Genomic DNA, 64,920 nt, shown 5'->3' with positions numbered 1-64,920 from the left:
GTGGCAGTCAGCCATTAGAGTCCTTAGAGTATTCTGTGGACAGAGCCTGGCAGTTGGGGGCCCTCAGGGCTGGGGCCTGGCCACTTGAGTACCTCAAACAGCTTACACTACGCACATACTCTTTCTCTGTGGGCCCCTCAGTGTGAGTCGTTTGTAATCTGCAATCTGTATCCTTCCATGGGGTAGTAGTAGGGGAGATAGTATTGTTGGCCTGTATTCCCACATAGGAAGGATGTTTATAATCCAGGCAGAGCAAACAGTCCTTCCCTAGACTAGGAACCGTATGGTTTATCCAAGTATCCATTAATTTTACTAGGTCAACTTCAGAATATTGGTCCAGGTAATAAGTTATCGCTCCACCAGTGAAATGGGCCAATTTAAAGCAGATTAAAACATACATATAAACACAGATTTATTGGGAAGCTGCTCTCTGGCAAGCTCACTGGCCCCAAGGACCAAGGCCAGGGGAGAGTGAAAAAAAAAAGTAAAAGAGCATGCATAGAGAGAAAAGAGAAGGAGAAAGAAAGCTGGAAAGACCAAAATGTCTGGATTATATAGGAAAGAGCCTCTTGGGGAAGGCAGCCCAAACCCTGGCCTTGAAAGTTCAGAGGTCAGGGCAGGGTATGCCAGGTAGGTACTGAGGGATGCTAGGAGAACCTGAAAGCCAGGTCTGCTTTGGTATGTAAAACATGTACCTTAGCCCCTTGTCCTGGGGTCTGAAACCAAACATCCCAGCCTTATGTTGGTAATAAATGAATAAGGGGCAACATAATCATCTTTATCTACTTCCTGCTGATATTCAGCCACTGTCATGGGGTGGGGGCAAAAAGCTGGAATATTAGTCAAGTCCAGGAAGAGCTGGTTGTTTCACTGCTGTCCAGGCTGTGACCATCTGGGAGGGATAGAAGTGTGCAGGCCCAATTGAAGTAGTCTGTGAGGCTGTGCCAGAGCATCTGTGGTAACTGCTGTACTGTATGCAGGTTCTGAGGAAACATCTGAACTCAGCAGGATGCTAGAACATACATATTAATATAGATATATATTATATGTACATATATATATATACACACATATATACATATATATACATATTTATACACATATGTATACATATACATACATACATATATTAGTGGCAAAAGATAAAAGAGTTTAGGGAGAAAAGCTTTTTTCCTGGGTGTATATTTTTTTAAATTGGGTATTTTCTTTATTTACATTTCAAATGTTATTCCCTTTCCCGGCTTCCCCTCTGCAAACCCCATATCCCTTTGCCTCTTACCCTGCTTCTATGAGGGTACTCCCATAGGTACTACCCATTCCTGCCTCACTGTCCTCGCATCCCTCTACACTGCGAAAGGAGACTAGATCCCACTCTCAGGAACAGGTAGGTGTGGAGGTAAACAGGCTGTTAACGGACAGTATATTATCTGGAGTCCACTTGACCTGTGAGAGGTGGATTCCCTGAAACTTCTAAGAATCGTAAGTTTACAGAAGGATAAGTCACTTTCCTATCATCATCTAAGTTTTTTTCATGTCCTCTAACTTTCGTAACTTGTATTACTAACTGCACTCATGTTCCTAGACCTTCCAACAGTTTCTTAGACCCTCAAACACATTTTAGAAGCTTTCATATCCTCCGACCTTATAGAGGAGACTTTAAACTTTATGCCTTTTCCTATCTAATTATTCACCATGAGACTCATGTGGTTGATCACCAGCGCAGTCATTATAATGTGCGGTCTGTTAGATAGTTACCATCAAAAGGTATTTGTTTCACTAGAAGGGGTTCTGTCCACCCCCGTGACAGAGTTGATGTTGGGACCATGGTACCCAAGTGTGAAAATAAAACAGAGTCCTCCTTGTCTACCAGGAATGAGATGGACTTATCTGCTACTTGTAGCATTACCCTGGGCTCGGGGAGGGTAATGGAGGTCGCTGAGTCTAGTTGTCAGTCCTCTGCCAGGCCAAGAAGTTCGAAGGCTGGAAGGGTCAGCAGTTCCTGTGCTGGGGGGCGGGGGGAGATACATGACTGGGAACATAGGGCAAGTCCACATAGGAGCATTCTGACTTTCAGTGGCCAGGCTGCTTGCGTGAATGGCATGGTTTGGTGGACTTCCTCATGTTGAGACAGTGGGGGCACTTCCTTGGCCACATTTGAAATAGGTCCCTGGCAGAGCTGACTTAGACTGGACCCCAGCAGGATGAAGCCTGGTGGACCTCCCTGGTTCCTTCTGGAGGGATGCCATTGTCCTTCAAAGCTGAAGCTTAGGCTTGGAGCGTAGCCTTCTGCTGTAACCAAGCCTGTCAGGAAGACTCGGACACCTCCTCTCAGAAGTTAAAGATGTTTAAAGCCATTCTTACCAACTCCTGTGTTGGGGCTAAGGATCATCTATCTATAAACGGTATATTTGAGTAGACAAACTTAGCTTGATTCTAGTTACATATCTGTGATGGTTTGAATATGCTTGGCCCAGGGAGTGGAACTCTATTAGGAGATATGGCTTTGTTGGAGTGGGTGTGGCCTTATTGGAGGAAGTGTGTCACTGTGGGCATGGGCTATAAGACCCTCATCCTAGCTTCCTGGAAGCCACTGTGCAACTTTGATTTGTCAAACCCTATTTTTAATAACAGTTCTTAAAAGCTGTAGCCTCCCCTATAGCCCACTGCTCACCAGAAGTCGTAGAAAAGGAAGGTTTTTGGGATACAGTGAAAGTGAACCTATGTAAAAATTGTTCTTGGGAGCAAATCCCATATGCTTTGTTAGGAAACCAGCAGTTCAGTTCACAGGGCCACCAGCAGCAGCTCAATACACTTGCAAATACTTAACAGATAGACTAGCATTACAGTTCAGTGTGGGAATAGCAGCAGCCTTGGCACGACCTAGCAGGGACAGCCAGGCCTCAGCTGAATCTGCATGAGTTAGCAGGAGGGATTAGGACCAGCAGGGACACCAGGAGAAGTTCTTTGCTGTGCCTCTTTCAGTGAAGCAAAGATCAGAGAAGACACAAGACCAAGAAATGTTGCAAAGCTAGCTATGCAAGAAAACCAAGTCCCTCTCACCATCCATTGAGTCCTATCTATTAATATTCCCTCCAAACGTCCTGTGCCCTCCATGAATCTTGCCTCAGCCTGTGTCTTGCCTTAGCACGTGAGCTAAAACTCCTCATGAATTTGTATCGACTGACATCATTCTCAGCTGACAGCACTCTGCCAATTTGTCCAAGTCCACAGAAGCAACAAGAAGCCACAGGAACCTCTTGAGAAGTTTTTTTTGATATGTTTCTCTTTATGGAGTCACAATAAATGGAGCTCAACAATGCCTGTAAGTTGAACCAATGCATGGGAGTCATTAGAGAGGAGTCCTTCATCATGTGTCCTTTCATGTGCTTGCTTTAGAAGAACATCCTTTTGCCTGTGTCTGCTTCACGCAACATTCCTTCATGTGTCCGCCTTAGTGAAACACCATCCAACACAACTGACTTTTGGTGGGGTGGATGGTCGTTGCATGGGGCTGGCATGGTAGCAAAAGGAACTTGGAAGCTCCAGCCCAGAGAGACCCCTGAGTTTAGATCACCTGGCTGGAGCCATGTGCCCCCTACCACCAGTGCCCAGCAGTAGTGCAGGAAGCTTGCCGATCATTTTTTAATATTTCCCACAACACATTTGTATAGTGGGTTGACCTGATGTTGTTTGTATTTTAATGTTAATATTGGCTTTTAGAGAGGGGTTTCCCTGGATAAGTAGACCATTAAGTAGTCACATTATGACATGAACCTTTTCTTTATTTTAATTGGTCCATAAAAGGCTAGAGTCTGTGATTGGGCAGTGAAGAGGAAAGATGGGACTGGAGGTTGGAGACTGGAGGTGGGACTGGAGAGTTGGGGGGATGGGAGGGGCAAATAGAAAAGAACGTACAGTAGAGAGAGAAAGGACAGAGGAAGAGGAGGAAAAACTACCATGGTCCAGAACTGGGTGGCTGGAAGAAACTGCAAGTAACATGGGGTCTACACCTGGGGAATAAGTTAGTATAATTTAGACATATAGTTTACAATCATAATATTTAGATTATGTATTTCATATAGGCTTATTAGGGTTGGAAATTTAAACAAACTGGCGCCCAACATAGGGTTTACAATGGAACTAACCTGAGATAAAAGACCACACATCCCCATATAAACAACTAGAACTGGCTTCTAAAGCTGCAGAAGGGTAGAAATTAAACTCTGAGTGGCTCTAAAGGTTATACAGAGAGCTAACTAAGACGTTCCTTCCCCAAGTCCCAGGCAAATCTTGGCACCTAGAGGCAACACCACAGCCCAGAGCTGGGACATAAAACAGTGCCACAACACAGGTGGTGAGCCCTGAGCCTAAGAAGGACCAAGGACCCTAAGACCTGACTTCCTGAGATACAACCTTCATAGTTAAAGATCAACAACCAAATAACAACAAACAACTAAATTTCCAAAGCCTTCTCATAGGTGCAACAGGCTGATTTGGGCATCTTTGTCCTGAGCCTGCTTTCCCATGCTCACTTCCATATCCCCCATGTCTAAACAGGACACAAGACAGATAGACCTGTTCTCCCAACTGCTTGCACTGCAAGCTACCCACAATCGGTACACATGTTGCTAGCTGCAAACCAAACAAAGACTAGACAGCAAATACAACTAACTTTTTTTTTCAGCACTGAGGTTTATTGGAGCATCTTAATACAAATGCTGGGGCTTGCCCATGGTGCTCTTGATGTACAAAGCCCGGACGTTTTGCCAGTTTTTCTTGAGCAAGGACACCAAGAAATTGACAGCCAGATGGATGTTGTAGACCAGCTCATCATCGGTCATCTTCACATGGCCGAAAGCAACGGCCAGGCACAGCACCTTCTTCATCTGGAACTTGATTGTAGTTTTCACCTCATCCACTTTGGCCGCCATGTTTTCATTGTGTGTCCGCATGGAGGGGAACTTTTCAGCCTTGTTTAGGCCTGGGCCCAGGATAGGTAGGATCTACTTGATCAGAGACCCAGAGGCCAAAAAGGCATCGTAGTTCTTGGCCAGCTTTTTGACCAACTTCTTGTTCTATTAAGCTTAAGTGCCTTGATGTCCATGTGGGGGATATCCATGGCCTTGGCTTCATCACAGTGCTGCTGGTCCCCCAGGATGCACACGGAGAACTTCGGGCAAGGGTAGACTTAAGCCTGACAGTGCCAAAGTGTTTGTCCTTCTGAGGGTCATAGTTCTTCAGGCTGATCTGCAGCTCCACTGTCTCCAGAAACATTGCCCTGGTTCCCATGCAGGACTTCTGGCACCACATCATACAGGGTGTCACATGAGACTCTGCTGCTCATGGCTGTGGCTGTCATGGAAACCAGAAAAGAAGCTACAACTAACTTTCTTAAGACTAGCCATTTATCCTAATTTTCTTGCCCTACCCCCAAATTTTTCCCCCAATTCAACAACAACAACAAAAATCATAAAAAAATGTCATCCCAATCCCTTAAGTTGGGATATCTGGCTTGGTTATTTTATAAATTATAGAAATGTTGTCATTTTAAAAAATGATTTACAAGTAATTATAGTTTTAAATGGAAAAAACCTAAAGAATGTAGATACAGAAATTTCTCTTTCCTTTCCTCTTCTCTATTCTTCTTTCTGAGGAAAGGGAAAGGGGTTAAAAAGAAAAAAAAGGATATAGTAATATTATAAAAAACTATACAAATATGTATGACTTACCTAGGTGGTACTGGTTTTGAAGGTATGATGGTGTCATGGAGAGCAGCTGAGGCTTGGCACTGTGAAAGTCCAGGGAAGGCCATTGGTGAAGGTACAACCTCAGTTGCAGGTGACAGCCCAGGACTAAAGAGGTCATGCAAAGAAGTAGAGGCTTGGCACCATAAAGAGAGCATATGAAAGGCTATTGGTGAAGCCTAGTTACAGCAGAAGACCCTGTCACATTGGAAATGCCAGTACTATGGGATGACCACCAAGAACAGCAGCAGTAGAGTGTAGTCAACCAGACCCTAGAGTTCTACAGAGGGCAGAGCTGGTGGTGTAGCCTGAGTCCCTTTGGAGGAGCTCAGAAGATCATGTGTGGAGCCCAGATATTGAAACAAGTAGCTGTAATGTTTGAAACTTTTCAAAACTTCAGACTTTTAATATTGTTTAGATTGCTATAAATTATGGGGACTTTGGGAAATTGGACTAAATTTATTTTTTTATTATGCTATAGGTAGGTATGGCCCCCAAAGACTCATGTGTTTGAACAACCCTATGGGAGAGAGTGGCATGTGATGGTTTGTATGTGCTCAGCCTAGGAAATAGCACTATTAGAAGTTGTATCCTTGTTAGAGTAGGTTTGACCTTGTTGTAGAAAGTGTGTCACTGTTGGTGTGGCTTTAAGACCCTCATCCTAGCTTCCTGGGAGCCAGTCTTCTCCTGTTTGCTTTCAGAAAAAGATGTAGAACTCTCAGCTCCTCCTAAACCATGCCATCAGGTTTACCATAAAAGGACAACATTTAATTTGGGATGGCTTACAGGTTCAGAGCTTCAGTCCCTTATCATCAAGGTAGGAGCATGGCAGCCTCCAGGTAGATATGGGGCTAGAAGAGCTGAGAGTTCTACATCTTCATCCAAATGCAGACAGGAGAAGATTGTCCTCCCGCAGTTAGGAGGAGGGTCTTAAAACTCACCCCCAGTGATACACACCTCTTCCAACAAGTCCACACCTCTTCCTAATAGTGCCACTCCCTGGGCCAAGCATATTCAAACCACCACAGGCCATGTCACATTTATACCTTTCAAACAGACAGATGAAAATTTGAGGGATATAATTGGAGTTGTGGTGAAATTATGACTGTCCCACAACAAACATAGCTGCCTGTTATGTGACTACACTTAACCAACCTGTCAGTGAAGCCATGGTGTCACCCTCTTTATCCCAATGTGAAGATTGTGTCCAGGCACATGATGCTTATCCACTATGTACTGTACTACTCCTGGCCAGGGTATAGTTAGCCAGACATGGCAAGCAACTTAAAATGAGCAGGCTGATAGCTCCCCATCACCATTACTACCACCGCTGCTGCCGCTGCTGCCAGCGCCACTGCAGCCACCACTGCTACCACTGCAGCCGCTGCCACTGCTATCACTGCCACCAGCTCCATCCAGGCATGGATAGGAGGGAGATGGGGGTGAAGTGGAGTTAGGTGATACCTGGAGCCTGTATGCTGCTGTGCCTTAGGGAGGGTTAGATCAGTGACTGTGTTGTGGTGAAGGAGAAGGGGAAAGGGCTAGAGCACGGTTCCCCAGAAACTGGACATAGCGTATTCAGACCAATTTGGATAAACTTTGCAGCAGACTTCCAAAAGGCGTCTAGAGATCAATTTTAGACCCAGCAGTATCTGCCTTCGCAGCATTTTCCAGAGATCCCAAGACTATAGAAATTGTGTCTCAATTGATAGTCTAGGTTTGAAAGGTTTACATGGGGGGCAGTAACCTCAGATCACGTGTCTTTGTATCAAAGACCACAGAACAAAGACTTGGTTTTTTGTTTGGGAGCTGGGTTAGCTCTGGTGGGGCTGTTACTCAGTAGAGGAAGCTCAGAGGGTCCTTGATCCAGATTAGGAAGTAGCTGAGGAGAGATTACTTACGAAGCCCAAAAATTAATTTATTTGGTAGAAAGAGAGATGAGGAGAGAGAAGCAGTCCTCATGTAGCCAGGAAAGACCCATGCTATCAGACTGGGGACTCAAGTCCTGCCAGGTTTTGGCACCATTTATCTCTCCACTGGTCATATGAGCCAATTCAATCCAGCTTAAAAATTATATATAAATGCAGATTTATTGGGAAGCTGCTCTCTGGTGAATTCTTTAGCCCCAAGGACCAAGACCAGGGAAATCACCTTGGGGAGAGAGAAAGGAGAAGGGGAAGAGAAAAAGAGAGTTAGTTTCAGAACCCCCCTTGACTCAGGGTCTAAAATCAAACACCAGGGACAAAGCAGTTATCAACCATGAATGCTTGATAGTGGGAAAAACGTTGACACTAGGGGAGTCACAGTCAGGTCTCCAGTGGTTCTCAACCTTCCTAATGCTGGGACCCTTTAATACAGCCACTCATGTTGTCCCTCAGCTAAGCCCATCTGACTTAACCTGACCCTGGCATTGTGTCTCTCCATGGGGCTCTCCCTGCTCTTCCTTTCATGCTTCTGTCTCCTGGGTCTGGTTGTTAGCTCCTGCAGCCAGCTCTTTTTTATGCAAAAAAAGCCATTCAGTGTAAACCAATCAGCATCAGGACAATAGACACCCCCACCCACCCACCCACCACCACCACCCCCACCCCCCCTCCCCCCCCCCCCCCCCCCCCCCGCCCCATACATCCACCAAGTTGCCTTCTGGTTTTGAGGGCTTCAGAACATCCCTTAAGGCAGCTTGCCTTTCTTTGGGGGCAGATGAGGAAGTGACAAACATTTGCATATCCTGTTAGCTTGGATAGCAATTAACAATTGAGAACATGTTTGCATAGCCAGTTGATAAGTTTGGTTTATCCCCACACAGAGTCTTTGAATGAGGCAGCCAATTCTCCCTGGCCCAGTGGGGTTAGCTCAATGGGATAGCACCTTTTGCTGGATGGTAAAATCTATGCTAGGGTCAGCACATACTGTATAAAGTCTGAGACCCCATGTTCGACCAGTAAGCCAGCGCTTAGCACTCAGGTGGTTCCAGGCCACAGCAGTTAGAGTGAAGGGACTACATTTTTCTGCCATACAATTTTCAGAAGGGCTTTCTTGTTTTAAGGGGAATGAATGTCTTTATGGCCATCCCAGGAGGACTGCAGCACAACCCCAGAAACCACAGTGGTATTCATTGGCCTTTTCATGCCATGGTCTAAGAATAGCTGAAGGAAGACCCCAGACTCAAATACTAGCCTAAGATAAAGAGCAATATTCTTCAGAAACAACCAACACGAGGGTGCCAACCGTTCATTAAAATATTGACCCTGGGGGAGCTCTTAGGCTCCTTTTGTGCGGAGCTAGGTGCATTTCCCAGAAGGATCAGGTCATCTCTAATGGGATTGGTATGAACCAAAGTAGTAATATTAGTACAGTTTTGATTGGCTACTATGTTCTTCTTTATTTGGTGAGACCTTAGAGAGTAGGTTAGGTAATCTAAGATTTCATTGGTGGGTACTGGGGGGAGGGGAGGAAGGCTGCTACATGGATTGGCTTCTGATTGACTTGTGCCAGGTGGCCAGTGATCTGCATTCCTGTCATGAACATTTAACCACCTGAATGAGACGCCCAAACCATATGAGGCTGCCCAGCACTGATGGCCCATCCTGAGATAAAATAGCTCCCCATTCTTGTGGTTATCCCCAGGCTGTTCTTCAGGTTTTATGTCTTTGTTCCTGGAGCTGGTGACTAGTGACTTAGTGACTTATGACTAGTTCCTGGGAATGATGGCTTTCTTTTTTTTTTTTTTTTTTTTTTTTTTTTTTTTTTTTTTGGTTTTTCGAGACAGGGTTTCTCTGTGTAGCCCTGGCTGTCCTGGAACTCACTCTGTAGACCAGGCTGGCCTTGAACTCAGAAATCCTCCTGCCTCTGCCTCACGAGTGCTGGGATTAAAGGCATGTGCCACCACTGCCCAGCTGGCTTTTCTTTTGAAGTCAGGCTGGAGCTAAAATAGAGTTTATGTCATCCTCTTAATTAAAATGACTATGCACATAGGCTGGGCATGCATAGTCAATGTTTCCTTTATAGTTGTGTTAGCTCTTTTTTTTTTGTCCTGAACTTTGGGGTCTATAGGCACAACGGAATATCCAATGTATGTGTCCATAGAGTTCTAGCCACTTGTCATGACACCTTGACCATGAAATCCCAGCCATTGTCAGATCCCAAGGAGGAACGGAATGTGAATTATGAGGTAATCTCCATGAGTAATTTCTTAGCGACACATTAGCTGTTTCTGTCTGAGTAGGGAAAGCCTCTACTTTTCCTGAACTAGGCACCTACAAAGTCCAGTCAATACCAGCAGTCAAACCTCACTGGATTAGCTTTAACAAGTCTAAGTCCTAGGGCTCCTGAGGGCCAAGTCCTCTTTCTCAGATGCCCATAGGTGTCAGTCTTCTGCCTTTTGGGTTTACCTGAATGCAGATGGCACATTGGTCGTTAACCTGTTCCATCATCACATCCTGATGAAGAAGACAAACCCTCTCCCTAAGTATTTCTTTCAGCTTAGTTGATTCCAGATGGGTACATTATTGGATTTGGGAGAAAAGAAATGCCCCTAGGGCTGTAGAATGGAGTGCCCTTTGGGTAGACTCCATCAGTCTTCTATCCTGGGGATTCTCTGGTGTTGGGTCCATTTCTCCTCTTTGCTAGTGTATTCAGGATGTTCCAATAGGTCTGGCTTGGGCAGGAGAGCAAGGGTCATGGGAAACCCTGACTACTGACATGGTCCCACTGGCTCGTTTGCAGCCCTATTGGCCATGGCATCTCTAAGCCTATTGCCTCTAGCTTCAGCTGAGTTCCCTTTCGGATGTCCAGGACAATGGATAATAGCAAGCTTTTCAGAAAGCCAAATGGCTTCCAGGAGGGCAGAAATGTCTTCTTTGTTCTTGATCTCTTTTCCAGCTGAGGTAAGTGATGAAGCCAGCTCAATCAGTCAATAGGGTCCTGAGGGAGGGAGGGAGAATTAAAGAAAAAAAGAAAGACAATTAGACAATGCCATAGTATGACTTCAGTAACTTCTGAAGGGGGTTTAATTTTTTCCTATCTGCTTTTATATCATTCTCGGTACATGCGAAGAATATGGCCAGTTCTGAGGCATAAACCAAGTAGTCAAGAACAAACCAGGCATAAACAAAAGTCCCAAGGTCATTGTTTCTAGGAACCAATCAAGATGATCAAGATACAAGGAATAGGGCTGGTGAGATGGCTCAGTGGGTAAGAGCACCCGACTGCTCTTCCGAAGGTCCGGAGTTCAAATCCCAGCAACCACATGGTGGCTCACAACCATCTGTAATGAGATCTGACTCCCTCTTCTGGAGTGTCTGAAGACAGCTACAGTGTTCTTACATATAATAAATAAATCTTTAAAAAAAAAAAAAAAGATACAAGGAATATGGGCTGGAGAGATGGCTCATCAGTTAAGAGCACTGACTGCTCTTCCAGAGGACCTGAGTTCAATTCCCAGCAACTATATGGTGGCTCACAACCATCTGTAGTGGGATCCAGTGCCCTCTTGTGGTGTCTCTGAAGAGAGCAACAATGTATTCATACATAAATAAATCTTCCCAAAAAAATTCAAGGAATACATTCCTAGGCTGTATTTTACCTAAGCTTACTTCCTTGTCCTAGCCCAGTGTCAAATATTCTTGCCAGTTTCCTAGAAGCGGCACCAAAAGCTCTCCACAGGTAAGTAGGTCACACTCCTGATACAAGGAACTCTGAGGAGATGGATGTAAGCCAGCAGGTAGCTGGACTCAGGATAGAATTAGGAGGAGATTCGCCACAGACTTGGATACATGAAGCTGCGGACAGGTAACGAACCATATGGAAGATTGCATCTGCCTTGCTGGGGGCTGGCCTTGAAGGCTATCCATATTGCAGGTGGTTAGTGACCTGTGTGTAGTGTAGTCATGAGTTGACTGTTCCTCAGGTTGCTGAGCTCAACATGGCCAAGGGTAAGAACTTTATTCTGGGTGCATGTAGAAGGAGAACATGAGAGTGATGTTAGTATTTGACAGCCAGTGCTTGGGGGCTTCTTGTCTGGAGGAAGACCTCTACCTCATGGAGCAGTCAGGCTAAGGTCCTGACCCATTGTCATTTTGTCAGCCTTCTTCACAAAGACGTGGTGGCCACTACTGCTGAGTTCAGTCTCTTGAATAAGTAGGCAACAGGCTCTCTCCAAGGTCCTAAAATTTGGTTAGGACTCCCTTTATTATTCCCTAGCCCTTGCTTGTAAACAGATGAAATGGCTTAGTAATGTAAGAGAGAGCCAGTGACAGGGCAGAGACCAGACCATGCTTCAAGGCTTCAAACGTCTCTTTTTCCTTTTCATCCCATGAAACTATTTCAGCAAGACTTGGTATCCATAGTCAACAGTATCTCACCATCCCAAAGAATTCTAAGATTTTCCTCTTGGTCTTTCTTTGGCTTATAGATATAGGCATAATGTTATCATGCCCTGAATAAAGATTATCCTTTTATTTTCAAATGCTGATTTCTGTGCCCCCATATCTGATTGCAATCCTTATTCTGAGAATCTCCTGTCTCAGTGTTGTATAAACATTGCTCCCCAATTATTCCTTGATTGATTATAAAGAAGCTGATTATCCAGTAACTGAGCAGAGGAGAGAATAGAGCTGGATTTCCTCCCAGCTTGGGGGGGAGGGGTGAGAGAGAGAGAAAGAGAGAGAGAGAGAGAGAGAGAGAGGATATGGTAATTCAGCCACAAGGAGAGGGTCCAATAGATATCATAAGAAAGCAGCTGGATCAGAGAAAGCCATAAAATACGAGTATCTCTGGGATTTTGGTTATGAGGTAGCAAGATTAGTTTAGAGGATTAAAATAGATTAATACTGCTCAGTTGTTGTGCTTTAAAGCTATTTAAAAAATAAAATAGCCCTGCCTCAATTCTTTGGAAGCTAGCTGGGTTAAGAGAAAACTGTAACATTTATAGAATTGCCACTAACAGATGGATCTGTAGAATTTCCTCAGTACACCTCTGGGGCAGGGTGCATTTTTCTCTTTCTAAATTATAACCAGGGTAGGTGGCTTTTGTACAACATAATTGGGTCGTCTTGGCAGAGACATGATAACTGTAGTCTTGAAACTCCATCAATAGGCCTTTTGTGACATGTCTCAGTGTCAGTAGCCCATAGTAAATCATCTGCAAGGTGTAAGTAGGCAGCCTTTGGGTAATTCTGCCTAAAGGCAGGGAGGTCTGCACTGAGAACCTCTTTAAGTAGGGTGGGTATCTTTTTAAATTCTTATGGCAATCTAATTCAAGCAAGTTGTCTATGTGTGGTGATTTGAATATGCTTGGCCCATGGGAAATGGCACTATTAGGAGGTGTGACCTGATTAGAATAGTTGTGGTCTTGTTGGAGAAAGTGTGTCACTGTGTAGGAAGGCTTTGAGGCCTTCTAGTACTCAAGCTTTGCCCAGGATGGAAGAGAAAGTCTCTCTCCTGGTTGACTTTAGATCAATATGTAGAACTCTCAGCTTCTCCATCACCATGTTCCTGCCATGATGATAATGGACCAAACTTCTGAAACCATAAGCCAGCCCCAATTAAATGTTTGCCTTTGTAAGAGTTGCTTTGTGGGGGCTGGAGAAATGGCTCAGCAATTAAGAGCACTGACTGTTCTTCCAGAGGTCCTGAGTTCAATTCCCAGGAATCACATAGTGGCTCACAACCATCTGTAATGGGATCTGATGCCCTCTTCTGGTGTGTCTGAAGACAGCTATAATGTACTCATATACATAAAATAAATAAATAAATCTTTTTAAAAAAGAGTTGCTTTGGTCATGGTGTCTGTTCACAGCAATAAAACCCTAACTAGACACCATTAAATACCCCTCTGCATTTGTCCATTCAAAAGAAAAAACATAGGTTGGCTTACCTTGGCCAACAGCAGGCTGAAGAAAGCATCTTTTAGATCCAGAGCAGCAGAAACTTGTTTATCAAGGGACACAAAAATGAAACAGATATATGGGTTTGGAACTGTGGGATGAATAATTTCTACCCATTTATTTACTTCTATTAAGTCTTAGACAGGTCTTTAATTGTTAGGGCTGGGTTATAAGTTGAGAGTGGAGGTGTTCCAAGGTGACTAACAGGGAACTAAGATGTTAACCTCCCTGAGTCCCTGGATATGGATTGGATTGCAATTCCTATTTTGCTTTCACTGTGATTGAGGTTACATTAGTAGTCAGCTGAACTACTGTTGGGGCTTGATGTCTTGGTAGTCACAATGGATTTGTTTCTGCCCACAGCCCTGGAAACTTTGCTTTTAATTCAACCAGAGTTGGGTAGATCCCAGCTGGGCCAGGGATGGATCAGGCAGTATTTGTGTTCTCCCACAAATGGACAGTAACTACTTGGGAGTTTGTAGTCTAATTCTGTCTTGTCTTCCTTAAAGATGATAATGGTCTGTAGTTTCTAGAACAAGTCTTGGCCTAGTACAGAATAGGTGTAGTCTGGCATAACCAGGAATGTATATGTGACCGTACCTCCTTCCAACATAACCAGATAACCTGACAAGGAGTAAGCACCAGACCACACTATACTTTGAACTTATTTTGTCTTTTTGGGGGGAGGCAGGGATCTGTCAGGTTGTTGTTGTTGTTGTTTGTTTGTTTTTTTATTTTTTTGGGTTTTTTTGTTTTGTTTTGTTTTTTTACTAAAAAACTCATCCTGGTGGAACTGGCAGGCTTGCTCCTAAATTGCAGGTAACCACGGGCTCACTGGGGACTTAATGGAATGGAGCCCAGCCCCATCAGGCAGTTTTAGTTTATAATTGAAACTTTATAATTGCTTTGGGTATTCCAGCCCAACAGTTTGGGCACTCGTTTTTCTAGTATCCTTACAATATAGACATTGATTTGGGGCTAAAGGAAGTCTAGGTAGTCTTGACACATCCACTGGCGCCCTCTGGAGGCTTCTTTCATTACCTTCTAACAGACCATCCATCCTGTTTCTCTCAGCACTAGCACAATTGCCTTTCCCAACCATTTTGACAATCTCTTCTATCAAGTCTCTATTATTAGAGATTCAATGAAATACTTTTGACAACTCTGACATTTTTCCTTCAAATCTTTCTTGCCTCTGGAGATTCTTTCTAATATCTGGAGCTGACTAGTTAATGCTATATTTATCACTCTTGTATTCTCTGGGGTTTGGGGATCATTGGGTATAACTGGGTGGCAAAGACTATGTTAATCACCTGTCTATTCTCTGGAGCTTCCAGATCAAAGGGTTAATAGGTTGGGTAGGCTTCTAAAAGCCTCTCTGGAAACATGACAGGAATTGCAAAAAGCTCACTAACTTTAGAAAAATCTGTGGCCTTCCATTCAGCATTAAAGAGAACACTCGTTAGAACTGAGCATTAGGTATTGATATCCCCCTACCTTGTTCACTGTTGGGATCCCATTAAATTCTGGTAGAAGAAAAAATGGTTTCCAGAATCAGGGAGTCCTCAAAGGTTCCCTTCAGATCATCTCTCTCTTCTGAGGTGAAGAAACTTATCCCATGTAGGCTGGTGAGCATAAAACTCAAGAAGAGAAATTAAACCTTGAGGTTTGTCTGAGAAGGAAGGGTTTTGATTTTTTTTTTTTTAATTTATGAAGATCACTGATGAAAAGGCAAATGAACATAGGGCTATAGGATAGGTGTTACCTGCAGCTACAATCGTCTGGATCCTACATTTGTGGCACTCTGGTAGCCATGAAGATGGTGTTTCCAGGATGCCCAATCACACTCACATATAGGGAAACTGATCCAGGAATCTGAGTCTTCCAAGAATGGTAGTGTAAGACACCATCACCACCACCACCCTCTGTCAGTAGTACTTACTTCAAGATGCCTCTGGGTGTCACCAAGATGAAGATCATGCAAAAGCAAGAGGTTTATCTTCCTGCATGCACATCAGGGTTAACCTTCAACTAGTCCCTTAAGGCAAGTGTGATGGTTTGTATATTCTTGGACCAGGGAGTGGCACCATTTGGAGGTGTGGCCTTGTTGGAATAGGTGTGACCTGGTTGGAGTAGGTGTGTCACTGTGGGTGTGGGCTTAAGAGTCTCACCCCAGTTGCCTGGTGAGAAGACTCTCACCTTCCACTAGCAGCCTTTGGATGAAGACGTAGAACTCTCAACCCTGCCTGCACCATGGCTGCCTGGATACTGCCACGCTCTCACCTTGATGATAATGGATTGAACCACTGAACCTGTAAGCCAGCCCCAATTAAATGTTGTTTTTATAAGACTTGCCTTGGTCATGGTGTCTGTTCACAGCAGTAAAACCCTAACTAAGACAGCAAGTGATTAGAAGGCGACCCCGAATGGCTATTACAAGTAGTTTTTATACTTTTTAGGGGCACAGGTTACATCAGCAAGGTTACAGTTCAAACTTATTGGCTAAGCATATTGACCTTTAAATCTATTGGCTAGCAAGCATGGGCAGATCATGACATGCATTTGAACTCTATCTGGGACTTTCCAGAGGGTCAGGTGACTACCAGTCAGTACAGTCTGCAGTTTTTCTGAGAATTTTTTACTCAAGAATGTGGTGGAGAATGGAACTGGGCCTAGTCTTGACCCCAGGTGGGAGGGGAAAGCTGTAAGGAGGGTGTGGGACTAGAAAAAGCCCTTAGGGTCCCTCAATAGAATAAATCTTGGGAGCAACTTTGACATTGAGTAACCTGGTATCAGGCCAACCCACACCAAAATCTTGCCAAGCCAGTATTCAAAGCAAGCAAAGTTCCTTTGAAGAAGGGGACTCTATCTCTGATTCTGTGCTTTGAACCTAGTTTAAAGTTTTGTAACATCCATTCTAAGGGGGAGGTTGAGCCCATTGATGTTTGCTCTCCCATGTCTGCCTGTAACTGGAAAAGATTAATGGGAACACAGAAATGCAGACAAAAGATTGAGACAACAAAAACAAAAGACACAGGACACAAATCAATACCTACCAAGACAAACAAGATTCTGAGAGTATGTGGCAAGGTCCCACCCATGACCTGGACTCAGGAATTTTTACATATGCAATGTCCAGCTTTTTCCTTAACTCCCCCAATTGGTGCCTCAGATTGGACAGAAACCAAAACCCTAGATTTATCTTACCTCTGCAGGTCCCAAATACAGCTACACAGGTAGACGCCTTCAAAAAGGGTTAGGGTCAAATTGGTGACGTGGTTGTTAATTCTTGGGGACAAGGAATGTCCTTTAAGAAGCCTGATGGCCATTATTCTTTCCTAGAAGGACCACTACTTCAGGACTTGGGGGTCCTCTCCTCAGGGATCATCCTGGGTCCTCCAAAAGATTGGTGAAGACACCTACATCCTTCCAAGAGACATAAATAGGTTCAATTATTTGGAGTCTTTATTTTCCACCAGTGAGATTGCCTCATACAGAATAGTGGGGAGCAGCCACAACCTCCATTTTGCTTGAGATTTTAAAAGCAAAAACCATAATTTTATGACATATAAAGTTAGCTGTGAGCATCTGCACAGGAAGCAAGCAAGCGTTGTTCACAGAAGCAGAAAGATAGCAGTTATGGCAGTTATGGGTCAAGCTTTTTTTTTTTTTTTTGTAACCTTGAGGCTATTCACAAGAATTACTGAGAATCTAGGTAAGGGACACACTGTATAGAAATTCATAGCTGGTCTATGTGATCAGTGAGCAGTTTACCCAAGTTAATTTTAACACTTAAGTTTTTTCTTAAGTGGTGGGCAATGGTGATACATGCCTTTAATCCTAGTATTAGGGAGACAAAGGTAAGTGGATCTCTGAGCTCAAGACCAGCCTGGTCTTCAGAGTGAGTTCCAGGACAGCCAGACTACACAGAGAAATCCTGTCTTGAAAAAAAAAACAATAAAGCAAAACAAACAAAAAGAATACTTTCACAAGATGACATAACAATGGTTCAGTAGCCCACTACAACTGTTTGTTCATGAAGTAAGCCCTGCAAATGGCAGTGCTGCTGATAGTGTCCTAAGATAACAGCCCTGGGCCAACCCAGGCTGGATTCTTAGAGCCTAGGAGGAACACCTATTCTGGTACCTAGAAACCTAATTCATCATTCCTCAGAAATCTCTTGAGATGGGTTTCTGTTTTTCAGGAAAGCCAGTACTTCTCCACCTACAACAGTGACTACCTTGGACAAATGGTATCTAGTTCCTGATTAACCCTAACAGCTCCTTCAGTTCAAAGTACCTATGGTTAACTCCTAGGCTGTTCTGACCTTCATGCCACTTTCCAATGCTACCTGGCTCTGTAAAACTAACAAGGCTTCCCCTTCCAGATGCAGTCCTCTACTCTCTGAGGCATCTAAGCTGTTTGTCTTAAATGTCTTTCCTACCCATTGAGTGGTCTAATTCACTGTGTTCTAGTTTCACTGTGCCTTGCTTACACTAACTACATCCTGCTGAGCAGAACTTTATTGTCCAGCCATCTTGCTGGACCTACAGTTTCAATAAAACCATTGTTGTAATAAACTAGAGCTTTTGAAACCTTTGTTATGAAATACCCAATTCTAGCAATTTATAGATCACCACGAGGCCAAAATAGTACTGAGACTGAGAGCAAGAGTTTGCCATAAAGAACTCCAGTCCAAGAAATAAGGCAAAACAGAGTTTATAAAGGAACAACCAGTAGTTAAGTGATACCAGGTGTAGGTCAGGGAAAGGAGGAACCCTATGTTTTGTTCTCAAAAGGGTAGGGAAACCATTTGGACTATAAAGCAGGATGTGTTTCTGTAGGAGAGGATATATGAAGTCAGGGCAACCTGACTTTTCTAGTTTTTTACATTTAACAGAAACTTCAGACTTCTGCCACCTGCCCTACTCCTGGTGTGATATAGTAGGTTAGGATTTTACAAACTCTACCAGGCCTCTTTCCAGAGTCAAATCTCATGGCCATAAGCCTGCTCTCAACTGACAGCAAATATGGGCATGAGGAGAGTAGGTAGTGCCAAAGGCTTTCTGGGTCCTGTGGATGGAGTAAGGAGCACTGAGCTTTTATTTCCTGCCAGGGTCATGTTGGCATGACCAGTGATGGACTGGTACCTGAAGTGGAAACATAAGGATTCTTTGGAGAGTCAGTTGTGTTAGATGGTGTTTTGCTGGGGCAAACATGTGAAGGAATGTTTTCCTGAAGTGGACATAGGTGAAAGACTAAAGCAGACTTCTGAAGAAACGTTTCACTGAAGCAGACACAGGAGAGAGGCTGTTCTGCTACAGCAATCACGTGAAAGGACACATGATGAAGGATTCTTTGCTAACAAAGTGCATGTATTGGTTCGCCTTACATTGTGTGGATGAGCTCCATTTTTCGGGACTCCATAGACTCAGGCTGACTACATTCAGGTGCTGAGGCAAAACTGGTGCTGAGCAAGGCACATGAAGGACATGTGATGTTTAGAGGGTATAAATACCATTCAACAGAGTGACTGAGTGATGGAGAAAAAGCTTGGCTTGCTGGTACAATGCCTGTGGGTCACACAACTTCACTGATCTTTGCTTCCCTGAGAGAGGCACAGCTGAGAATTTCTGGTGCTGCTGTTGGTCCCACCTGCAGACTTGAGCCAAGGCTGAGGCCTAGCTGTCTCTGCTAGGTCATGTCACCACTGTTGCTAACCTGACTCTACTGAACTAGACTGCTGGTGTATCCATAAAGTGTTTGCAAATGGATCAAGCTGCCACTGCCTCCTAATCTGTGAACTGAACTTTTAATTTCTAGACAATACAGACAGGAGTTGCTCCAAAGAACCTTTCTAAATAGATCCACTCACTCCACCCAACACCACCCCACCCTGTATCCTTTCTTTCCCACTACCTCTGGAGGGTGGTAGGCTACTTGGGAAGTTAAAGCGTTTAAGAGCCATCATTAAAAATAGGATTTGAAAAAATTAACATAATTCGTAAACAGTTTCTTCAACCTAAAATTTACCATTACATTGATGATATCTTACTGGCAGATTCAGCTGCAGATAGGAAAAAATGTTTGATGAAGTAAAGAGAATTTTGCATTGCTGGGGATTACAAATGGCTCAAAAAATCACTAAAAGGAGATTTTGTTAATTATCTAGGCTATAAGATAGATCTAAAAAAAAAAATCATCCACAGAAAGTACAAATCAGGAGAGATCAATTGCAAACTCTTAATGATATTCAAAAATCACTGGGAGATATTGACTGGCTATGTCCCACAATTGGATTAACTACTCAAGAGCTAAGTAATTTATTTTAAACAATACAAGGTGATAAGTCCCCATGGACTTAAATAGTCCATGGGGAAATTGTTAGCTGATGTGGTCCTCCCTTCTTCCTTGGGGCTGTTGCACACTGGTCTGCAAGGACAAAGGGAGCAAGGCTTGGATGGCCATAAATACCTACAGATTAGCTTCTGGAATCAACTTTAGTGACAACACAGCTCAACTTTATTCTGGGTGAACAAGGGTTATACAGATCTTGGAGAATTGGTAGGGATTTACAGGGTGGATATACATTATTGGGTAAGATGATAAAGTTTCATTTACATGAAGAGGAATTCCAAGAACCTGTTGAAGAGGTTCTTATTGGGAGAGAGGAAATCAAACTTGTAATCTGGCCATAGGCTACATGACTTCCCTCAGAACTCCTCTGAGTTACAGAAGAGCTGATTAGTCATAACATACTACCTAATTATCATACAGCAAGAAGGGCTGAGCAGGACTTATGTGCTGAGTCATGCAGCACTTGCAGGAAGATTTGTGTGTGGCCATCCACTAAATACAGTCAGGTATATGTGCTCAGTGACACTCTCCAGATAAGATCAGAGAAGAGGAAGCCCCACTGAGAAAGGGAGGATTCCCATTTTGAAGCATGCGTGGAGAGCTTATCTGGACATGGTGGACTGCAATCTTAATAACAAGGTCTTTTGACAAGCTGAGGCTGAGAGAGAACGGGCCCTGGTAAAAAAGAAATTACAGAATGCACATGGATCCAAAGCTGGATTTTATTTTAGCTATTTTGCCCTCTACTCATTCTCCCTCAGGTCAAAGCATTTAAGAACATATATTAAAAGTTGATTTTGTAAAACCTACAATAGTCGAACTGGTACCTATCGGAACTCCTTCATGATCAGGATACGGCAGCAAAGAGTTCTGTGCCTTCTTGCACTGAAATAGCTCAGTTGTCTATAATCCTCACCCCTAAACCGTTCACCTCTCTCCCAAAGTAGGCACCTTTTGAACTGTGAGGACCAATAGAATGATCACAACATTTGGCTAACACATGATTTACTGGTGGTTCATCAACCACTGATGGAAAGGGACAACTATAGACCGAGGGATGCAATGGCCAATACTGAGGGCAGAACCACAAAATCAGTGCCACTCTATTGGCTATAAGAAAATCAACTAGGGGTCTGGAGAGATAATAACTCAGCTGTTAAGAGCACTGACTGCTCTTCTAGAGGTCCTGAGTTCAAATCCCAGCAACCACATTGTGGCTCACAACCATCCATAATGAGATCTGATGCCCTCTCCTGGTGTGTCTGAAGACAGCTACAGTGTACTTATCTATAATAAATAAATAACTCTTGAAAAGAAAAGAAAATCAACTAGGAAATCAAAAGGAAAATGTCTTTTCCAATTCGTGGTACATGTGCAATGGTATAGTTATATGGTTATCCAAATGGAAAACCACTAACTGGCAGATAAATGGCAAAGATATCTGGTCATGGGAGGCATGAATGGAAACATCAAAACTGAAGACCACTGGAAAAGTGAAACATTTGAAGAAAGAGGATATCATCAAGAGACTATGTACCAAGAAAGGGTAATTGGCTGGATAGTCTCGCCCACCTTTAGCACATCTCTGCTGCCCTCTATAGGCATAGGAGGCAAATGGTCTTTATGTGGTCTAAATTCAGTTAAAATTAAAGCTGATTTGGGGGATATAGCATGGCTTTCTCCTATAAACCCACACGTACTTGATAAAGGAAAATCCAAAATCTGTTTCATATAGGAATTGCTACCTTGTATGAGACAGAGGAAAACAAAAAAATAAGGCACCGTTCTATCACCACTAATCTTGTAATGTTTTGAAACTCTTTAAAACTTCTCTTAAGGTATAAATATTATCTCAAAATGTGTAAGATTATTATGTGTATATAAACTTTCTGTTGTGGTACTAGTATTCATACAGAGTACTAATCCTGGACATAAGCTTCATCTAGCTTCCTGTGCATCATTTCAGGTTTGAGTCTGAAGCAGGTAACGAGTAACAAAATTTGTATGCCTCAGATGTACTTAATAGATTGTAGTCCTCAACCCATTTGGAAGTCTACTAACTATGGCATTTAAAATATTTAGATTTTCTACCATTCCTAAAAGTAACCCCTGAGGTCTCCAAGAACATGATGGGGCCCTGAAAAGATGAATCCACCTGGATTGTGGGAACACTAACCACTGGGAAAAACTGACTCGTGCCTTGCCTGTTGCCAAGTTTTGCAGAAACAGTGGACACTGCTCTACCTAGCCAGTATTGCCACTAAGCTGAGAATAGCATGACTGTCCTCTGAGAGGCTCCATCCAGTAGCTGACTCAGACAGATACAGACACCCACAGCTATACAGTAGACAGAGCTTGGGACCTCTATGGAAGATTAAGAGGAAGGATTGCAGGTCCCAAAGGGGATAGGAACACCACTGGAAGATCAACAGTCAACTAATCTGGACTGTTTGGGCTTTCAGAGAATGAACCACCAACCAAAGAACATACATAGGCTGGACCTAGGTCTTCCTGCACGTATGTAGCAGATGTGCAGCCTGACCTTCATATGGGTCCCAAACAACTAGAGTGGGCACTATCCCAAAAGCTGTTGCCTGTATGTGAGCTATGTTCTTCTAGCTGGGTTGCCTTGTCTGGCCTCAGTGGGAGAGGACTCACCTAACCTCTCAGAGACTTGATTGGGGCGGGGGGGGGGGGGGGGGAAGCCCCATCTGACCAGAAGAGAAGGGGAGGAGGGAAGGATTGTGGGATGGGGTGATGGAGAAGGGGGCAGTGAGCAGAATGTTAAGTAAAAAAATAAATTAGGGCTGGTGAGATGGCTTAGCGGGTAAGAGCACTGACTGCTCTTCGGAAGGTCCTGAGTTCAAATCCCAGCAACCACATGGTGGCTCACAATCACCCATAGTGAGATCTGACGCCCTCTTCTGGTGCATCAGAAGACAGCTACAGTGTACTTATTTAAAATAATAATGAAGCCGGGCAGTGGTGGGGAACACCTTTAATCCCAGGACTTGGGAGGCAGAGGCAGACGAATTTCTGAGTTCGAGGCCAACCTGGTCTAGAGTGAGATCCAGGGCAGCCAGGGCTATACAGAGAAACCCTGTCTCAAACAAACAAACAAACAAACAACAACAAAACAAACAAAAATAATGAATAAATCTTAAAAAAATAAATTAAAATATTGTTACAAATGACCTGTCATAAGGTTAACCCTACAGTTAACCTTAGATTTCATAGGCAATGCTTCATGCTTGACAATATCTAACTATAATTTACAAAAACTCCCTTCTTAGAATACTTTCAGCCTGTCCTATCCAAAAGCCTACTTGGTGGCACTGCAGGGAACCTGGTTAACCTGTACTTCTGTACTCAAAAAAACACATGGCCTCCGACAGACTGAAGTAGTCTTACCTTGTGTGTTACCATTCATGTTTTTCCAAGGTGTACACTTACAAAGGCCCAAGAGTGCTCACAGCACATTCCTCCTTGGCTTCCAGACCACCATATGCTAGAGGCTCTTAGTGACCTCTACCCTAGTAAGACAGCTGAGCTGGAACAGCAGCCCTAATGACTTAGCTTGGTAGGAAGTGAACTTGCAGTGTCACTGGTAACTCAAAAAACCCATGGTGATGTAGGACACCTACAGACTTCCATTGACATGCTTCTCAATCAGGTTGGAATCTCTGAGTTCCACAAAATTGGAGGGGGCTATACTTACTATGTATGTTTTGGGGATCTATGTGTATTCTTGGGAAAAGCTAGTTGTTTCTATGGAGGTATATCCATCAGTCCTCATTTAAGACGTTTTTTTTTTTTGTTTTTTTTTTTTGATTTTTGGAGACAGGGTTTCTCTGTGTAGCCCTGGCTGTCCTGGAACTCACTTTGTAGACCAGGCTGGCCTCGAACTCAGAAATCTGCCTGCCTCTGCCTCCCAAGTGCTGGGATTAAAGGCGCATGCCACCACTGCCCAGCTAAATTCTATTTTTAAGGTTTATTTATTTTATATATGTGAATATACTGTCACAGTCTTCAGACACACTAGAAGAGGGCATCAGATCCCATTACAGATGGTTGTGAGCCACCATGTGGTTGCTGGGAATTGAACTCAGGACCTCTGGAAGAAGAGTCAGTGCTCTTAACTGCTGAGCCATCTCTCTAGCCCTAAAACAATTTTAAAAAGGTCAAAGAAAATCTAAATAAACATCAGAAGAGAGAGCAATAGTTCCTGGTCTCATTGTTGGTTTGACTGTAGTCCTTATATACGGGTCTCAAATTTCCCCCATTCTCCAACTAGACTTCTACTCCTCCAGCTTTAACCAACTGGTAGTTAAACTTCGTTCAGCAACTAATAGCCTTGCTCATAAGGGCCTAGTACAACTCTGAGCCACCCAGAGACAATGAGTCAATGCTCTGGCTTACGTAAGACCAGTGGGGAATAAACCAAGCTGGCCCCATTTTGCTTTAGCTGACTCCATTTTGTGTGCTTCACACAACCATTCTCCCAAGCCTCACTCACCACGGCCTGCTTAGCAATGCAGACAGGATACCGTTATACCAAGATAGGGGCTGGAGTACAGACTACTGGATTTTCCTCAGTGAGGTCAGACTCAGCCAAAGGGAGGACAGGATGGGTCAGCTCAATACTCCCAGCCTGCACATTTACCGCAGCCTGTCTGGAGCACAGCTATGCTACCTCCCTCTACCTTGTCCAGGGGTTGGGACAACTGACAATGGAGACTATTGAGAGAGAGCCTTGTTGGTTCTTCACATTTTTTATTAATAAAACCTGTTTTTGGGGGGTGGGTATAGGCAAGGATGAGTAAGTTTGAGTCTCACCCCAGCCCTGACTATGGAAAGAGGAGACAGACGGTGACAAAGGGAAAGCAGAGACCCTTTGATAAGGGCAAACGGAAGCCAAAACGTGGATGGTGAGGATCAAACTAAGGGCAGCAGAAGAAACAGATGAATGGAGGAACGGACAGCTGGCAATGCAGGGCCTCTCCCCTAACTGAATGCAGGGCCGAGAGGCTCTGGGCTGGTGAAGTCAGCGGTCGGCACTAGAGCGAAGGTCGGTAGTGAGTGGATCGTGTTGGATCGTTTGGTGAAGCATCAGGGCAAGTAGCCCTGCTCTGTTGGTCATGGCTGTGCGTACATTACGTTCCTGCTCAAAGAGCTCGTCCAGCTTGTACCACTGCCAAGGAAATGGAAGGAAGCATGAGAAGCAGCCCCTGGAGCCCGGGACTCTGGTCACACCCAGGGTTACACCTACCACCCGCACGCGCTCCAAGTCCACTTCTGCACGCCGAAGCTTCTCCCAGCAATAATGGCGATTACACTGGCGCTTGGGCAGGCGGCAGAAGTCACCTGTGAGCTCAAAGACATCACGTACAAGTGGACACCCACAGACCTCATCAGCTGGCACCTGCAGAGACACCAAGAGTCGGTGTGGCTAGGGGAGGAGGAGTGGAGGATCTGAAGGAGAGTGAAAAGGAGACAAAAGGGTAGGAATGGGAGATGGCTAAACAGTAAAGGGAGGGCGGAGCTGACAGGAAGAGAAGGAAGGAAGAAGGAGGAAAAGAACAAACGGATGTGCGACATGGAGCAGGGGAGAACAGTATGCAGAGGGTTTGAGGAGAAACCTTACTTTGGGGTCCCGGGAGTGCTCAGGACACAGCACCTGGAGCCGCTTACAATATGTCTTGCTCTGAGGATTGTAGACATCACAGAAGAGTCGGGTAGCCCTGGGAGGTCAGCAGGAGGGTGGCCTTGAGTAGCTCCAGGCCCACGTCCAAGGCCCCACCCCAGCCACCCTTCTCCTAACTCCACATGGCAGCCTCACTCACCCCTCGATGCGTGTGGGGTACATGGACCCAAAAGACGTCTGGCTCTCATACTACAGGGATGAACACAAAGAAAAGGACTTTGGGCGCCCTTTCATGCCACCCAAGCAACAAATCTGTCCCCTGTGGGCCCACAGACACCCCTGAACTTTCCACTTTCTTAGGACGGCCTCCTGACCTTAGCATAGCAACGTTCCATGTGACGCAAGGCAACTCGTGGGTTGATGGGATGCCCGCAGGAGACGCAGAAGATCTGCAGATCTGTGTCATCACTGTCGTTCTCGTTGTTCTGCATAGGTTGAAAGGCAGGATGAGGCTAGGCAGGACTTCGTACTGGGTCCTGCCCACTCTACGGCCTCTTTACCTCCTCATCCTCTCGCACAGCTTGCTGCTTAGCGCGAAGAATGATGGCCTCAAGCTCGTGGAATCTGCGCTCCATTTCCTGAAGGCGGGTGCGGGCGCTCTGCTGCTCACGGCGGATCCGCTCAAGTAGCTTCTTGCCGTGCTCTTCAGCGATGCAGGGGCTTTGCTGCCACTGCTGGATGCGCTGGGGGAGGATCTCATAGATTCGGCTGAAGGGAGAGAGTGAAGTGCGGGCAGAGAGGCACCAGAAGCAGTGAGTGAGCTGACCAAGGGACAGGGAACAAGGATGGGCCACCTGAACAGCTGCAAGGCTGAGTGACCGAAGGGAGCGGGAGGGGCAGATGGTGAGTGAATGGCGGCTTCCCGTACCGATGTTTGACTGACTAGTACATAGACAACTGACTGTAGCTATATGGAGGGAAGTCTGGCCATACCCTCACTTTCCTTCCTGACCCCCTTCAGTGCCCTGGGAGACTCACTTGGCTGCCAGCTTCATGCCACAGTCATCTGAACAATACTTGGACCCAGGCTGGGCAGCCCGCACACAGCCAGGCCCCAGGCACTGCGGGAGAGATGCAGGGTCCTTGGCATCAGCCCTCTCTGGGTGTTTCCATTTGTCTTTATGTTTCTGCTTCTGTCGATGCCGTTTGTACCTCTCCTCCTTCTAGAGGGCAAGACTCATGTCAGGGTTCAACAGAGGTCAGCCTCAGACCCTGGCTGCCTTGCCACCGCACATGTCTGGCTCTGTCTCCATCTCCCTCCCTGTGCCAGCCTCTTCCTCTGACACCCGCTTTACCCTCTCCATCACCTTCTTCTCGGACTTCTTCTCCCGGCGCTTCACGTGCTTCACCTTCACCGCCCGCTTCCTCAGTGCAGGATCCAGGAACGGGGACTCTTCTGCATCGCTCATCCAGGGCTGCAAGCAGGGAGTGCACTGACCCACCTGACACCTCAGGGCCACGCCCACCCGCTCAGTTCCCAAGCAGCCTGTTCCCCTCTGTTCCAGTCCCACTCTGCAGCCTCGCCTTCTCCCCTCCCTCCCCCACCACAGAAGGAGCCTGTCACTCACTAGGCCGTGATCATCAAAGGCCCCAGCACAGAAGTCCTGGTACAGATCGGGGTCCAGTGCTAGGTCCTCATCTGAAAGTGGCTCAGGTGTTGCTGTAGCCTCTGGTGGCTCCTTAACCACTGATGACAACACTGTCCCCTCATCTTCACGAATACGCCCCAGCTTCTGGGACTGCTGTGGCTGCTGTTGAGTGGGTGGTGGCCGGCGGGGCCTTGGCAGGGCCTCTGAGGGTGTCACCGGCGAGAGCTGCGGGGCAGAATCTCAGGACTGGCCCTGACCGCCCTGCCCGCAGCCCTGCCCCGCCCTGGGGGGCTGGACTCACCGAGGAAGGGAAGTACTTGTACGATTCCTGTGCGCAGGAGGAAGGCCTAGGTCAGCCCCAGGAAAATGGAGGGCCGCCCTGTCCTAGCCCCATCTACTTATCCTTGCCTTGCCTGTCTAACAAAGGTAGTTTCATCCCTCCCCACACCACAAAGATAGGCTCCATCCTACCCCGCTGTGCCCTGGCATGCCAGACAACGTAAATCTATCCAGTCCCCTCCAGAGCTGTCATCTGAACTTGCTAGGCCCCTCCCACCCGCCTAGACACAACCAAGCTCCACCCCCACCTACACTTTCTCATTTGTAGCTCAAGCCGCCCTACTTGGGCCTCCAGCCCATGCTCCCCTATCTGATCTTGCCCAGCTCTGTCCATGCTCACCCGTGCCCGCAGCTGACACTGACGAAGCCGGCACTTCTGCCGGATCTTGTTGGGGCCCCCAAACTTCTTCATGTCACGGCAGAAGTCACAGTGGCCACAGTCCTCAGTGCGTCGGCAGGCCTCGCACTCACCACACATCCGAGCTGATCGTTTGATTTGCTGCTGCTGCTGCTGCTGCTGTTGGTGGTGGTGCTAGGAGACAACATCCAGGGTAGAGCTCAGGACAGAGATGAGGCCCAAAGCCGAACTTTCCCCCAACCCCAAGCACTGCAGCTACTCACCTGGCTAGGTGTGGCCACCAAGGGCTGTGGAGAAGATTTGTGGGGGGAAGCAGAGCCCCGAGCAAGCATGGCCCCAACCCCTGTCCCTGACCCTGCCCGGCGCTGCAGCTCTGGATCTGAAGCCGGCCTCTTGCGCCCTCCTCCCTCATCCCGGGGCTCACTGCCGGCCCGCTCACTGCCATCCCTCTCCCGGCACTTTTTGTGGCGGTAACGAATCTCCAGCTTCGGGTCCTTCTCTGTGAGGCAAAGAGTGGGGCCAGGGTGGGTTTGTGGGAGGGATCTGAATGGTCCTAGAACCTCTTTCTCTTTTCCTGCCCCGCCAACCTGTCTGGCTCATGCTACAGGAGAGAGCTGCCCTTTCCTTTGGGATCCTTCACAACTGCTAGAATTGGACCTGACTTTCCAATTCATCATTCTGGCCAAACAGCACACCATCATTACCCAGGATCCCTCCCATGATGGCTCCTCTTCATCTCTCGGAGCCCAATTCCCACGCACAGGCCTCACCTCGGCACTCCCGACAGTACCATTCCCGGATGGCCTTGGCCATCTTCTCAGTGATCCGGATGCAGTCTCCATGGAACCACTCGTTGCAGTTGTCACATCCACTGCATATGACAGAGCAAGTGGTAGAGACGTGAGGGGTACGCCTCCTCAGGGGGCCCCATCCCCACCAGCCATCAGCCCGCGCCCCTTTTCTCCCCGACTCACATCATGAAGCAATTGATGTCCGGTTTGCGACAGATGCAGTAGATGGGAGCGTTCTCCCCATTCTCAGACTTGCTGTCGTCCCCGGCATCCGGAGGTTCCAGGTCTGAGCCATCTCCTTCCTGTGAGACCCACCCCCACAATGGCTCCTTAGTCCCCCTCCCGACTTACAGCCCCACCACGACTCACCACAAATTCCAACTGTGTCTTTGAACTTCCCATTAGCCTTTCCACTCTAGTTCACCCAGACCCTCTTCCAAACCTAACCCTGGGCCTCATTACTTTGCCTAAACGCTACTCCATCACTCGGACCCTCCCATCACACACACCCATCCTGTCAAGCATCCTGTCACGCTGACTGCTCATCACATACACTTACCACACTGTGTCCCCCTTAAAGAGTTCTACTCAGATAGCACTTAATTTATCCAGCTGTCGTCCCATGCCGGCTTCCCACAAGTGTCTACAACTTAGCTCATAGACCCCACCCCCGATGACGGTTCTCCAGAGCCTGTGCAAATACATTCGTGGCCAAGTCCTTATCTCTCTGGCGAAGGAACTTCGCGTGAAGGTTTCCCACCAAACTGCCATCTGGAGTCCCACTGAACTTCCACGATGGGGTCCCGTCCCCTCCCCAACCTACAACGGATCATCAAAGAACTCACAGATGGTTCACCCCCAACCTCACTCACCGGCCCGGAGACTGGGCACACAGCTCGCCGGGGACCCCGTGCGCCTGCCAACAGGCAGCGGTTTTCAGTCCCCCCGACCTCTGCCTCTGAACCCCGATCCGACCCGGTACTCACCATATCTCCGCTCACAGAGCGCCCGCTCTGGACCCCGTGCAACAACCCGCGAAGCCGAACGAGCTCCCCGGCAGCGTCCGCGGCGGGAGCAAAGGCGCCCGCAAAGGCGCCCGCAACTACTTCCGCCACTGGTCCCGCCTCCGCGGCCCCGCACTCTTTAACTCCTCACGCCCGGCGCGACGGCTTTAGCGGCAAACAAATAGGTCTCCCACCTAGAGCCGCGAAGGTCTCTCTGTCGCCGCCATCTTGACCATCGAGTCCGTAAGACAGCGGAGACCATACGTTCCGGGAAGCATGGCCGCGCCTACAGTTCAGGTCCTCCGAGCGCGCCGCCACCTTGTCAGCCAAGTCCGTACGGTGGCCGCCAGAGGGCAATATGGCCGCATTTGCTTCGACGTTGCGACGCAGACGTCGTCAGCCGCTGAGCGTCATCAGGCGGACTCCGTGCGTTCCTAGGCAACAAATAGTAGCTTCCGGATCGCGGCTTCCGAAGGGCGTGGCCATCTGGATGTTTGACTCCGTACAGAGACTGCTGCTGCCACAGACAAGATAATCCTGTTACTGCCTATATGTGTCTCATTCATTCCTTCATTCCTGCAACCAACTATTTACCCTTCAATGATGCTTATCAATGGGATGCCAGGCCTCCGGAGGGAAAATGAATGCGGTGTCAGTACGTGCACCAGTTGTTTCTCCACTTTGATCTGCCTCCCCCATCATGATTCTCTCCCATCGTGATTTTCAGCTAGATCTCTTTCTCGCTTTTTTTTTTTTTTTTTTTTTTGACAGCGCCTCTCTAGTCCCAGCTGTGCTTCAACTCACTGTGTAGACCAGGCCTTCCTCAAACTCACAGAAATCCACCTGCCTCTCACTCTCAGGTACTGAGGTTAAAATCATGCGCGCTCACATCTGATTTTAAAAAAAAAATTAACTTCTTAGTCATGGTGGCACGTGCTGGTAATACCATCACTGCTGGGGCTGGAGTTAGAGGATGCAAATTAACAAGGTCTGCCTGGAGTTCAAGTCCAGCTTGGACAATTTTGAAGCCCTATTGGTGATATAGGAGGATGGGAAAGGGAAAAAAAGAAAAAAGAAAACAGAGAAAAAGAAAAGAAATGGGTGTGTAGCTAGCTCATAAAAGCCAGTACTACCGGGCAGTGGTGGCCTACGCCTTTAATCCCAGCACTTGGGAGGCAGAGGCAGGTGGATTTCTGAGTTTGAGGCCAGCCTGGTCTACAGAGTGAGTTCCAGGACAGCCAGGGCTACACAGAGAAACTCTGTCTCAGAAAACAACAACAACAAAGCCAGTTCTTTCGCAGTTTTATTTCCATAGCCCTGAAATGAAAACGAGGTGCCAGGTCCAATAATTCCCGAGTAAAAGCATGCAGGGCCTTAGTTTAACTCCTAGTGTTACAAAAACAAATAATGGTAAGAATTCGTAGAGCCAGTGAGATGGCTTAGCCAGTAAAGTAGCCCAGCCTGGCAACCAGAATTCTATTCCCAGAACTCATACAGGAGGACGGGAGGTGGGGACTGACAACAGCATGTTTAGTGGTTTTTGACTTCCACACTAAAGCTATAGCTGGAGTAAAGTAACACACACACACACCACACGGGAGGGGAAGGAAGGAGGGGTGAGAGGACAAACAGGGAGGTCTAGGGAGAGCTCAGGGACTAAGAGTGTTCTTGCAGAGGGCATGAATTCAGTTCCCACATCAGGCAGCTCACAACACTAAATCAGGCTCCAGCGGAAGCCTACTCCCTCTTCTGGTCTCCAAGGGCACTGTGCGCACACAAACATGAATGACTACACACGTAGACTTAATTTTTTTAAAAAAATTACAAACTCATAATTCTTTTTTATCTCAAGTCAGGGTTTAGGTACAGCCTTGGCTATGCTGGAATTCACTCTAGATCAGGCTGACCTTGATGCCTCTGCCTCTCTGCCTCTGCCTCTCTGCCTCTGCCTCTCTGCCTCTGCATCTCTGCCTCTGCATCTCTGCCTCTGCATCTCTGCCTCTGCCTCCTGAGTGTTGGTATTAGGTGTGTGCTACCACCACTGGGCAAAAAGATAATAATTCTTAAACTAACTTCAATTTTTTTTCCTTAGCTCTATAAGCTGCAGAATAATGTCACAGCATGCCACACTTTATGCATTTCTTTTTCTGCTTTGTTAGGCTTTTTTGAGATAGACTCTTTAGCCCAGGATGACTTTAAACTTCCACCTCCGGCACATGGTAAGTCCACCAGAGATCATACACAGACATTCTTAAAGTTGACTAGAACGTCTGTTTACTGCCGGTGGCTGAAAGAGACTTTCCCAAATCATGTAGGCCCCACACCTCACTGCTGTTGGTCTTTTAAGCACACAAACCACATTCCAGGTTGACACACTGTAGTTAACAAGACTAGTTAGCAAGACTAGTTGGCAAGAAGCAGTACTACAGAGGCCAAAAGCAAGGTTAGCACTTTTAGGAACTTTCCGAGACACACCCCGGAACCAATGACTTAGCCTTTGTTTCTGTTTTGGCACGGGGACTAGGTCTTTGTTAATGTTGGGTTCCGAGACCTGAATGGTGTTTTTATTTTGGTGTCAGTTGCATTAAGGCGTGGGGACCTAGCACCTCCAGAGTGCTAGGATAAGAGGCATGTGCTAGGGTGTTGAGGATTGAACCCAGAGATTCAGGGTTCACATTGCAGGCAAGCATCCTACAACTGACCGTGTCCCCAGCTGTGTGTGTGTGTGTGTGTGTGTGTGTGTGTGTGTGTGTGTGTGAGAGAGAGAGAGAGAGGGGGGGGGAGAGAGGGAGGGAGAAGAGAGAGAGATGAGAGAGAGAGAGAGAGAGAGAGAGAGAGAGAGAGAGAGAAAGAGAAAGAGAAAGAAAAAGAAAGAGAAACTAAATCCTTCACTCCTTCACAGCCATATCCCAATACTTAATCTGGACAACTAAAATTGGTGTTTCTCTTTTCTGCACACCATTGTATGAGACACCTGACTTTTAAACTGACAGAACATTTTCAAATGGTATTCTAAATAAAATTGCAACAAATGTTAACATAGCTTCATACTTATTCCTGACTTGACAATCCCCCTGCAGGTTGTGGAATTAACAGGAAAAATGAGAAAGAGGAAAACCTGAAGAAACGTTGTAGACTTAACTTGCTTTGAGTTATTTGCTTTTGCAAGGGCCCACGATTCACTGAAGAGTGATAACCCAGACTCAAATAGTATCCAGCAGCAACGAGTGTTTATTCTGCAGAAATCCAGCATGCAGGGGTTCACCAACTATCAGAATCGAAGACACAGTGTGCTTCACAGGCATAATTTAAAGCCGAATCAGGGAATTGCGGGGTGGGGGTAGATGTCCTTTCACTTGATTGGTCGGTCAGCTATTGGGTGTCTCTGGGATTGGCTGGGGCTCTGGGGACTTTGCAGAACCTTTGCTGGGCCTGGAAACATGCTGACTCACGGCCCTTGCAGGAGACCGGGTATTGGGGCAGCTTCTGATTGGCTGCCTTCAGGTGGGGTTTATTCCAGTTACTTGTTTTGCTTTCTTCAAGATTCTATTTTACAAGTTTGATTGTGAGGTTGGAGAAGTGGCTCAGCAGTTGTAACTGTTTCTTCTTACAGAGGACTCCAGTTGGGTTCCAGGCGCCGACTATGTCACAAAGCTGGGCCCTAAGATGGCAGCACAGCTGTAGACAGCCTTGAATGGCTATCAGAGCTTAGCTAGGCCTGGTGGCCATGAGGAAACACAAAGCTGACACCCTGCATTTCTCAGAAACCCTGTGTCTTAGGGTTTCTATTGTTGCAATGAAACAACCACGACCAAAACACAAGCTATGGAAGAGAAAGTTTATTCAGCTTACACTTTGACATTGCATGTCTACTGCAATTTTAATTTTAAAAGATGGTTCTTAAATGCTTTAACTTCCCTTGTAGCCCACCACCCACCAGAGGTAGTGGAAAAGAAAGGATATGGGGAAAGAGGACCTGTTTGGAACTAAGGTGGTGTAGCAAAAAGCTACACACAACAGAAAGGTTCTTTGGAGCAACTGCCATCTGTGTTGTCTAAAAATCAGTTCAGTTCACAGTTCACAGGCCCGATCCACTCACAAACACTTCACAGATACACCAGCAGTTTAGTCTGGTAGAGTCGGGTTAGTATCAGCAGTGACATAACCTAGCAGAGACAGTCAGGCCTCAGCCTCTGCTTCAGTCACCAGGAAGGACCTGGAGGAATTCCAGGAGTAGTCCTCAGCTGTGCCTCTCTCTGGGAAGCAACGATCAGCGAAGACAAGACGAGAGTCTCACAAGCATTGCACAGCTAGCTGTACCAGCAAGCCAATCTCTCTCTCCATCACTCTGTGGGGTCCTATTTATACCTTCTAGACATCATGTGTCCTTCATGTGGCTTGTCTTAGCACAGGTCTTGCCTCAACAAGGGTCTTGCCTCAGAACCCACGTCCAATCAGCCTGGGTCTTCAGAATCGACAAAGAAACTGCAGCACACCACTATTAGTTTTTTGGTGTTTCTCTCTATGGAGTCCTGACAAATGCAGCTCAACTATGCAGTGTAAGGTGGACCAATACATGTGTGTTGTTAGCAAAGAATCCTTCATCACGTGTCCTTTCACATGCTTGCTTTAGTAGAACATCCACTCTTTGATGTTTGCTTCAGGGAAACGTTCTGTCACGAGTCTGCCTGAGCCTTTCACACCTGTGTCCACTTTCAAATGTTTGCCCCAGCAAAACACCATCCAATTGACTGTCCAAAGAACCCTTACATTTCCACTTCAGTCCACCGCTGAAGGTCTCTGAGACACAGGGTAGCCTGGATAGTTTTATGTTAACTTGACACAGCTAGAGTCACCTGAAAGGAAGGAACCTCAACTGACAAAATGCCTCCATAAGATCCATCTTTAAGAGTGAGAGAGGGACTGGAGAGCCTGGACTACAGAGTGAGTTCCAGGACAGCCAGGGCTACAGAGAAACCCTGTCTTGAAAAACAAAACAAACAAACTAAAAAAGAGTGTGAGAGAGGGGTTGGAGAGATGGCTCAGTGGTTAAAAGCACAGACTGCTCTTCTGAAGGTCCTGAGTTCAAATCCCAGCCACCCCGTGGTGCCTCACAACCATCTGTAATGAGACCTGACAATGTACTTAGATATAATAATAAATAAATCTTTGGGCCAGAGCAAGCAGGGTCGACCTTGGTAATTTTCTCTTCACAACAATAGAATAGTCCCTAAGATAGACTTTGGTTCCAAGAAGTAGGGTACTGCTCTGACAGGCCTGACCATGCTGCTTGTTGGTACTCTGAATTAGGAAAGCAGTTGAATGCTTCAAATGCTAGGATTTTGGGGCCATTCTAGTGAAGACTGAGAATAATATAGATTGGCTTCAGAGGTTTCAAAGGGGAAGATTATTAAATGGCCGTTCTTGTGATATTTTGGCAAAGAATATGTCTGGCTTTTTTCCTTGTGCTAAAAATCAGCCTGAGAGTAAATAGAAGAGTTGTGTGTTAATGTTGGCAGAGGAGATTTCAAGAAGTACTGACTCTGTCCTGTGGTTATTAGCAATTCCTCTTATGCAGATCTATAATGAAAGGGGGCAAAGAGGAATTTTTTGTTTGTTTGTTTTGTTTGTTTGAGACAGGGTTTCTCTGTGTAGCCCTGGCTGTCCTGGAACTCACTTTGTAGACCAGGCTGGCCTCGAACTCAGAAATCCGCCTGCCTCAGTACAGTTTGAAGAGAAAAGGAGCACTAGGAAGTATAATGTGGCTCCATCCAGCACTCAAGGAGATTAAAAAAAAAAAAAGGTTAAGGAAGAGCCTAATGCTAAAAGACTAATAAGGTGGTGACCGCAGGGCAAGACCTCGCCTAGCTAAGCTTCTGAACTGTAAAAAGGACTGAAATAAAAGTTTAAGCAGTGAAGGAAACCATAGAAGACAGAAAGCTGATGAAAATGTATTTGAACAAGGGAGCCACGTCCCAGCCCCCAAAACAAGAATTTGGCAGCTTCAGCCACATGTTTCTGGATTTAGAGTCAAGATACAAGCGGGGGATTGTGGAATTGCCCTCCAAGGTTTAGGCTGGGAGGCCAGGCATGTGTGTGGCAGGGTAGCCTCTGCATAGAGGCCCAGAGAGGCCACTGTGTGAAGCTGTGCAGGTGAATCCGGGATCAGGTTAGAGGTCCCAAGATGTTGGAGATGCCAGAGTCATGGAATCCCTGCCAAGAAAAGCTGCAGACTGGGTGTAGAACCAGCTCAGGAGAGAGAAGTATGTTGCCGTCAGAAAAGCTGAAAGGAGATGGAGATTTGAAGAACATTTTTGACATCAGACATGGAGAGGCATACTTTGGACTTTTCCCAGCTGGTTTTAGGTACTGCTTTGATCTACTGTTGAAAGACCTCCGTGGGGATACCCCCACCCGAGTCACGAGATAGCGTGCATCTAAAGAATCACGAGAGACCGTCTTGCTGCAAACACACAAGGTAGTTTAATGACGGAGCTCCGGGCCTACACATATCTCACCCAGGAGACAGAGGTGTCGACCACGAGGCTCAAAAGTTAGGGGTTTATATAGGAAAAGAGTGGGGGTAGGGGAAGAATTGGAGCAGCTTCACACAATTGGACAGTTTAAACATCAGCAAACCTGTATGTGCAAGAGCAAGGTAACAGCAGAGCATCTGGTTAACATTTAACCCATGTCAGAAGGGCAGGAGATAGGGAGGCGCTGGACCAGTCCGGACATTCTTGTATGTCTTCCCTATCTTTATGGCTAGTTGGTCCCTGGGATGACTTTACAGCCTTTGTTCTTTGCTCTAGGCCCAAAAAGCCCTCCTAACTAGCAAGCCGTATGAGTCATGGATCTTGAATTTCAATTTTCTTTCACTGTTTCTTCACTATGCCCTCATTTAGAATGGCAATGTATATTCTACGTCATTATATGTGAGAAGCGTGTGATCTGTTCTTCTTTATTTTTATTTTACAGGGGGTTACAGTTCAGAGATTGCTATTTGTCTCGGATACTTTGAACTTTGGACTTTTTAAACAGTGTTGAGAAGACTATGAAAGATTATGGGGACTTTTGAAGTTGGATTGGATACATTTCATTACGATATCACAAACCTACTGGGGCCAGTGATTGGAATGTGGTGGACTGAATAAACATGTCCCCCACCACACCCCGGCCAAATTTAGTCATAGGGAGTGGCACTGTTTGCTAGGAGTTGTGGCCTTGTTGAAGGAAGTGTGTCACTGGGAGTGGGCTTCATTTGAGGTTTCAAAAGCCTAAACTAGACAAGATTCATTATATAAGTTCTCTTCCTCTACAGAACTTTGACTATATAGACCTCTTGGATCTTAGAAGTTTTGAGACATTTCCTGACATTATTTCTTCAACTTTCCTGTGTTCTTTTCTCTCTAGGTATCCATTTTTGTCCCTGTGACTAACGACCCATTCCATGTATACTTACTTGGCTACGACTGACCCTTTCACTCTCCCATCCCTACTTAACCCTTCCCTCCTCAGTATTCCCTCTTCTCTTTCATATCATAAATATTTGCAATTGTCTATTTGGTGTTTGTAGAGTATTGTTGGGAACAAGCTAAAGAAACGAATTCTAAGTACCACCATTTTGTCCTCAGACTCCATTTAATCATCAGGAGAAACTAAATTCAAGGTTCCAGGGCCTAGGGGACCTAGAGCTAAACAGCTTCTGTTGTAAACAGGTGTCTGAGTCCAGCTGTCTCAAGGACAACTTCTCCATCTGCTGGCAGGGTTAAACTAGTTCAAGTTCCCAGGCCTAGGAACGAACACCTATCCCACTTCCCCAAACTTTTTTCTTTTTTTTTTAAATTATCTGTTAACCTACATAAATAATATATAAATTTCTGTTATCTAAACCAAGGTGCATAAGTTGTAAAATATCCTGTTATGCCCTTATTAATTACATGCAGCTGAGTCGCTCCTTTGTCTCCTTATCATTCGGAGTCCCAAATATAATGTCTAAGAGAATGAATTAAGGACCCTGAAGCCAGGTGCCCTGAATATGGACCAGGCTCCAATGGCTACTCTCTTGCTTAATCCACAATGTCAAAATACAATTAAATAACACAGCAGCTTCCCCCAGCTCCCTCTCACTTTGTTCCTATCCTTTAAAAATGTTGTGCAACTTCCCTTCAGACAGTTTAGATCCCGAACTGGCTGCCTCCCTGAGCACTCAGAAAATAAAGCTTTCATTTTAAGCATTTGCATCTGAAGTGAGTTTCCTTGGCTTCCACCTTGATGCATCTAATCCCCATAAAGGCAGAACCTTTAAGCTCACCAAATTGGCTGCTTTCTGGGATCGTTTGGGAGTATTTAAGAAAAAAAAATGCTCTGAGTGTCTGAGCTCATAATTTGCTTCCAGTCCCTGGTGTTTGTAAAAGCTACACCTGATGATTCTGCAGCAGGTTCGAGAGCCACTTTTTGAGCTGCTCATGTTATTTTGAACTCTGGCCTCTAGCTGGGCTGGCTGTGGTCACAGAGGATAACCAACTAAATTCACCCACTGAAAGCGCCAGGGCTCCAATAATTAGCCTTCTATGTTAGAAGCGAGCCAATCAAGCCCAGGCCCAGGCCCCGCCCACGACCCCGCCCACGACCCCGCGGAAATTCTTTCCCTAGCGGAGTCTGCGCTGTTGGAGGAACGCCTTTGTGCGCCTGCGCGGCCGCGGATCCGGCGGGCTGTTTGAATTTGGGCTCTGGAAGCTGGCGTCTGGATTTGGCGTTTCGGTCGTGGACCGGTGCGCGCTTGGTCCCCAGCCGTAGCGCAGGCTCTTCGCTCCAGACTCCCGCAAGGTCGCTGGCTCCGAAGCCGCCCGAAGAGGCATCGCTTAGCAGGTTCGGGGAGCGGGCGACTCGGAGGGTTGGCCCCCGCCTTCCCCGTTCCAGCCTGCGCAAAATCGTAATTGTTATGAGGGGTTGGGTTTGTTTTGCCATTTTTAATTTCTTCTTCTTCTTCTGCCATTTTTAATTTCTTCTTCTTCTCCTCCTCCTCCTTTTTTTTTTTTTTTTTTTTTTTTTCCTTCCTGAGACAGGGCTTCTCTGTATAGCCCTGGCTGTCCTGGAACTCACTCTGTAGACCAGGCTGGCTTTGAACTCAGAGATCTGCCTGCCTCTGCCTCCCAAGTGCTGGGATTAAAGGCGTGCGCCACCACGCCGGGCTGTTTTGTTTTGCCATTTTTATTCTTGGTAGTTGCATGGCGCGGTTCTCAAGCATGGACTTGACGATGCCGCGTCGCGTTGTCAGAGGATTGGATCGGCACCTTTACACTCTACCCTCGCAAGGACCTTTCCTTCCACCAGCCTGGCGGAAGATGGCAGCTATGGTTTAAGGTGTCAGGATTGCAGGAGCCTCCAAGACACGTTAGCATTGTGTACTTGTTAGACACTGAGTTTTGTAGAATTGGAAAAGAAAAAAAAAAAAAAGGCTACGGTTGCGTTCTTTCCCTTCAAAGTTGTTTGCTTGTGAATATTTTTAGATATTGAAAGTGAACAGAAATTTGGCTTTACTTTATTTTTAAAAGTGTTTCTCTTACGTTTTATTTAGACGCTTAAAGGATGGACTCAGAGCTAGAAGACTTATGCTCTTATGTTAATGAGAAGATTGGAAATATTAAGAAAATTCTGTCGATAAGAAATCTTGGTAAGCGAAACAGACTCAGATTTGGGGTAAGCACAATACGTCTTGATTATTGTTCTGCCGTGGCTGTCGCTTAGTTTTAGATTTCCAATAATGATTTTTTCAAAACACTCCAGTGTCACTGTCTTGAATAATGCAGAGGAGCCGTTAAGTAATGGGTGAACATTCATTTTCTTTACATTCTTCTGGGAAATAAGGACCAATAATCCCTGTACTCCAGAGGCAGAGGCAGGCAGATCTCAGAGTTTAAGGCCAGCCTGGTCGTCATAGTGAATTCCAGGACATACAGAGCTATGTAGTGAGACCCTATCCCTCACCCCCACCCCCCGCCCCAGAAAACAAAACAACAAAACTCAAAAATCTCTGAAATGAACTTACCAATTCATTTTAGTTATGAATTTAGTGTCAGATAGAATTAGCAAGGCAAAATAAGAGTAACACACTAGACCTCACAGCGATGTAGTGATTGGCATTTAGGGAGTGTTAAGTCTTCCGTGTCCTTTCATGAAGTTAAGTTTTCCAGCCACCTCCTGTAACAGGTACTGCTATGTCAGACTCCAGGCCAGGAATGTCTAGTTAGTCCCTTCTGCTTCCACACAGCAAATACCATCAAATGCTCTTCACTTACTTGTGTTTCATCCTTTGCTTTTTTTTTTTTTTTTTTTTTTGAGCTAGGTTGTCTCTATGTAGTCCTTGCTGTCCTGGAACTTTATAGGCCTTCAATTCACAAAGATTCTTCTCCTGCCTCTGCCTCCCGGGTGCTGGGATTATAGGTATGCCTAATCACACTGACTGGTCTTAAAACTTTCAAAGTAGCCGGGCAGTGGTGGCTCACACCTTTAATCCCAGCACTTGGGAGGCAGAGGCAGGCGGATTTCTGAGTTTGAGGCCAGCCTGGTCTACAAAGTGAGGTCCAGGACAGCCAGGGCTACACAGAGAAACCCTGTCTCCAAAAACCAAACCAAACAAACAAACAAAAAACTTTCAAAGTTATTCTTTTTTTGTTTTGTTTTGTTTTCAAGACAGGGTTTCAAAGTTATTCTTAAAGCAGTGTTTTGTTAGATTTTATTTACTTATGTATTTAGCGTCTGTGCTTGGGGGAGTTGCTTCTTTGCTTCCACCATGATCAAAACCAGGTTGTTAGGCTAGGCAGTAGGTGCCTTTACCTGCTGAGCCATCTAGCTTGTTCAGTTGTATTTGCAGGGAGGAAGAAACTTAAGCTTTTCCAATCTCTCATAGATCTATGAATCTTAAACTCTGAGAGGTGCTAGGTGGTACAAGAAGTGTAAACATGCCGTTTCTAAATGTCTCGTCTTTGCTTCTTCCAGGTCTTCAAGGGTTTTCACCAGTCTGCCTTTGTTGTTCTTCTTGTTGTTGTTTCTATCTCTGGTTAAGGGTTTTCACTAGCGAGGATGAATTGCAAACTTATATTACAAATTCCCAAAGCGAGCTGCCGCTATCTTCAGGTTCACCCTTATACAAACACATTTGAAGGGCAGTCTAAACATAAGTTTATCTCCCTGGCAATTGAATATCCTTAAGAATATGTCGCGGCACACACTTTTAGTTCCAGCACTAAGGAGTCAGAGGGAGGTGGAATTTGAGGCCAGTCTTGTCTACAGAGCAAGTTCCAGGGCAGCCAGGGCTATACAGAGAAACCCTGTCTCACCCTCACCTCCTAAAAAAGAATATGTCCCCTGAAGTAGATAACAGCCTTGCGTGAGATTTTTCACTTCTGACACCCTGTGGTTTGAGGTCTCAGAAGTCATTGGATCTTCTCCATAGTCAAGTCAGTTCTTTGCTATGGGTCTGTAGTCACTGAGACCAGAAACCTCCTCTCTAGCGTCCCTCCACATGTACTGCCTGGGCTTGTAGCCTCTGCCCATATGCCCTGCCTGGTGTCTGAATCCCAGCTCATGTGGGTCCCTGGGGAGACTTGCCTCTTTCTGATAACTGCTCAGCTAGGCCGATATACAGGTGTTTATTATTTCTGAAGGTTTTATTGTTTTGAGGGAATTTGCCAGAAATAATAGCTGCAGGAAACACTTTGGGCTTGCCTCCCTTTTCCTTCTTGTCTGTACTACTTGGAAATGAAAGTTAGCCTAGGCCTGGTGGCACACACCTGTAAGCCCTGCCCTGGAGAAGCCGAGCAGGGGGATAGAGGGAGATACGTTCCAGGTCAACCTGAGCTACTGCACAGCAAGACCTTGTCATACATTCACCAAACAAGACAGACAATGTAAGGTTACCTATGAGGACAGGTCTTAAATGAAGAAGAATTTGTCCTTTTTCCACTCAAATGTTTTTCCGAGTTGTAGGTGTCTGTCCCAAGAGTTCCCGTGGGTCTTGTATGTTTGGATTTTATATAGACTTTGTTCTCCATTTTCTCTTTCTTTATCCTAGGCCAGGACCCTGCCTTGAAGACCACCTTAAGTAAAATAGGAGATGAGATCATTGCAGTAAATGAGCTTCTAAATAAATTTGAATTGGAAATTCAGTATCAAGAACAAACTAACAGTTCACTCAAGGTAATGCTTTCCTGACTTGTAAAGAGAAGGTGATGAGGCCAGAAACTCTTCATCACCAGGTGGTCATTTGTAAGGATCCTTGATGTTTATAATGTCTAAGACTTCGTAAACTATTAGTCTGTAAAATAACAGGGTGTTCTCAACAGAGATCAGAAGGACAGCCATTTCTTTCTTCATGTTAATGGCCAATAGCATAGAACTTTGCTAGAAAGTGAATTTTCTAAAGAATTCTTTGTAGGTGTAATATAAACAAATGGTGCCTTGGGCGAATGCCGAGTGAGAACAGCTGCCTTGCACGAGACAAGATGCGGGCCCTCTCCTTAGTCTTCTCTGCCACCCTGAGAGAGCCATGCCACCTCTTGAGGTCTCGGGGTTCTCATTTAAAGAATAATAGCTGTTTCTTAGCTACCCTCTGTTTCCTCCTTTTTATAAAATATAGGGACTCCTCATTGAAGAAAAGCTTGAACTTCACTCACGGGCATGTTTTGTTCTAAATACATCTTCTAATTAACTTCAGCTAATAAGAGCATTTGTGTACTTTCCTAATGAGGAGACCCCTCTGCACCGTGATTATCCCACGCGGCTGTTGGTGCATTGGAGTGCTCAGTGAGCTTGGAAAGGTAGCTTCCAGGTCCCCTCCAGTCTGCAGTCCTTGTCTGAGAAGACTTTTCAGCTCTAAGGACGGGCATAACCAAGCTTGATGTAAATCTCCTGTTAAAAGGAAAGTAGTGGCCATGAACATGAAAAGAAAGGTGTCATAGGTTCGAAATGGAGAACAGGATTGGTCAGTGAGTTTTCCTCTCTCCTGGAACTCATGGTGTAGATGGGAGTCCGGAGTGTGCTCACCTGGGACATGAAGCCTGGTCACATGATTGAGGGTCGGAGGGCAGGAAGCTTTTTTGGTATGAGTTCCTTGTCCCAGGTTCTAGCAGAAATTAAATAAAACACACGCTGTATTACACACTGAACACATCCAACTCCACATGCTGTATTCACCCCCCGCCCCACACACTGTACACAGATACATGCTATACACTGTATGTACTCTCACACACTGTACACAGATACATGCTATACACTGTATGTACTCTCACACACTGTACACAGACTCCCACGCACAGACACCAAGACACACCAAACAAAAAAAAACCTAAATGTAAAACTCAGAAATCAGAAATGTATGAAAAGTGCCTCTCACCTGGCTTGACCTCCTCGCCCTGCTCCTGTTGCAAGGGCAGCACTGGGGAGTGTGCGCTGACTCAAGAGCGATCTGCTAAACTGAAAGACGTCAGTGCACTCACTCTTCATCTGTTTCTTAGACGCTTCTCAAGGTTAACATGTTTGGGAAAGACTTAAACTTCATCTCAGCCCCACAGTGGCAGTGTGGTTGGTTAGTGCTTGCTCTCTAAAAATGCAGGAGAGAGAGAGAGCTACCACCCTCCAGGAAGAGCCGTGCGTCCCTGCTTTTGGCACTTGCAAGGACTGAGAGCATCATGGTCCTTCCTGAGGGCGTGTCTTACATCACACATCACCTGTAGAGGAAGAAGTCTTGCTCACAAGCATTTTTAAAATTTAGGAGCTCTGTGAATCTCTTAGAGAAGAGTGTGAAGATGTGGAACATCTCAAAGAACACGTCCCTCCCCATCTGCCTCAAGTGACGGCGACCCAGAGCTTGTGAGTGCGCTTCTGCGGGTTCTTGCTGTCTGGGGGCATTTGTGGAAACAAATATCTCAGTCATTTTCTGTCACATGCTCGACTCTCTTGTCTCTCGCAGTAGGAGCCGTACCTCCCTGTCTTCCCCAGTCTCCTCACTCCTTCAGGCCGTTCTTTGCCATGAGAATACTCAGTGGTATCACTGGTCTATTAGATGCCAGTCTCCTGCCTCCTGCCAGAGTGACAGTGGAGGTCTTTCCATCACCAAGATTTTGACCTCTGGGTAGTAGCTCCCCGTGACCCTTGAGAACCAAGGGTAATCACTGCCTTTAGGGTCAGACAGGCTCTGTGAGCCCTGAGAAGCAGCTGGAGAAGCCACCAACTCCACCACTCCGCCAGCAGCCAGCGTGCCTGGCATTCAGCTACCACTGCACTGCTCCTGTGAGAATGATGGCTACGTGCTTCCTCAGCTCCATGTCTGCATCCCTTGCTCACCCACTTTGTTCCTGGATGTTCTTTCCATACTGCCCCGTTTCCTTGACTGCCATCCCGCATTTCTCAGATGGGGTTGTGTCCCCTCCCTCCCTCTGCGCCTCGTGTGCTTCTGCTTGCCTGACCCTAGTTGTCACTAGTTGTCAGTGCTCCGAAGTGTCCAGTTCTAGCCTTGACATCTAGTTCTGGTGATCTTGTAGCCTCCTGGAAGTCTGGTGAGTGAGCTATATTCTCGCAAAGTTGGCAGGTCCAAGGCTGAACTCAGTGGCTCTTTCGTTACCCATGTGTCCACCCTATGGGTTTTGGTTGCCTAGGCAAACCTATGGCTTGTGTTGCCTAGGCAGGGTCTTTTGTCTTCACTGTTTTTTGTTCTATCAGCCACCAGCTATTCAGTATGTCTCTCTTGTTTTGTGTCTTATCCTCTGCTTTGTTCACATTGCCTGGCTCTGAATTAGCTCTTCTGTCTATCCTTTTTGTCTATAAGAGTTTCTCTGTTGTGCCTCCACCTTTCCTGGACTCTCATCTCTACTCCATCTCTCCAGTCCTGACACCAAAACTGGTTCTAACAGGTACTTTCAGCAAGTACAAACGTTCCATAGCTAACTTAATTTTTGAAGTGTAGTATATATAGGAAAGTGATTTGGGTAGTATATGTAAAATTTAAAGAATAGTCAACTAGTATCTATATATGTATGAGCTAAATTTAGAACAGGATATAACGAGTACCTTAAAAAACTTCTGATGCAGACCCTCTTTCCACTGTACTGGCCTTGATGACTCTTAGACTTTCCCTACAAGGAGAGAGCACTGCTGAAGAAAGTCCCAGCTGAGCATCAAAGGAAAGACGCCTCGTGGTCATCAGTCAGACTACAGAGTGGGCTGGACAGTAGCTAGCTAGAGGAGTGTGGCCAGCAGAACAGAGCTGCCATGACCCAGCTTCAGTTATCAGCCAGGTCAAAGCTAAAGTTTGGAATAGCTTGAAGTGGATTCAGTGGGGGTTACCAGGCGTGTCCTTAGTACATGGTCAAGAAGAGAAAGTTCAGGGAAGATTCAGCCAGTTTAATGATGGAGGTCATGTGGGCGTTCACCAAAGAAAGTATGGTGCCATCACTTTGTTTGTTTGTTTGTTTGGTTTGGTTTTTCGAGACAGGGTTTCTCTCTATAGCCCTGACTGTCCTGGAACTCACTTTGTAGACCAGGCTGGCCTCAAACTCAGAAATCCGCCTGCCTCTGCCTCCCGAGTGCTGGGATTAAAGGCATGCGCCACCACGCCTGGCAACCATCACTTTGTTTTAACTGTGATTCCTGCTTTAATTCTGCCGCACAGCTAGGATAGAGTAGTCCAGATTTTATTGACCGCCCACAATAACCTGTTATGTTTGTTGCACTCTGGGTCTGGTCTCTGGGGAGTTTCTCTGCTTCCTTCTGTGTTGGATCTCTTATTTTCCCGGTCTGGTATTTTTTTTCTTGGAATAGTTCATGCATTATGGCAGCCAATGTCTCTTCTGTCTGGGCAGTTAAACAGCCTGAGAGCTATAGCCTGTCCCTGGACTTCACTCACTACAGTGCATTGCTAGACTCCATTTGCTATAGAGTGAGTTCAAGGGCCGCCCTTGGTTCTTGCTGAGTCTGCGATAGCTTAGTGACACAATAGTAGCGACTAACAGACGACACTAGGGTACAGGGAAGATGACTGGTGTTTCCAGGCTCCGAGCTAGGGGGATGAAGAAGAGACGCTGGAGTTAAGCCCAGCCTTACACGTTTGACTCTGAGAAGCAAACAGGAATACTGGGGAGGTGTGTGGTGTCCGTTCTGTGGGTGACAGACATGGTTGGCTATATACATGAAAACAGCCATACTCTGAAGATTTACTAACTTGATTTTCAAAATTCCTCTTACAACTGAGATCTTCATAACCAAGGGGTTAGGGATACAAAGAAAAGTTGGCTATAAAATTATTAAACAAGGATATGTCACACATTTACAAATCCCCCCCCCCCACCCCCCAGTTTAAAAAACATGTTCACTCTGCTACTTCCCTCTGGCACTTGCCTGTCTGCATGTTCATCTCTCCTCTGTAGAGTTCACAAGCCAGAGCCGGATCCTAAAGAGTCAGACAAAGCTGAGGAGCCTGGACTGCCGAAGAAGCCCCCCAGAGAGCAGAGGATTATCAAGGAAATGCAATTTATAACTATGGATGAATTCAGTGACGTTCCTGCGTGAGTACTAAGTGTAAATTCTAGTGTTCAACTGTAGTGTAATTATCTCAGGTGTCTGGCCCTTTAAAGGGGCTCCGATTGCTAGTCAACTGGCTCTTTAAGAATTCTTAGCTGTTAAAACTACTTGTCCCCACCATTGCATACACTAGCTGAAAGGACCCAGATATAGCTGTCTCTTGTGAGACTATGCTGGGGCCTAGCAAACACAGAAGTGGATGCTCACAGTCAGCTAGTGGATGGATCACAGGGCCCCCAATGGAAGAGCTAGAGAAAGTACCCAAGGAGCTAAAGGAATCTGCAACCCTATAGGTGGAACAACAATATGAACTAACCAGTACGCCCCGGAGCTCGTGTCTCTAGCTGCATATGTATCAAAAGATGGCCTAGTCAGCCATCACTGGAAAGAGGCCCATTGGACTTGAAAACTTTATATGCCCCAGTACAGGGGAACGCCAGGGCCAAAAAGGGGGAGTGGGGGGGGTGTGGGGGAGTTGGGGGAGGGTATGGGGGACTTTTGGGATAGCATTGGAAATGTAAATGAAGAAAATACCTAATTAAAAAAAAAAAAAGAGCCCAGAGCAGTAAAGTAATTAAAATTTTTAAAAAATCCCTGAAAAAAAAAAAGAACTACTTGTCCCAATGACCTTCAGTGTTGGTTGCCTCTTGGATTTCTGGGAACAGGATCAGATATTAAAAACCCAGCTAAAGCTGAGAAAGATTGGGTTAGCAGAGTGAGAAGAGAAGGCAGTTGGTGCAGAAGATGTCATTAGGACGAAGTTGAGCCAGGAGAACCTGAGCCCAGCAGATAGGATAGGACAGTTGGAGCTGCCAATACTGGGAAACTGGGAGAAGGGGACTGCTGGGGAGCTGAGGGAGGAATGGTTGGGAAAGAAATTAGATTCAGGGGTCTCTTTCTCCCCTCTATCCTTCTTTCTCTGCTAGTTTTAGGGAGTGAAAATGGGTGCAGGGGAATAAAGGATAGGAAAAAGAGGAACCCACGAAGTAGCAAAGACCAGCTGCATTCAAGCAAGCTTTCTGGCTTACCAATCGTGGCTGTTGATGAGCAGTGTGCAGAAGTGAAAAGTGTCTGTCAGGGACTCACTGTGGAGTCCTGGCTGGTCTAGAACTCATTGTGTAGCTCAGGCTGGCCTCAAACTCACAGAGATCTACCTACCTGTCTCCTCTCCCAAGCCCTGGGGTTAAAGGTGTGTGCTACCATGACCAGCGTGTACTGTCACTTTGTGGTTTGGTGCTTGCCACTCTTCTTGTAGAAACTTCTGCCTTTTAGGAATGTTCACAGTTTGCAGGGGATGGTGTCATCAAGAAAGAAATACATTTCTCAAAGGAAAAGTTTGCCGTCACAAGAGTTGCCTTGGTCACGGTGATGATTTCTAAAGAATAACTGCATACATTAGAACCCTCAGCTCTAAATGACATGTCTCAATCAAATCCCTCTCGTCAGGGCTCAGGGAACCCTGTAGAAGAGGAGGTGGGAGTATAAGAGCCAGAGGAGATGGAGGGCACCAAGGGAACAAAGCCCTCTAAGTCAGCATGGTCAAGGCACATTTAAACTCACAGACTAAGTGTGCATATACAGGTCTTCACCGGGTCCTCTGCATATCCTGTCTTAGTTAGGGTTTCATTGCTGTGAAGAGAAACCGTGACCAAGGCAGCTCTTGCAAAGGGAAACATTTCGTTGGGGCTGGCTTACAGGTTTAAAGGTTCAGTCTGTTATTAGGGCAGTGTGGAGAGACATGGTGCTGGAGGAGCAGAGAGTTCTACATCCTGATTGGAAGGCAGCGAGGGAGAGACTGGCTTCTGCAGGCAGCCAGGAGGATGCTCTTTTTTTCTGCACTGGGCAGAACTTGAGCACTAGGAGTCCTCAAAGCCCACCAGTACAGTGACACACTTCCTTCAACAAGGCCACACCTCCTAATAGTGCCATTCAAACCACCACATAAATCATCCAGTTTAGTGTTTTTAGGGGACTCCTGAGTGTGCAAACAAGTGAGTCCTGGTTCTTCTGCCTGTTCGTGGACTCTCTTCCTTCTTTTTTTTGCCCAATTCCAATATGTTTTGTTTTATGTTATATTTTATCTTATTTTTAAAAGTAGCAGAACTAAGTCTTTAAATATATAATATTTTTATGTTTGTAATATAAATAAATATGAAGTAAACTCAAAAATGAATAACTACATACTTTTTTTTTTAAACAGGTACATGAAATCCCGTTTAACATATTGTCAAATTAATGATATTATTAAGGAAATTAACAAGGCAGTAGTTAGCAAATATAAGATTATGCATCAACCAAAAGCATCTATGAGCTCTGTGAAGAGAAATCTCTACCAGAGATTTATTAATGAAGAAACGAAGGACACGAAAGGTAACGGGATGGGCTCTGAGGGCGGCAGCTGCTGGGGAATCTCAGTGAGAAACGCAGCCTTCTGGACACCGCTGCCCCTAGCGGTTGGTCATCCACAGCTAAGCTGCGTGTCACCACGCGCTCGGCAGCTTGCGGGGCCTCAGTCCTCACTACACCTTGTCTCACTTTGCAGACTGGACAGACTTCTTGGCTCAGCCAAGGTCTTTAGTTAGCCGGTAGTTGTAGGTTCCCTTTGCTAATGTTTCCACAGAATGTCTGGGTGGCGGTTAGGGCGTACCAATGTCAGCAGGGATGCCTTGTGGCCCTCGTAGATGCAACATGATTTTAGCAGGAAGACCATTGCTTTCCATGTTTTGTAGTTGGAGAGGGACAGTAAGAGACTTGGCCGTTTAGAAGGAGACACCATAAAAACTTAGAGGAGGGCTGGCCGTGTGACAATCAGCCTGCCGGTTCTCTTTTCAGGTCATCACTTCATCGTGGAAGCTGACATAAAGGAATTCACGGCTTTGAAAGTTGACAAGAGGTTTTATGTGATTATGCACATTTTGCGGCATTGCCACAGACTGTCAGAGGTCCGAGGGGGAGGACTTACCCGATACGTCATCACCTGAGGCTTTTGAAGACTCGGGACTGATTGGCAGCAGGGTATCGAGGGGGGTCTTGAAATTTCATGTATGTTTTTAGCTTCTCCATTTCCTGGCCTTGTTTGTTACAGAAGTAAAACTTTGGATAAAGCATATATATTTTCAAAACGTACTGCCTTTAGGAACGTGGGTGAAGCTGGAGCTCACAAGCACAGTAAGCCAGTTAGGAAGACTGACTCGTGTGGAACCTGTGTGTGTATAGGAGTCGGGGGATCATGAGGCCAGGAGGAGGATCTGGAGAAGTGCGGAGAAAAGAGGAACAGAGAAGGCAGTGGACCGCTGTGATAGAGTAGGAGGAAAGACCGTCTGGGAACAGCCAGGGGAAGGGTGGCAAGCACTTGGGCAGGAGGTGGATCAGGATAAAGTGCGATGCCACAAGATATAAAAATGCAGTAACAGGACTCATTTCTTTGTGTGCTAACATAAAAATTAATTTTAAAAATCCCTTCCTTTCAGCAAATATTCAGGCACTGCCCTGTCAAGCCTCTGCATGAGTTGTATAATGGACAGCGTGTCTAGTTCTGTTAAGTGCAGATACCATGAGCATAGTATGAGGTCGGGAAAGATGGTGAATACCCAGGTCCTCTGTGGCGTAAAGTCTGATTACTGTTTTTCCACGTGCCCATAGAGAACAGCTTGCCTAAAATGCATTCAGTATAAGCTGGAGGCTCTGAAGTACATTGAGATACTGTCACATGTATTACATATGATATGTATTACAGCTTTACGTCTGGTTCCTTGTTCAGGGTTTCGAAAAATCCTTGTAACGTCCTAAGTGGTAAGGGTGCGTCTTGTGTTGAACTCAGTTCTTGACTGTAGCTTTCAAACGCCTTTGAAACATTTTTCTGATCAGAACATCTTTTGCTCAGATTCTAGTGAGGTGATTCTTGGGCGCCTTCAAGGCGGGCACTAGTTACCAAAATACTAAGCCATGACTAGGAAGTTGCAGTTTGGAGCCATTCTCCTGCTCCCGGGGAGGGAGACACCCTTGTTGCACATCCGGCCTCAGCAACTCAGTTACAGGGGGAGATTTCTTGTCTCTAAAGCCAAAACCACTTGGTCAAAGCTGTCAAGTTCTGCTGCCTGATGAGGCTAGAGATGTTTGGTCATGCCGACAGGCTTCGTCCTTTTTAAAATTAATTTAAAAAAATCACTGCTCTGGGCCTCCATGCAGGGACACCCCTGTCACACATCTGGCCTCAGCAACTTAGTTGCAGAGAGAGAGATTTCTTGACTCTAAAGCCAGAACCACATGGCTAAAGCTGCCAAGTTCTGTTGCTTTCTGGGGCTGGAGTATGGCCCTGTTGTTCAGTTAGATCTTCACCAGCGGTCTGGTTTTGATAGTTTCCTTCACTGCCTAAGCATGGCTGTCTTGGAACTTGCTCTGTAGACCAGGCTGCTCTTGAACTCAGAGATCTGCATACCCCTGTCTTCTAAGTGCTGGAACTAAAGGCGTGTACCACCCACCACACCTGGACCTAAACTTTCCCTTAATTCCTTTTCATTTTACATCGTTGTAAGCATGGCCACTGTGCCTCACGATATGGATTAAAGGTTCGTGTTCATCCACATCAAAGGCATGGTGGCTTCCTGCCTCAAGTTCTGGATCAGGTGTGCCCTCCATTTCCGGATTCAGATATAGGCAAGCTGACCACCAGGAGTAGCCATCACAGTAGCCAAGGAGGATGGAAATTGTGATGTAATCTGAAGTGGGGGTAGTCTTGCAGGACCTTAATCAGGGTGCTACACTAACTCTAGGTAGTGTTAGCATTGAATTGTGGGATGCCTAGCTGGTATCCAGATTTTTTGAAAGTTGATTCCTTTGGGGGAAAAGCCCTGCACATTTGGGATCAGTATGTGGGTGTATTGTAGAGGAAGGCAGCTTTTCCCAGTGAAATGAGAATGTTAACCTGTGAACGAGTTGAAAGGGGTCACAGGAATATGCTAATTGGATTGTAAGAACTTTGCTCTGTTCCTCTTGCACCCCCAGGGAGGCTGTCTGGTCTATTAATAGCATGCCATCTGCTTGCCAGGCTCACCCCTGTAGCAAAGGAAAAGTGTGTGCCATTACTGTGATGGCCAGAGTGAATGGCAGACCTTGCATATTCAGACACAGGCTGTGTGTGTGTGTGTGTGTGTGTGTGTGTGTGTGTGTGTGTGTGTGTATGTGACCCTGCATAGTCAGACACAGGCTTTGTGTTTGTGTGTGTGTGTGTGAGACCCTGCATAGTCAGACATAGGCTGTGTGTGCGTGTGAGACCCTGCATATTCAGACACAGGCTGTGTGTGTGTGTGTGTGTGTGTGTGTGTGTGTGTGTGTGTGTGTGTGTGTGTGTGATGCTAGGACCCAGGTCCTTACACATGAGAGACAAGTACTCTGCCAACTGCAAGAAACTTTGGGTCATTTATTTATCATTATACTTATTTTATCAGTTATGTTCACTTAAGAATGCAGTGTTGGGGTTCTGGAATTGTCTCACAAGCCACATGAACACTGATCTCAGTCAAGCAAGAATAGATTATTGAATGCACACCCCAAGACTGATTTGGTCAGGGTCACGGAGGACTGGATGGCCAAACGGACACTGAGGGCAGGCGTTTATAGGAAAAATCAAGTTCAGGATTTCAGGAGGCAAGGCGGGGAGCAGTTTTACATTTTGTCTAAGTAGACAAAGTATTACCCGCTGACGTTTAGTGAGCGAGCTCTTAGTGGTTCAGGATTTTTTCCAGATACCAAGATAACGGCACGAGTAATACACAGCTTTAGGACACTTTGGGAGAATGTTTTCAGTGTCAGCTACAGATATTACTTCTAGGAAGCAGAGTCTGAGAACTAAACTTTTTCCCCACCTTTTGAGCAAAACGGAGACCAAATACAAAGTGGCTACAGTTATGTTAAGAGGAGCAGGCCTCAACATGCAGTTGATAAGTATAAAGAGAATAATGAAGGCATTAATTTAAAAAATAACTATTTTCAAGCAAAATGACAGACTATTTACTGTTTTGTGAGTGGCATTTCTAATTTTAAGAGAAATGCTTGTGTTGGCTCTACCCTCAGGTCCACTCGTGCCGGTTATTGATGTCTGTCGGCTCCTAGTGTTCTGTTAACTTCCGGAGTAGACACATATGCACTCTCTTCAACCCATAGGGCACCAACTATAGATGAGAGTGACCATACTATCCAAGTCCAGTTTAGTGAACCAAAGAGTTTATTGGTCTTTATTTTGGCAACCTGGGTGACTATAGAAGAGCTGCATTACTAAAAAATTCCAGTCTGGTATGAGAGTCAACCTCTTGAAAGCTTCATTAGATGCAGTTGTTCCTACCCCTCCCCCCACCGGGAGGAGGGGGGAGGGTTGCCGGTCAGCCCCTCCTCCCTGCCCCAGCCTACTGCCACTCTAAGATGCCCCAACAGGAGCTATCAAAATGGCGACTCCTGTCCAAGTGGCAGCACCAGGACACCTCAGCTTGCTGCTGTCATGAGGAGCTGTCCACAGTGGCACATCATCTCCTTTCCTGCCTTGGCCTGCTGCTTTGAAATACCACTGCGGGAGCTGTCCAGCCTCCCCTGAGCAGCGCCACAGGAGTGAAGAAAAGCCACCAATCCCACCAGTCTCTGAGATCCCCAAGCTCAGGACTTGAAATTTCACCAATCCTCGGTCTGGAAATCTCTGTTCTGCAAAGCTCCTCCCCCTAAGAGTCCCATATAAGCCCCGCTCTTGTCTAATTCCCTACCCCCGGAAACAGAGGGCAGCCACCCCTGGCTTTATCCTTCCACACTCCAGACCCTCCAATAAGTCCCTTCCATGAGATTTGCTGCCTGGTGTGATTCTCTCATCAGAAGTCAAGAATCAATGAGAAGAAGAAGGCAAGAAGTGGAGTGGGGCTGAGGCTCCCGAGCTCCAGAGCTCAGCTGTGGATATTCTCTCCTGGGAATTGCAGGGCCTCTGTCTGCCGAGGGGGCTTCCTCTCATGGTTGTATGGTTCCTGGCGTTCCATGTCTCAGGATGCCCTTCCATTGGCACACTGACCCATCTCAGAGCTCTGTGGTCACTGGGCCCCTGTGTCTCAGGATTCCCTTCCATTTGGCATACCTTTCCACCTCAGAGCTGTATGGTTCCAGGACACCCTTTCATCCAAGCAGAAACATAGCAGTCCCTCCTCCAGTGACCTTCCATCTCATGGTACCCTAGCATTTCTCAATATCATGTGCAGCGGGCGCCAGGGCCAGGAGGAGTACGTGGCTGTAACCTTAGCTGAGGACCTAGTGACCCTGCCCCTGTGCCTCTGAGAGAATGGCAACTGGCCTGATCTTGTGAGAGACTTGAGCAGTAATCATGCTCCAATTAAGATGATAGCTGCTGTTTCATGGCTGGAGAGCTGAATTCTACAGCGCATAGGAATATACCCCTGTGTGCTTGTTCTGGCAATACCTGCAGAGCCTGGCTTCTGGTTTACACACTGTCTTAGTTAGGGTTTCTATTGCTGCAATGAAATGCCATGACTAAAAAGCAAGTTGGAGAAGAAAGGGCTTATTAAGCTTATACTTCCACGTTGCTGTTTATCACCAAAGGAGTCAGCATAGGAACTCAAACAGGGCAGGATCTTGGAGGCAGGAGCTGATGCAGAGACCAGGGATGGGTACTGCTTACTGGCTTATGCCTATGGCTTGCTCAGTCTGTTTTCTTTTTTTGTTTGTTTGTTTGTTTGTTTGTTTTTCGAGACAGGGTTTCTCCATATAGCCCTGGCTGTCCTGGAACTCACTTTGTAGACCAGGCTGGCCTCGAACTCAGAAAGCCACCTGCTTCTGCCTCCCGAGTGCTGGGATTAAAGGCAAGCACCACCACGCCCGGCTCAGTCTGTTTTCTTATAGAATCCAGGACCACCACTCCAGGGCTGGTACCACTCAAAATGGGAAAGGGCCTCTCCCATCTGTTACTCATTAACAAGATGCCTTACATCTGGATCTAATAGAGGCATTTTCTCAACTGAGGCTCCCTGCTTTCAGATAACTCTAGTTATCTGTAATGGGATCCGATGCCCTCTTCTGGTACGTCTGAAGAGAGCAATGGTGTACTCATATACATGAAATAAACAAATCTTGAAAGTATCTTTTTAAAAAAATAAGATTTATTTTATATGTGAGTACATACCAGAAGTAGGCATCGGACCCAATTACAGATGGTTGTGAGTCACCATGTGGTTGCTGGGAATTGAACTCAGGACCTCTGAAAGAGTAGTCAGTGCCCTTAACGACAGAGCCATCTCTCCAGCCCTAGAGAGCCTGTTTTTCTAGGTTAAAAACAAAACAAAACAAAACAAAAATAACAAACAGAAACCAGGCGGGGTTTGCAGTAGAGTGGTTATTTACCCCAACTCCACTGGCACACACGACAAACACAAGCCATCGATCGGTCACTGCTTATTTTCTGCCCCAGGAGGGGCTGTGCTAATCGGCAAGGGCTTTCCCCAGGGGTTATCTGCACGGAGTCATTCTGCTGTACGAGGGTGGAGTATTAACAAATAGCCCAAGCATGCCTGTTACATTCTGACAGTTCTAGGTTTTGAAGAAGTTGATTATTATGTAAGACATTTCTCCTTCGAGGAAACGGGGAATTCAATATCCTGAGGGGTCACAAGCATGGTCCTGTGCTGTGCATCATCCTCTTCTAGTGTGCTCCGTATCCTCTCCTCTATGAGCTCTCTCCACATCTCTGCTGGGACCTTGTTCCTGTCCTGGGTACACACTGACCCCTCTTCCCTTACATGAGTCCACTCTGTTCCCGGGATGCTCTGATGGGCATGCTCTGTCTGCTTGTTCTGGTCCGTACTGTCCCCTCTACCCACTCACAGATACTTTCTGTCCTGCCTTGTCTCTTGGGTATACTTTCTCCCCTTTCCGTTCATCGATAAGCTCTGTCTCCTGGAACGTCTCCACCGTGTATTCTGTTCCCCTTTACATTTCCCCAGTAGATGGTGTCCCCTCAGACTCTTGGTCTCGTCTGTATCTCAGACTCTGGGCTGATTGCTCATGGAGAGCCCTGAGCAGCTTTGCCACAGGCACCAGCCCACCTGTCCGTCTTCCATCCTGAGTGGCAGGCTTGCCTCCCATCCAGCACCAGTTCCCAGGCCTGACTCAACAGGACCTGTGGCAATCTGGCTCATTCCCAGATTTACAGAAGCAGCCGGTCACAGGGCATTTGCCTTTCCCAGTAGGTGGGAAGGCTTGGCAGTGGGGGTGTACCTTTCACCAGTGAGAACCGATGGAGCCAGCAGATAAGCTCCTGTCTCTTCTTGAGTCTGTTTTCTAATCTCTCTGTGACTGAGTGCCTGATCTGTCTTGGTGTTTCACGGGGCCCCAGCCAGCCAAGGTGTTTGTCACTTTGTGCTTGCTTCCTGTCTCATTTCTCTTTCCTTTCCCAGAGAGAGTACCTGCCTTACTTACCAGGGTAAAGCTCTGTGTATTTCTCATGAGCATTAGAGTCTCTCAAGTAGGTTTTACTTAATTAAAAACAAAAACAAAAAACTTTCTCCTTCCTACAAAATATTATAGTTTTGGGGCTTTTTGTTTACTGTATCTTTCATGGTACTGTATCTTCTACAGTAGAGGGCGCTGGATAATATTTATTGAATGGACAGGAACTGAAACCATTGGTAGACACTGAGGCAAGTGATGTCACTTTTTATGCCTCTGTTTCTGAAATGGTTGCCCAAAAATTTATTAAAGGTCCTCTACTTTTAATAGTCTATGTTTTAGCAGTCCTTTTTTTTTTACTTGATGCATTTATTGTGAAATTAAAGAGTATTCTGACTAGATCATGAAAAATGTTTTTAGCATCTCATTATTCCATTGTAAATTAATCTCTTAAGCAAAGAATCCAAATTATTGTTTCAAGAAATAATGGAGTTCTAAATGATTAATTCTACAACTAGAGCAAGATTTCATTGCTAAGGACCCTTCTAAGATGTCTTTAGTTTTCTAGTTTATTTTGCTTATTAGATATGGTTTTAGGATTTTACAGTTTATTGATAAATGATACCCAGCCATGGTTGAAATTCCTGCAGTACCTGATATAGAACTTTTAAAGCACATAGTGCCATGCTAAGGGACTACTTTCTCATTCCTCGAAGCCATTATTTATGGCCATTGATCAACAACAGCTTCTAATAATGCAAGCAGCAAACACCAGGCTTCTTTCTGATGTTTCAAAGCATGCTGTTCAGATGTGAAACTAAGACTGCATGTGATTAGAAAGTAGATACACAGTATAATGCACTTGAAACTGAGCCCTATTAAAGTTCTGAGCCCTATTCAAGTTATACACAAAAGCATGTATACGAAATCACAGGACAAGTATGGTGGTGTAGGCTTTTAATCCCAGCACCAGAAAACAAATGCAGGTGGATCTCTGTGAGTTCAAGACCATCCTGGTCTGTAGAGTGAGTTCCAGGCCAGTTCAAAGCCACATAATGAGACTGTCTTAAAAACCAAACCAACTAACTAACCAACCAAACAAACAAACAAACAGAAAAGAAATTACAGTGTCACCACTGTTTACTGGGGATAGTCTTTGCCTCTGTGCACTGAAAGGCAGTATGTCAGGCAGCTAAATCATATACCGGGTGTGGTAGTGCAGGCCTTTAATCCCAGCACTCAGGAGGCAAGTGGATCTCTGAGCTCAAAGCAAGCCGGATCTACAAAGTGAATTCCAATACAGCCAGAGATGTAGAAAACAAAACAAAACAACCCTCTGTCTTGAAAAACAACAGCAATAACAAAAAGTGAGATAGGTTCTTACAGAGAAAGACAGATTAAGGATACATACTGACACGTATCAGCTACATACATAAGAAACAATACACAGATATCCCTGCGTCTTTGGAAACAGGACCTGATTTCACTTCCCAGTACCTATTTCAGGTGCATTGCACAACACTCACTGCAGCCTGAGGATATCTAACATACTCCTCTGGCTTCCTAGGGCACCTGCATAGATGTGGTATAATAGTCAAAGCTATCTAGAATAAGACAACTTATAGGACACACACACGCACACACACACACACACACACACACGATTTATTAGAGTGACTCGTGAGTTATGGTCCAGATAATCCAACAACGGCTGCTTCTGAATGGAAGGTCCAAGAACCCAGAAGTTAGTTGTTCAGTCCATGAGGCTGGATGTTTCAGTTGGGCTTCAGTGTATACTAGAATTCTGCAGAGTGGGCTCTGATGTCAGTGAAGGAATTGGCCTGCTAGGGAGGGCAAAGAGTGAGGCTTCCTTCTTCCATGTCCTCTATATAGGCTTCCAGCAGAAGGTATGGCCTACATGAGAGGTGGGTCTTCCCATCTCAAACGATCTGGATTAACAGTATGTCTTCCTGCTTTAAAGATCCAGATAAGAAGTGGCTCTTCCAGCATCAAATGATTTAAGCAAAAATCCACCACAGAGAGGATGCCCAGCCCTTTTGGGAGTTTTAGTTAATTCCAAATGTAGTGAAGTTGACAACCAGAGTAGCCATCACATGTGGTATATCTGTGTGTGAAACATGTGTGTGTGTGTGTGTGTGTGTGTGTGCACGTGCACATACACTACACACATAAGTAAAAAATAAATCTTTTAAGAAATATAGCACCATACTCAAGATATTAACATTGATGTATCCAAGATACCAAACCCTGCCAACAGCACAGCCTTTTCCTGCTGCCTTTTTATAGCAGTGCCTGCTTCCCTCTCATCATCATTCCATCCGCTGACAGGCACTCATCTGCTTCCATTTCTATAATTTTATCATTTGAAAAATGTTATGTAGGTCTGGGGAATATAACTCAGTGTTAAATGCCTGAGTACCATGTTTGAGGCTCTGAGTTAGCTTTTTGAGATCTCTCGCTCTCTCTCTCCCCCTCCCCCTCCCTCCCCCTCCCTCCCTTTTCTGAAAACAGGGTCTCACTATGTAGCCCTGGCTAACCTGGAACTCCCTATATAGATAAGGCTGTCCTTGAACACACAAGGACTGACCTAACTCTTGAAAGTGCTTGAATTGAAGGTGTGGCTACAATCCTTGTCTGCAGTGAAGCCTTCGACATTAACATTTTCCACACACCACAGCTCTACAGATTCATTGGTTGCTAACAGGATGGCCAACATTTATGTCTTAAGTTTAAAATTGCTGTGCTTAAGCGATCTATAAAACAAACGCCTCTAACCCATAAGCCCCTCTTGCCCAAGGACATACAATTTCCTGGCATGTGAGGGCTGTTCTTGTAATTGGATGGTCTTACATAGTTTTAAAGAAATGGTTTGTCATGTAAGATAACAAATCATCTGTCCCATTTCTGTCAACAAGCTTGTTCACCCCAAGTCGCACCAAGGCAGGAGGCACGTAGACCCCTGACTAATTAATGTAAGTTGATGCTATCTATACCCTGGGAATTCCAAATCTCAGCTGTACACCTGGGGCCAATCTCCGAATAAAATCTATTCTCTGTTTAAAATTTATTCATGATCAGACTGGTGAATCTCTGGATGGCCTCAGACTCCTAACACTGTATACAGCAACAGGATTTTCCTTTTTATCAATGACTTCCATGCTACTTCATGTGTCTTAAGCCATTAGTCATTCCTCTATTGAAATAAATCTTGGTCTCCAGTTTGTATCTATTATAAATTAAGCTTCATTCAAGTTCAGGTTTTGTATGAACATAAGCCTTCACTTATCTGGTCATGTGGTTCTCCAGAGAAATATTCTTGAGTTGTGTGGATTCTGGTGGTCCAACTCAGGTTCTCGGGCTTGTGAGGCAAGGCTTTACTGACAGAGCTATCTCCCTAGTCCCTTTTGAATGACCAGTGGGTCTTTGAAGAAATCAAAGATGACTTAAAATACTCTTAGGATTAAATGAAAATGAAAGTACCACCAAGCAGAACCTTTGGGCTATAGTTAAGGCAGTTCTAAGAAGAGAGCTATGAGTTTATGCATTATTAAATTAGCAAGGTTTCAAACATTCCAATGTACTTCAAGGTCCAAGAAAAAACAAAACAGACAAACAAACAAAAAAACAACAACAAAAACAAAACCAAGCCAAACCTCAAGACATGAGATGACAAGGAGCAATAGAAATCAGGGCAGACACGAGTGAAATGGAAATTAAAAGAATAATTCATGGGAAAATAAAGAGGTGGTTTTTAAAAATATGTAATGCTGACAAAGCCTTAGTCAAAGGGAAGGGAGGAAGGAAGGAAGGAAGGAAGGAAGGAAGGAAGGAAGGAAGGAAGGAAAGGGAGGGAGGGAGGGAGGGAGGGAGGGAGGGAGACCCAGATTAATAAAATTAGAGATGAGAAGGGGAAAGTCACTTCAAATTTCAATAAAGTAGAAGAGGCTGATTTGGAAACTTTTTTTTTTCGAGACAGGGTTTCTCTGTGTAGCCCTGGCTGTCCTGGAACTCACTTTGTAGACCAGGCTGGCCTCGAACTCAAAAATCTGCCTGCCTCTGCCTCCCAAGTGCTAGGATCAAAGGCGTGCGCCACCACCGCCCTGCGATTTGGAAACTTATGTCCCCCAAACCTAGAAAATCTGGAAGAAATTGATAGATTTCTTGACACAAGTGTGACCTTCCAAAATTAAGTCAAAAGCTCCCCTGGAACTGGAGTTACAGACAGTGGTGAATCCCCTAGACCCCAGGTCTTCTGGAAGAACAGCCAGTGCTCTTAACTGCAGAGCCATCTCTTTAGTCTTAAGCTATCTCTCTCAATGAAACCCAACTCTAGGTTTTAAAGGGAAGACTCTTTCCCTTTAAGCCCTTTTTCCATGCTGACTTCAATAAAACATAGTGAATAATGTTTATCTATCTCAAGGCCTGATCATGGTGATTGTAGTGGGCCCTTTCTCTTTATAAAACTCATTCCACAAAGGTCAGCTGCTTTCCTGAGCCAACCAACCTGTTAGGGCCTCTCCTCCTCTCTCTCTTGATGGGCAATTAACTGTGGTGGTTTTTAAATTATTATTTTAATACCTTACATCTTTTACTCTACTCTCTGCATGGCTTCTGGTGGGGAGTCTGATGAAATTATTATTTTCGTCCCTCTGTATTAGATTCTTTTATGTTGCTTGTCGCTTCTGTCTCCGACCAGCAGAAAAGAGCGACGACACAGCGTTCTTCTCAAAGCAGTTTATTCAGGAACCTTTCAACATGCAAGCAGGAATCTCTCTCCAGCCCCCAATCGCAATCCCTTATATAACCCCTCAACCATGCCCCATCAGCCCAGTCCGCATAATCTCAGTTCATTGGCCTTCATCAAATGGCCTGATCTTGCGTCATGGTGCACCTGCGCAGCTCTCATGATGAACATGGCTTATTTTCAGGTGTATGAGGAAGTCAGGTGCAAGTCATAAGACTTGGCTGCAGTCCCGGGCGCCATCTTGGGACTACCGCCACACCCGCTCCCCACAGTTGGTATGATCAAAACGCCCGACAGAAGCAGCCTAAGGAAGGCTTTATTTTGACCCCCAGTTTCGGGCTGTCTTTGCAGGGAAGGCATGAGTGAAAAGCCCTGCTCATGACACAGCAAGTGTACAATGGAAGCCTCACATCAAGCCAGACTAGGAAGCAGAGAACCAGGATAGAAACAAAGCCCAGGCTAGAACCTTCAAAATTGTATCCTTAGTAACCTTTTTCTTTCAGTGAGGTCCCACTTCCTAAGAGGTTCATAGCTTCCCAAAACTATGCCAGCAGCTGTAGGCCAAAAATTCCAATATGAACCTGTGAGGGACAGTTCGGATTCAAATCCTAATATTTTCTGTTCATCCACCCATTATGCTCCCTGCTGACATATTTCAAGATGATCTCAATCTTTCCATGTTTCTGTCTGAGTCTGTGTCTCTGTCTCTCTGTCTCTATCTCTCACATACAAAGAACCACACCCAGAGACATACACACAACTTGAGTATACCATTGTGTGTGTGTGTGTGGGGGGGGTGTATTCATGCATTGCCTTAGATTTTTTTTAAAGAAAGATTTATTTATTATTATATGTAAGTACACTGTAGCTGTCTTCAGACACACCAGAAGAGGGAGTCAGATCTTGTTACGGATGGTTGTGAGCCACCATGTGGTTGCTGGGATTTGAATTCTGGACCTTCGGAAGAGCAGTCGGGTGCTCTTACCCACTGAGCCATCTCACCAGCCCTTAGATTTTTTTTTTTCAATTGGACAAGCATTTATGGAACATTTACTATTCAAGCAATTGTCTTTTGGTCACAGACACAGAATGAATATAGCAATACCCTTGTATAAAGCTTACATTAGAACACATAGCTGATAGATTCAATTCTTTTTTTTTCTTTTGCTTTTGATTTACTGAGCCTTTATATTTCTTTTTTTTTCCATTTTTTATTAGGTATTTAGCTCATTTACATTTCCAATGCTATACCAAAAGTCCCCCATACCCACCCACCCCCAATCCCCAGATTTTTTTTTTAATCAAATATTTCTTCTGTTCCATCCTTTTCTCTTGCTGATAGTCTCACTACATGTTTCCATCTGTCCACGTAGACTTGGGGCATAAATTATTAATACCTAGGTCCCTTTTGGTTCGAATAAAAAGCTAGGTGTTTGGTGAGCCCTTCTAGTTTAGTAGAGTTTGATACCTAAACTTTATCTCTGCCTTAGTGGCAGCATGTGTTATGTCTACCCATCCTTCCATCTTCCCAGCTGTGGTTTGCTGTATACTCTGTATAGACACCTCCTTCCCAGTTACCAGCAGGAATCTGAGGGAGTGTCTGAGTAGGTTTGGAGTCTTTTCCCCTTGAAGTTCCCTTTTGTTTTGAGTTTTGTGCCTGTTTCCAGCCACTGGGACTCACCAAACAGTTTTGGCCTGTTTTAGAACACCAGACCTTTAGAGTCAGGACCTATATGGCCAGCCATTATTGTTACAGGAAGGCCACTAGAGAAGACCATTTAGACATGGTTTATAGCCAACTGAAAGTCTTTATTCCAGCTGGATGTGACTACACTCGGGTATTCAAGACCCACATGTAGCACCAAGTATTTAGAAACTTTTAAAGACATAATCTACATTCTGTTATCTCACTTGGCAGCTGCAGGGGAAGGTTTTTACACCAGCAATCAGTTTAACAGAAGCTAAGACAAGCAGTTAGCTGGTGTGGGAGGTTTGTTCAAATAGGCTTTTAAACAAGAAGCTAAGATAAGTTACCTGAGAACAAGCTAAACTCATCTTGAGCATCTTGCCCTCAGGTTCCCAGAATAGAGTTGAGTAATTTTTCCACAGGGTTTTCCATTAAAGAGATCAAATTTTAGTCAAAACTAAACTGGCCTCAGCAGGAATACGAGATGGAGGAATACAAGATAGAGGATGCCCTATCCTGCTGAGTTACAATTATAACCATCCTCTCAAAGTCTGATACCTCAGACTGGTAATCTTGGCTTTTCTACTGGAATTTTAGTTGGCAGGCGTAGAGATTAGAGAATGCCCTTAGGCAAAGCTTGTCTAACTATGAATCTTAACTACTACAAATCCCTTTGTTTGAGGGGCGTGGGGCTTTCACATTCTCTCTGCTATGATCACTTTACAGAGCCTTCAAATAATCCATTTTAGGCTACTCTGGAACCTGAATTTAGGAAACCACCTCTTGACATTTTTTGATGTTAACAGCAGTATAGACATTACCATGTATCTCCCTTGGCCACTAGTAGTCACTGTGTCACAAGCCTGCTGTCTGTTTTGAAGAAGCCATTAATATTTTCCTCCCGAGAGCAGACAGGAAGGTGAGCCGTAATTTTCTATTTTAAACCTTTGTATTTGATTTAGGAATTTTCTACAAACAAAGCGGAAATTTGCCCATACTTCATTATGGCGCATTTCCCCAGGCTAGAAGAATATTAAGAGACGTGTGATTCTGATTTCTACCTTTATCCCCAGAGGTGATAACTGTCTCCTCCGTGGTCTTCTGTGATAACAATAGCAGGTGCTGGCATTAGTAAGCTAGAAAGAAGTGACTCACGTCTGGTACTCATTCCCCTGTGCAACACCATGATAAGTCATCACGATCATGTGCCCTGAGTTGGAACGCCCAAGCCTCTGCTGTTGCGTGTGGGCAGGACATGGCAGTGGGTGGCTCTCTCCTATTCTGAGGCCTCTTGGAGGTGGGGCTGGATTCAGAGTTGTATCGTCACCACACCTGTGCCATTTCTGAGTGTGAGTGGGTTTACAGCACCGGGGGTGGGGGTGATTTGCTCTTTCTGCCCCCTTGATCTGCTCTGAGTCAGAGAGACTCCTGACATTAGCCCGGCTTTGCACACAGCCTAATGGCAAACACGGCTCTTCGTCTGCATTATCCTTTTCAGATTGCTAAGCAGCAGTGTTCTCAGCCTGGATGCTGGAATTCATGCGTCAGGCGGGACTTATTCGGCAGATGCCACAGAGAAAGAAGTGCAATGGTAAAAGCAGTCCTGTTTTGTTTTTTTTTTAAAATATTTGTTTACATAATGCAAAGGGCTCCTGAGAATGTGGGGATGTTTCAATTTTGCCAGGCGCAAATCTTACGTGGTATTGATTGGCCTCTAGATGGCTGGCAATGCGCTCAGGTAAAATGTCCATGGCCTGCTGCAAAGAAGCCTGTGGCTTATGGTAGGGATGGTAAAATGACGGTCCCTAGACTTTGCTAGCTCCTATTTTCATTGTGCATCTGATTGCACCTCCTAGTTGGTGTGGAAGACGAAAAGGCCTCGCGCGCACAGATAATTACTGGAGAAGTCAGAAAAGCTAACCACGAGGCCTGCCTCTCCAGTGGAATGAGGTCGTAAAACTGTAGGTTTTAGGACCTGGTGATCTTGGCTGTGTGATCAGACAGGCTTTGCTCCCATCTCCAGAATAGACTTTACCTCACACCCTTTCCCCTTAAACCTTGAGCAGTTACTAGCCACAAAACCCCTCCTTAGGAGTGGTCTCACTTATGTAACAGCTTAAGTGACTTCTATGTTATCTTAGCCCCAGGACCAATCCCGACACACAGGCGTTATGTTTACCTCAGTTGAACTCTGTAGATCCTAAAGTTTAGACACCATCTCTGAGTCAACGGTCCTCACTCTTGTGCAGGGGGCGGGGAAGAAAGCCTGTAAGTCCTGATGTCGACTTGTCTTACGTTGTTGTGCACTTGGGGCTGAGTTAAACGCTATCTGAATACTATCCCCCCCCCCCAAATTGTGCTGTGCTTAAGTATGGCTAAAGTATAATGATCTGGCCCAGACTCAGGTGGTCCAGCCCCGGTTGCAGTGAAATCGGGCTGAACTGAGTTTTTTTCCCCCTGCCTGATGTAACGCCTGCAGGGGAATGACCACAAGTTTGGCTGCTTCAGGACGACCTGTTCTGTCTACGCTTTGACTCACCGTGTCTATGACTGAGCCCATTCCTCGCATTAGCCTCCTTCCCACTCTGTGCTGAGATGAAGACCACAACAGAAACTCTTACACACTGGCGTTCCTTTTTTGGTTTTTTGAGACAGGATTTCTCTATAGCCCTGGCTGTCCTGGAACTCA

At 45.7% G+C, this 64,920-nt stretch overlaps 2 protein-coding genes and 1 pseudogene across 4 annotated transcripts; 1 reads left to right on the top strand and 2 right to left on the bottom strand.

The window, feature by feature from the left end:
* On the bottom strand, window positions 4,682-5,376 carry Gm5690 (predicted gene 5690; annotated as a pseudogene).
* Cxxc1 (CXXC finger 1 (PHD domain)) lies at window positions 24,741-30,022 on the bottom strand. 2 transcript variants are annotated; one of them, NM_001378844.1, is made up of 15 exons: window positions 29,752-30,022; window positions 28,949-29,067; window positions 28,745-28,845; window positions 28,238-28,473; window positions 27,957-28,148; window positions 27,579-27,605; window positions 27,257-27,502; window positions 26,984-27,103; window positions 26,667-26,851; window positions 26,189-26,396; window positions 26,003-26,113; window positions 25,828-25,877; window positions 25,629-25,725; window positions 25,254-25,406; window positions 24,741-25,175 (listed from the first exon to the last, which is right to left on the bottom strand). In NM_001378844.1, the coding sequence occupies exons 1-15, from the start codon at window positions 29,752-29,754 to the stop codon at window positions 25,029-25,031; spliced, it is 1,995 nt and encodes a 664-aa protein (NP_001365773.1). In that variant the 5' UTR covers window positions 29,755-30,022; the 3' UTR covers window positions 24,741-25,028. The 2 variants fall into 2 exon arrangements, with proteins under 2 accessions (NP_001365773.1, NP_083144.1); NM_028868.3 differs by having other exon boundaries at window positions 24,743-25,175; window positions 26,996-27,103.
* An 8,393-nt stretch (window positions 30,023-38,415) lies between these two features.
* Window positions 38,416-50,935, top strand: Ska1 (spindle and kinetochore associated complex subunit 1). Of its 2 annotated transcripts, none has more exons than NM_001164355.1 (7): window positions 38,416-38,640; window positions 39,350-39,445; window positions 41,846-41,970; window positions 43,547-43,644; window positions 46,197-46,334; window positions 48,551-48,720; window positions 49,183-50,935. In NM_001164355.1, exons 2-7 carry the CDS (start codon window positions 39,361-39,363, stop codon window positions 49,329-49,331), a joined length of 765 nt encoding a protein of 254 aa, NP_001157827.1. In that variant the 5' UTR covers window positions 38,416-38,640; window positions 39,350-39,360; the 3' UTR covers window positions 49,332-50,935. The 2 variants fall into 2 exon arrangements, with proteins under 2 accessions (NP_001157827.1, NP_079857.3); NM_025581.4 differs by having other exon boundaries at window positions 38,416-38,704.
* The last annotated feature ends 13,985 nt before the right edge of the window (window positions 50,936-64,920 follow it).

This window comes from Mus musculus, chromosome 18 (genome assembly GCF_000001635.26).
Source record: "Mus musculus strain C57BL/6J chromosome 18, GRCm38.p6 C57BL/6J".
NCBI classification, from domain to species: Eukaryota; Metazoa; Chordata; class Mammalia; order Rodentia; family Muridae; genus Mus; species Mus musculus.
The sequence above is the reverse complement of the archived record's forward strand: the minus strand, read 5'-3'. Positions and strand labels throughout refer to the sequence as shown.

Bases quoted from the DNA above. Each gene is read 5' to 3' on its own strand.
- Cxxc1 (NM_001378844.1), bottom strand. The intron at 26,397-26,666 runs GTGAGTCTCCCA...CTCTCCCTTCAG, and splicing joins GGCATGAAGCTGGCAGCCAA to CCGAATCTATGAGATCCTCC. The intron at 25,407-25,628 runs GTAAGGTTTCTC...GTGTCTCTGCAG, and splicing joins AGCACTCCCGGGACCCCAAA to GTGCCAGCTGATGAGGTCTG.
- Ska1 (NM_001164355.1), top strand. From the start codon at position 39,361: ATGGACTCAGAGCTAGAAGACTTATGCTCTTATGTTAATGAGAAGATT. The intron at 41,971-43,546 runs GTAATGCTTTCC...TTTAAAATTTAG, and splicing joins AAACTAACAGTTCACTCAAG to GAGCTCTGTGAATCTCTTAG. The intron at 43,645-46,196 runs GTGAGTGCGCTT...TCTCCTCTGTAG, and splicing joins GTGACGGCGACCCAGAGCTT to AGTTCACAAGCCAGAGCCGG.